Source organism: Toxorhynchites rutilus, chromosome 3 (genome assembly GCF_029784135.1).
Source record: "Toxorhynchites rutilus septentrionalis strain SRP chromosome 3, ASM2978413v1, whole genome shotgun sequence".
Taxonomy (NCBI): Eukaryota; Metazoa; Arthropoda; class Insecta; order Diptera; family Culicidae; genus Toxorhynchites; species Toxorhynchites rutilus.
Genome location: NC_073746.1, coordinates 208,110,645 through 208,182,733, shown reverse-complemented (window position 1 = coordinate 208,182,733; position 72,089 = coordinate 208,110,645). Strand labels below are relative to the sequence as shown.

General features: G+C 40.3%; 1 protein-coding gene across 1 annotated transcript; it reads right to left on the bottom strand.

The window, feature by feature from the left end:
• Nucleotides 1-36,524: 36,524 nt before the first annotated feature.
• On the bottom strand, nt 36,525-55,871 carry LOC129777022 (ras-like protein 2). Its single transcript, XM_055783069.1, has 3 exons — nt 55,561-55,871; nt 37,914-38,001; nt 36,525-37,859 (listed from the first exon to the last, which is right to left on the bottom strand). Exons 1-3 carry the CDS (start codon nt 55,669-55,671, stop codon nt 37,447-37,449), a joined length of 612 nt encoding a protein of 203 aa, XP_055639044.1. The 5' UTR covers nt 55,672-55,871; the 3' UTR covers nt 36,525-37,446.
• Between the last annotated feature and the right edge of the window lie 16,218 nt (nt 55,872-72,089).

Sequence of the window (72,089 nt, the reverse complement as noted above, 5' to 3'; positions counted from 1 at the left end):
CTGCCAAATTCACATACTCATCATATCCTGGCAAACAAATTATGAAAAAATCAATTTGTGTTTTATTATTATTTTGGATAATGTTTTAGAAAGCATTGAACTGTATTTCCTAAACTCTTTTTTGGAAGGTTTAATGGCCCTGAAAAGCGCCTTGTTTTATGGAATGATTCCAATTTAGAAAACTTAGTACTCGTGGTTTTGAAAAAAAACCATCTCGAACGCCCTCGATGCCGCCTTGTTCTGGATTTGCCACCAAAGCAGTTTGTATAAAGAACAAACTTTTTTCTTCTTCTCCCTGATGCCGTTTTGCGATTGCGTTTGCCACTCGCCACTCGCTGCAACTGCCTGTTGTCTTGATGTCCACCGAACCGAATGTGTTCTGTTCCGAATGCGGGTTTTCTTATCGTCTCGAGCAGCTTTGCCAGCTAACTCGATCACTTCGGCGGCCGAAACTATATAACGCCGGCTAGGTGGACTGGTGCACTGGTACTAACGCGCTCGGCCTAGCTACCCTTGCGGGGAACTCCAGATCAACACGGTTCGAGCGGGATTTTGCCTTTCCTCCTTTACCATGTCCAGACATGGCTGCTTGGGTTGGTTTGTTGATGTGTTGTGATGCGAACCGATGTGGTGTACGGTTTGAATGAGAATGATCGTTACGGAAGGAAGGAAGGTATTGTATTATAGAGACTTTAAACTTTTGCAGTTCATTCGTCTCTAGCCTTGAGAAAGGCCTTTTGAAAACTCTACTCTACTCTACTCCAGCGCTACCACCTCCGCCCTCTTGCCTTGAGAAAGGCACTCGATCCCTCGCCGTCCAGCTCGTCCAGCAACGATGTTGTCCAGTCGGTGTCCACACAAAGAATGATCGTTACGGCAGCGGAGCGGGTATTTTTAAGCTGACTGGCTGGCTCGAGAATTACGCATGTGTGAGACTGCGACAAATGTTTCGTTCATTTTTTCTTTTTCCTTTCCAATCGTGCTTCATTCTATTTCGCTGCTGCCGCTGGTTGCCCGTTTTGGTCGGTACGATTTGAGGAGCACAAAATGGACCAATCAAAAATGGGCACATAGTGCATTTTGACAATGCTTGATATTTCACAATTATTCAATTATTTATCTCAAGAAAAATGAAATGTTATTCGTTATGATAGATGCGTAGATATATTTCCTATCAATTGATGCAAAAACCTTTGCGATCTATTGAGAAATGCTCGAGTTATAAGCGTTCCAAATCTTGCATTTTTTCCTATTTGTTCAGTGCCTAGATTTCCATTTCACCCCCTATATCTTCCGGTTAGACGTAGTCCTACGTCAAAATATTGACAAGGAGGACCTGGATTATGCTGAGCTCGTTTTAATATATAAGGCTCAATGGGAGTCATATCCCAAAGAAATGGAACTCTTACAAAATAAAATGAAAATTCATAAGGGAAGTGAAATTCGAGCACTTAGCCCGGAAATTTGCACGGATGGAATAATGAGATCAAAGGGACGTATTGAGAACGCTAACTGTTTACCAACTTCAGCCAGAACACCTATCATTCTGTCCTACAAGCATTATGTGAGCACTTTGATATTACGTCATTATCACGAAAAATATCGACATAAAAACCTGGAGACTGCCATAGCGGCAGTGCGACAAAAATTCTGGATAACAAACATCAGAGTTGCTATTAAGACAGTTAGAAGGAAGTGCCAATTTTGTAAAAATATGTCTGCGGAGCCAATTCCTCCAATGATGGCAGCCCTACCACGTTCTAGAACTACACCATATTGTAAGCCATTCACGTATACAGGCACAGATTATTTCGGCCCTTATGGCGTGTCTATTGGAAGACGCACTGAAAAACGTTGGGGATGTTTGTTTACTTGTATGACAACAAGAGCAGTACATCTCGAATTAGCACAAGATATGAGCTCAGACTCTTTTATTATATGTTTCCGAAATTTACAATATCGTAGAGGTAAAGTGCAAGAGTTGTTCAGCGACAATGGAACTAATTTCATTGGAGCAAGAAACGAATTTGAGAAAATTCTTAGAAGGCTATCAGACGACGGAGTCAAATGGCATTTTAATCCTCCCGCTTCACCGCATTTCGGTGGAGTATGGGAAAGAATGGTGAGAGAAGTTAAAAGCCTTTTACCTCAAAAACAAGAAACCATACCAGAGTATGAACTTAGAACCATACTAACCGAAGTTGAATTCCTCATTAACAATCGCCCGTTAACGCATATTCCTTTAGATACAGAAGACGATGAGGTTTTAACTCCTAATCACTTTCTGTTAGGTTGCGCTGGTGAAGCTGTCATTACGATCGACGACGTTTCCAAAGCAGAAGCAACTCGTCAACACTGGAAAAGAGCGCAATCAATTGTTAAGGGATATTGGAATCGGTGGATAAAAGAATACCTCCCAACCCTAACTAAAAGAAATAAATGGTTGGAGAAGACTAAACCTATAAAGGTAGGGGATATCGTGGTTTTTGCCGATGAAGAAAAGAAAGGTAAATGGCATAAGGGCAAGGTGATAAGAACAACAACTAATATGGATGGGCAAGTTAGATCCGCTACCGTGGAAACAATTAAAGGTGAAATTACTAGACCAGCTGTAAAATTAGCAGTATTAGATGTAAGTAAGAACAATGAAATCGAGAGCTCAAAAGATACCACTATTTCCTCACCACCTCTTAACTTTGTTGGAGTAATTAAAAGTGCCCCAGGGAGTAAAGAGGAAATTAAGGGACCGCGAAATCCTCAAGAATGGGGAGTAAGAAAAACGGTTAACATCGAGCATGTAAAAGAGCTGGCGACAAAATTGAAACCGAAGCCACAAACAAAAAAGAAAGTCATAGGTAAAATAAGACCATATACCGGCACGATACAAAAGGCTATCGTAACCGCAATGGCAATTCTAGTACTGGTAAATTTGACAAATGCCGTCAACATCCAGCCTATTGAGGAAGGGGGTTTAATGTTTGATCATGTTGGGTCATGTATAGTAAAGCGAGGAATTTGGAGGACAAATATTGTATCCAACTTAATTCCTAACGACGATATTTCTATGCTAGACTCTATTCATTCGAACTTAGAAAGAACCTTGAAGTTCATGGGGAATGTAACTCAAGACAGCGCTTTGACAGAACTTGTAATGTCGATAGAACGACAATGTAACAATGCAAAACAAGAAATAAATTTTTTATCACGATCAAAAAGGAGTCGTGGAATACTTGGGTTTTTGAAAGATCTGTTATTTGGGAGTAATGATGTGGAAGACGAAGTACAGTCTTTGCGTATTCACGAAGAGCAAAAACTTCATGATATCTCACAAACCATGAGACTATTGAATCAAAGAAGCAAAAATATGGGAGATGAATTAAGCGTAAGAATTCGTAGACTAAATGAAGGAATGTTATCTTTGAAGGGAAAGTATTCCGAAGAAAGAACTAATATATTCGCAAGAAAATGTTTTGAGACCACAACGTTAGCTTTGCAATTGATTGATGGCATAACTCGAAAATACAGGATAATTAAGACTCACCCTTTAGCCGAAAATGAAATGCAAAAGGCAATTCAAAATATAAAGAAGCAATTACCAGAAGGATACTCAATCCTTAGAGACCCACTTGCAGTTAAATACAACATTAAAATTGAAAATGGAACAGTAAATATAATAATGGAAAATGTAATTATTAATAAGGAAAACTTCGAAGTATTCAATGTAATCCCTATTCCTGAAAATGGAAGTGTTATAAAAATAGATCACCATGTAATAGCAATTAATAATAAACATGAATTTTTTTACCCAGATGGAAATTTAATAAAGCTTAATGAAAGTCATTATGTGGTAAATCAGCCAGAATTAACCAGAGTTCCAGATTGCATAGCTGGAGCATTACTTCATGAAACGATAAAACAAAAATGCTCAACAAAGATGATGGAAGAACCATACACCATGTTAACAAAATTGAATAAGATCAACTCTATATTGTACACAACGAGCGACCCTAGCAAGATAATAATCCATTGTAATAATGTAGCCATGTCACCGCCTTATAAGAACGCGATCATAGAACTGTTCCCAGATTGTAAGATCCTAACAGAAAAAACTATTCGTTATGCCCAAATATCTGGACATAACGGGGAAGCTAGAATATTTTTTAAACCTATTCAGAAACTACCATATGTACTAGAAAAACCAAACATAAATGAAAATTTGAATACAACTATCTCGAGTAGAAATCCATATGAAAAGGTAGATATAAAGGATACAGTAATACCTGAAGACGATTTTATAAAAAAGAAACACGTATATACATTTGGAGGTACCATAACTGTTATTTCAATGATTATAATAGTAGGAATTTACGTATACATAAAATTAAAGAGAAGAAGTAATAGACAAAATAATAGAAGAAATGATGATCCGCCTTCGTTATTAGACATGATACGGCTAAATAGAGTTCAGGAAGAATCAAGAAATATTCCTATTATTTTAAACCGTGATAGTTGTCTATAATTGAGTAAATCTATGTAGTAGATTTACGGAGTCCGGAATGTTACGGACAGCTGAGGCTTATCGCGGATCGAGTTACAGATCCATAAGATAAGCAATATTTGAGATTATATTTAGAAAAGACCTCCAAGCGAGGTATAGAAACGTTTAGAAAGGACCAATGTAAGGCAATTAAAAGATGTAAGAGCTCAAGTGTTTTGTTAGGCTAGAAAACGCTTGTAGTTCGAAATTATTGCCGGTCATAAATTCAGAATGGACGAATATTTAAATAGCGTCCGGTAAACAATTTAATGCATGCATCATTTAGGATGCATTTTTATTACCCTTTTCCATCCCTAGCTGCGCTCAGCCAGATACACCAGCAGGGTGTAATAAAATAAAAGGATGTTATTTAGAGCGAAGGATGGAAAGGGGAAATCCAAGAATAAGATAGGCGCACCGACGAGGTGCTATAAACTTAAGGTATTTTCTTAGGGTAGTGCAGCCGTCTCAGACTGCACGTTACCATACGCTAGAAGAAGGGACAAGGAAGGTAGATGATCTAAACGAAACCGATATGTTATCGGTTTTCAAGAGAGAGAGAGGAGATGTTCCTCGTCAATCTTAGTTTAAGGAACCATGTATATATTGTGAAACTTTTGAATAAATTTTTTAGTATTGTAACAGAACTCACGCGAAAGCGTTAAAATTTTTCTTTCAATAGAGAAATTTTTCAATGACTCCCCGCAATCGTCATTGGAGTTCGATACAAAGTACGCGGGATAGATAACGAAATATATCGCCCGTCCTATTGGTTCCATAGGAATCCTCCCGGTTACCTTTTCAGGTTTCCCGAAAAGACTCTTCGCCGTCGCGATTGGTTTTAGATACGTACGTACGATTAAATAACAAAATATATAACCAGTCCAATCATATTAACAGGCTTACCTTTTTAGGATACCTAAAGATAATCTCTACCGCATGTTATGACTTTTAAGATTTTCAGAATTTTGTTTCGTCGAGTGGTCGATAGTTCGCCTATACATAATCACATCACTTACCGCAGTGAATCCTGATTTTTCTTGACCATTCTCACTAACAACTATCCCTTCTATGATAAACGCTAGGGAACCACGCTATAGAGGCGACCCTTCTGGCCTTCGGGCGGCGAATATCATACTAACATTCCTTCCCTTCCCCTGGTGACTGTAAGGACGTGGCCGGCGTCGTTATTGACCATTTAAAGCTTGAATCACCGAAAATTGCACAACGAGAATGATTTGCTAGTCCCAAGCGTCATTCTGTGTGTTCTTTGTGCAATTTGGTTGGTTCAGGTCAATCACGGAAAGCAACTACGAATTGTACAGTCTACCCAAGCTCAAGCTCAAACTCACAAATACACTCGTGACTTAAAATCTTGGAAAAATCCAAACAAGTTCGATTTATGAGAATTCATTACCATTATGTGTCGTCAGATGTGGCCCCCGTGGCTTAGTGGTAAGTGTTGCACTTGCCAAACTGGGGGCTTCGGGTTCGATTTCCGTTCGGGTCAGAAATTTTATCGTTTTTCTGGCATGCACTGGTCCAGGAGAACTGTCTAGCGTTTGGTGGGATGAGCAATGTACATTGCCAGTCCCCAAGAAAAGCCACAAAAACCCAGAAACAGCTTATCTAAGCGAATTGATACCGCTATAAGCGTCCTCGCCCAGTCCTGGTGGTACTCGGGACGTAAAAGATCAGTATCACGATGGTCCTCCTGCGGGGCTGTTCGAAGGCCTTGCAAGTCGAACGCACAATCACTAATAGCGAATTCGTTTTTGTTCAGTTTCAACCCCAGTGCCGCACTAACTGCTGTCAAAACGTTTTTTTATTCACTCAGTTTCGCACTCAGTGTCGCACTAGTTCGCCCCGAAAGCTGTTAGTTTCGCACTGAGATGTTTCACGGGTTGGCACTCGGGTTCACCTATACAACTATACTGAACTGTCAAGTTCCGAGTATTGTTTTGGAAAATCTATAAATAGAGACTATGAAAATGGAAAACCTGCTGCTCTTGCTTTTGTATTATTTGAATCGTAATCCAATTCGGATTCTGATTTTGAAGAGTATATTCGTGTAGACGGCATTAAGCTCCGTGTGCTTTCATTGGGAGGCGAAAATTATTATGGATATTCAGGAGGAATAAACATGCTCTCAAAATCAAAATTAGGAATGAAAATTTACTTTAACGTATCGAATATTTATTTTATGTGATGAAATAAGAGGGTTTTTTCCGATATCGCAGAAACATTGAACGAAAACTGTATGTAATGATGATTTTATACTATAATAGTAATTATTTGTGGAACAAACAGGAAATGCATCGACAAATGGTTAAGTGAGTGTCAGGACTACATGTGTTAGGTAATCAAACAATATGAAGTAAAAATTTTCATTCAAACTTTTATATTTTTACACTGCACTTGGCCCTTCTGATCTTATAGAGAATACTTTACCTCCCAAGGACTAATATCTCCACCAGACGTCGACACTGTACATTTGTCGTCGCAAATATAAACAAATCAGACTATACAACGCACACCAACAAACCACCGCATTCGTGAAACTGAAAACGTTTTTTTATTACAGAGTCAGGCCGATTACACATTATCCGGTTTCCGCCGGACCGGTTTGAAACCCAAATGGCAATTTTTGACCGGACCAACCTCTTTACGGCGCCGTGATGCAGCCGTCTACTGCGACTACAATGTCCGGTGACCGGACAAGCATTATAAGCGATGACAGTAGTATTGTGTCGACGTCTGGTGGAAACATCGGTTTGGGAAGGCAAATCATTCTCTATAAGATTATCACACCTCAAGACAGTTTTAAGTTGTTTAAATTTTTAATGAAAATTTTTACTTCATGTTATTTGATTGCTTAAAACCCGTGGTACTGATTTTTCCTTAACCATTTTTATATAATTTTCTTGATATTTTCACTAAAACTCATCATTGTAATATACAATCATTATCAAACACAAATATTGTTCAGGAGGTTTCCCCACATGCAAAAGAACGTATTACTCTCTTACATAAAGAACACTTTATAAGAAGAAGTTAATTTTCATTCATAATTTTTATTTGAAGATATGTGTTTAATGCACCTGAAAACCCATTATCACTATCATTTCCCAAAAGCAGAGCACGAAGCTCGATACCAAAAAAGCGAATTGACAGTTTTTTGTCATGTCTGTTAGTTTTAGTACAATTCAGGCAATTTTCCGCCCTATGTATTAAATGTGTGTGTGCTATTGACGTTTGTTTGTTGATTTTGAAATCAATCAGAATTTGCAAGTGATATGGATACCGAAATTTTTATTTCGCTTCTTTATTCAGCTGCTGTGGAACAAGTTCGATGATAAAAGTTTCTGCAAAGGCGCACGAGGACATTATGAAGCATATTGCCGTAGACTGTGTGTGAACGGTGGGTGGTGTTTTTCAACAAATTGAGTTTTTAACTTCTGTTTTTATTTTGACGTGGGACTACGTCTAACCGGAATATATGGAGGGTAAAATGAAAACCTAAACACAGAACATGCAGGAAAAAATGAAAGATTTCGAATGCTTATAGCTCGAACATTTCGTACTGGATAGGAGAGATGTTTGCATCACTTGATAGGGAATATTTCTACGCATCTATCGCAACTAACAAAATGTTGTTTTTCATTAGATAAACAATTGAATAACTGTAAAATATTAGGCGTTATCTAAACGCCCTAACTGCATCGTTTTGATTGGCCCGATTTACGGTTTCCCTAACACAGCCATCAAAACCGGTCCGGCAGAAACCGGATAATGTGTAATCGCCCTCAGTGTGGCACTGACTCAGTTTTAAAAACGAATTCGCTATAAGCAATGAACGATACATGTTACGAAATCACAGGGCAGTCTCGTTTGACAGTTGAGTAAGTTCCGTACAACCCTGTTCTGTCATCGGAGGCATAGCAGAAAACTTCACTCTAAAGGCCATAAGCAGCAGAGAAAAACGTGCTAGTAGCTACAGTGAGGCAAATTCAAATTTGAAAAGTTTATTTTATATAGGGCCCTATTCCAGAAAACGAGATAGGCAATTCGTCTCGTCTTGTCTCGGCTACAGTCACTGTCGAGACGAGCAAAATATCCTGTTCCAGTACACGAGTTTCATTGGAATGTTTTATTTGGTAGAATGGAAAGGCTTCTGACAGTTTATCTCGGTATGATCAGTGATGCCAGATATGAAGACATGTTTTTATTTTGAGTAAAACAAACATTTCAAAAATTGATCAATCGAGACTGTTTTCTCAGTGCCAAAATTCTAAAAACATAATAAAGTAATAAATATCATATATCTTTTTGTGTTATTCATATTTTTTTCTACTAGCATATGGTTTCATCACTCAGACATTTCGTTATTATGGAGTTATTGAGGCCAATGTTTGATCACCTAATCCACGATTTCCCTTAATGTATTTCCATTAATACATCCCTTAACAGTTGCACAATATTTTTTTTTTTATTTATATCGTTTATTTTTACAGGCTCAGTTACATAGGTTTAAAGGAGCCGAACTCCTTACTGTATTGTTACTAGTATATATACATTTTTCCTTAATTCTAATGTTAATAATATAGGAAACCGATTACTCGCGGTCAACTCGAGTTTAGAAGGGTGACATATTTTCTTCAGGAAAAGGAGGGGATATGAGGATATGTTGACATTGATCACACTCACACTCTCAATCACACTCATCACACTCAATTCTTAAACCTATCTTATATCTAATATGTATTTACATTTCATCTTATTCTTAAGAAGGGATCCGATCTCCCACAAAGGAAAAGGAAAAGGAAAAACTAAGGGTATAAGGACAATCACACACGAAGATCGATATCTTTAAGGAATACATATATTTGGGACATGTAATCAAGGTCTAACCGAGCCAACACGTCTCTCACCGGCACATTGGGCTGCCTTCCTCGGGCCCGAAGGGTGACTACTAAATTCGATCTGGCGACAAGATACAGCTCGCACGACCAAACAACGTGCTCGATGTCGTGGTAACCTTGGCCACAAACACAAAGATTGTTGTCGGCAAGATTAATACGAAAGAGTAGCGCATCTAACGAACAGTGATTGGACATGAGTCGGGAGAAGGTGCGAATAAAGTCCCGACTCAAGTCCAGACTTTTGAACCATGGTTTGAGGCTAACCTTAGGGATAATCGAGTGAAACCACCGGCCCAATTCATCTTCGTTCCATTTGCGTTGCCAGTTAACTATGGTATTTTTGCGGACTAAAGAATAAAATTCATTGAAGGCGATTTGACGCTGATAAATATCGCCTTCAATTGCACCTACCTTTGCTAATGAGTCAGCCCTCTCATTACCCAGAATTGAGCAATGTGAAGGGACCCAGACAAAGGTAATGACATAACAGCGTCTGGATAAAGCACTCAAAATTTCTCGTATTCTCTCAAGGAAGTACGGCGAGTGCTTTTCCGGCCTCACTGAACGGATAGCTTCGACAGAGCTAAGACTATCCGTTACAATGTAATAGTGTTCAACAGGTCGTGAGGCGACGCTGTCCAGCGCCCAGTGTATCGCTGCCAATTCAGCAATATACACTGAGCAAGGATTCTGAAGACTGTGTGAGGTGCTAAAAAATTCGTTGAACACTCCAAATCCTGTGGACTCCTTCATAGAGGACCCATCAGTAAAGTACATATTATCACAATTGATATCCCCATACTTTGCATCGAAGATCGTTGGAACGATCCTCGATCGAAGATAATCTGATGTTCCATGGATATCCTGCTTCATGGACAGATCAAAATGCACAGAGGAATTGATGTAGTCAGGAAAACAAACACGGTTGGGAATATACGAAGAAGGATCAACCTGCATGGAGACGAATTCATTATATGAGCTCATGAATCCAGAATGAAAATTTAGCTCGATCAGCTGCTCAAAATTTCCGATCACCAATGGGTTCATAACCTTACACCGGATGAGGAACCGAAGAGATAATAAATTGAAGCGATCTTTTAGTGGGAGTAGGCCTGCCAAAACCTCGAGACTCATGGTATGCGTTGAGGGCATACATCCCAACGCGATACGGAGACAAAATACTGAATTCGCTCGAGTTTAATGAGGTGTGTTTTGGCAGCTGATTGAAAACAGAAACTGCCATACTCCATCACTGAGAGAATAGTTGTTCGATACAACATTATAAGATCTTCGGGATGGGCTCCCCACCAGGTGCCGGTAATTGTACGGAGAAAGTTTATTCTTTGTTGACATTTTTTACTCAGATACCTAATATGGGCCCCCCAAGTACATTTAGAGTCGAACCAGACCCCAAGATACTTGAATGACATAGCATGAGTGATCGGTTTACCCAAAAGTTGAAGCTTTGGTTTTGCTGGTTTATGCTTCCTAGAAAAAACCACCATCTCTGTTTTCTCCGTGGAGAATTCGATCCCTAGCCCAATGGCCCAGGTTGAAAAATTGTTCAAAGTATCTTGTAAGGATTCTTGCAGGTCGGATTCGTTTGATCCTACGACAGACACCACTCCATCATCTGCAAGTTGTCTTAGGCTGCAATTTTGTGTAAGGCAATTGTCAATGTCGCTTACGTAGAAGTTGTACAAAAGGGGGCTTAAACATGAGCCCTGGGGGAGTCCCATGTAAGAGACCCGACTTACTGCCGAATCTCCGTGAGAAAAGTTCAAATGTTTCTCACAAAGCAAGTTATATAACATATTATTCAATAGAGGCGGCAGACCCCGAGATTGTAATTTGTCTGACAAAACCTCTATTGAAACAGAATCAAAGGCCCCCTTTATGTCCAAGAATACTGAAGCCATTTGTTTTTTTTCGGCGTAAGCCAGTTGAATTTCTGAAGAAAGCAACGCAAGACAATCATTCGTCCCCTTGCCCCTGCGGAACCCATATTGTGTATCTGAGAGTAGGCCATTCGTTTCAACCCATCGATCAAGGCGAAACAAGATAATTTTCTCCAACAATTTCCGTATACAAGACAGCATTGCTATTGGGCGGTACGAATTGAAGTCGGACGCGGGTTTTCCGGGTTTTTGAATAGCTATAACTCGTACTTGTCTCCAATCATCTGGAACAATATTATGCTCCAGAAACCGATTGAATAAGTTCAACAAGCGATGTTTCGCCACATCAGGGAGATTTTTCAGCAAGTTGAACTTAATTCTATCCGATCCCGGAGCAGAATTGTTACATGAAAGGAGAGCAAGAGAGAATTCTACCATCGAAAACTCGGAATCAAGATCGCACCTATCTTGTGGTATATCTCGAATAATTCTTTGCACTGGAGCGGAATCGGGACAAACCTTTCGTGCAAAATTAAAAATCCATCGATGTGAATATTCCTCGCTTTCATTGGATGAAGAGCGATTTCTCATGTTTCGAGCCACTTTCCATAATTTTTTCATTGACGTTTCTCGTGACAAACCTCCCACGAAATTTCGCCAATAAGCACGTTTTTTCCCTTTGATCAAGTTTTTAAATTGATTTTCAAGGTCCAAATACTTCTGAAAATTTTCAGGGGTTCCACGTTTCCGAAAAGCTTTAAATGCATTCGATTTATCTCCATAAAGCTTGGAACACTGGCCATCCCACCATGGATTGGGAGGCCTTCGACGAATAGTGGAACCTGGGATGGGTTTCGTTTGAGCGCGAACCGCGCTGTCATATATCAAACGAGAAATGAAGTTATACTCCTCCAATGGAGGCAAACCATCTCTGGAATTGATGGCTAGAGCAATCGCGTCCGCATATTTTTTCCAGTCAATGTGTCTTGTGAGGTCGTATGCCATGTTTATTGATTCAGAAGAATTCAACCCATTGGTGATAGAAATTTTGATTGGCAAGTGGTCACTACCGTTGGGATCCTGGATTACATTCCACTTGCAATCTAACGATAGTGAATTCGAGCAAAGCGAGAGGTCAAGAGCACTTGGTTTAGCAGGAGGTTTAGGTACACGTGTTGTTTCCCCAGTGTTCAAAACGGTCATATTGAAGCTGTTACAAAGGTCATATATCAACGATGAACGATTGTCGTCGTACTGTTCCCCCCAGGCAGTTCCGTGAGAGTTGAAGTCTCCCAAGATTAATCGTGGCTCAGGAAGGAGTGAGCACATGTCAACAAGTTGCTTGCGGCTAACCGCAGCTCTCGGAGGCCAATACAAGCTGACTATACAGAGGTCTTTGCCTCTGATGTTTGCATGACAAGCAACAGCTTCGATCCCTCCAATAGGTGGAAGGTCAATTCTAAAAAATGAGTGACACTTATTGATCCCCAATAGTACCCCTCCGTATCTGTCATCACGGTCCAAGCGTATTATATTAAAATCGTGGAAAGAGAGATCATTTTGAGAAGAGAGCCAGGTTTCGGATAGAGCAAAAACATCACAATTGAGTTTATGAATTAGAAATTTGAATGTATCCAATTTAGGGATAAGACTACGACAATTCCACTGTAAAACAGTGATATCTCCGACCTCTCTATTTAAATTAGACATCAAGAGAGATAATCATTGCAAGGAGGGGCCATGTTTGCATCAATTGCTGCAAAATTGTCTTTAGTACTGGAAGCATTGCGGTGACAATGGTTCTGATGGAGTCGGAAACATTAAAACACGTGAAGATTTGATCCACAAGGTCAGACAACTTTATAAATCCCGATTGGGAAGTTGAACTTGACGGAAAAACAGGGACAGTTGGGGTTTTTGATGTCCCCTCGAGTGCTGGGTCGTTCGAAGGTGAACTATTACCACGGAGGCCAGGAGGGACCTGATTTTGCTTATCCGCTGCACTCGATTTTTTGGGCAAGCTAACAGGGGGTATCACCGGAGGGACTTGTCCTTGAACTTTGGGAGTGGTCACATTTTTGCGCCGGGAATTCCCTTGAGAAATAAACGGCGTGCCCCCGTTAGCTGTATCCGCTTCCATTTCGTCAACTGGCAACGTAGCGAAGACATTGTGTGTATTGATTGGTTGTTGTTCTTGAGCCAGTGGAGAAGCGCCCTTCAAAATTTCTGCGAAAGTGCGTTTAGAGCGTTCCCTCAAAGAGCGCTTCTGTTTCTCCCAGCGAGCCTTGTATGTTTCACAAGCTGAGAGCACGTGTGGGGATCCCCCGCAATATGGACACTTATGCTCAGTCGCACTGCAGGATTTCCCCTCATGTTGTTCTCCGCAAGTGGCACATCGTTCTTTATTGGCACAATAAGCAGCCGTGTGACCAACTGACTTGCACTTTAGACAAGTCATTGGCTTTGGAATAAAAAGTCGCACGGCTAACCTCAATTTATCTACCATCACGTAGTCAGGGAGAGCTGAACCAGCGAAGGTGACTCCAAACGAGTTGGACGGCGTAAATTTCTTTTCTTCTCCTTCATGGGAGACTGTTCCGAGCTGGCGGCAACCCAAGATCTTAACAGTCGTCGAGGGCAGTTTTTTAAAACGGCCGGTACCTTCACTCGTAATGTATTCGCACGTCAAGCCCGTTTCGGTTATCACACCCTCAATTTCGACTATGTGAGAGGGTATGTAGACCCGATACTCAATTGTAAAATGCTGATCGACAACAATCTTGTTTGCGTCTTTTCGATCATTCACGACAACTCGCAATTTGTTTGGTCTAACCTTCGAAATTTCCGAAACGGAGGTATACCTTGCCAGATCTTTCGCGATCTGCATGACTCTCAACGCCTTTCCATTTGGCTTAGGCCTGAAGAAAACAACCCAGGGACCAGTTCCGGGCGCATCTTCTGGATAGACCTTTACACGGGGAGTGGGAATAACAGGGGGGGAAGGCGAGGACAGGGATTGAGAGTGGGAAGGCGAAGGTTGAGAAGGAGCGGGAAGAACAGAGGGAGAAGACGAGGTTGAAGGTAGAGTGGGATCGTTAAGGGCAGATGGGAGATTTGCTAGTTTTTTGGAGGGAGGCTTGGTAGGGTTAGCTGACTCGTCCCCAGAAGAAGTATCTTCCGTATTTGGAACACGTTTGAGTGACTTTTTTTTATCCGTTAGGAGGGAACTAGAGTCAGAGACCTCCATATCCGAAGGTCCCCCACTCTCTGCCATTTTAAATTTTCACTTATATTCTAAGTATTTTTTTAAACAATATTTCACAATAAAATAATTCACAAAAACAAAAAAAAAACTTATAATTATTAAATATTTTCTCTCAGTATATTCAATCTTATTCACCTATGAACGCACTCCAGTGCAGATGAACGGGAGCGTGCTGAAAGCTCGTTGGTGGTGGGAATGTGCCTACGACACCACTACACACAGTCGTCGGTGAAAGCTTACCCGCACTGTCACTGTTGGCACGATGACTCGGCGAAATCTCCAATGTCGGCGAAGCAGCGACAAAACAAAAACCAATGCTTGGCTTTCCGAGGATGAAAGCCTTTATCCACTTGCAGGCAGGGCACTTCACTCACTATCCAGATAGTGAAATGAACTCTTCAGCGGCAAAAAAACAACAATCATGCGGTAACCGATAACGGAACTTGGACGCGACTTTCCTTCGTCTGGTTACTTCGGGCAATCGGCGAAGAATCAGTTGCACAATAATGTATTCAAATTTTGTTTACATTCATTGCAATAAAGCTCGAAACAATAGGTGCGACGAATGAAACGCATTATCGTGAAATATAAATCAGTAAAGAAAAACATTGATTTACAAAAATTGCTCAAAAATTGAATTTTGAATATTTTTTTTCGTTCAATATGATTGTGAAGACACCTATCGTGCAGTGAAATATATTATATAGTCACCTGGCATCCCTGGAAATAAATTTCAATGTTTACATTTGATTGTGTGATTCGGAAAATGCCCAAATAAAAATCTGTAAAGGTTTGCAATTACTGAATTGAATTTGATGGTTGCAGTTGAAAACATACATTGCTTATGCAATACTAGTATAACCGTGAAACAATTTTTGAAGATAAAGGCGAACTGGAGAATACCGATGCTTTAAATCCACAAGGTGCAAAAACACATCAAACAAACTAGACGACTCGACTGGTTCATCGGCGAGCGCGACCGAACGGTCGTCAAGCCAGACGAGCTACTCGTCTGTTTTTAGTCGAGCTCGGCTTCTGGAATATGAAAACAAACGAGACGAGCGCTCGTCTGCTCGTCTCGTCTTCTGGAATAGGGCTCATAGTATTCAATTTGGTAAAAACCGACAAAGTACGGCTGAGTTTGTTGTTTTTGACGTAGGACTACGTCTAACCGGAAGATATAGGGGGTGAAATGGAAATCTAGGCACTGAACAAGTAGGAAAAAATGCAAGATTTGAAACGCTTATAACTCGAGCATTTCTCAATAGATCGCAAAGGTTTTTGCATCAATTGATAGGAAATATATCTACGCATCTATCATAACGAATAACATTTCATTTTTCTTGAGATAAATAATTCAATCATTGTGAAATATCAAGCATTGTCAAAATGCACTATGTGCCCATTTTTGATTGGTCCATTTTGTGCTCCTCAAATCGTACCGACCAAAACGGGCAACCAGAGCAGCAGCGAAATAGAATGAAGCACGATTGGAAAGGAAAAAGGAAAAAAAGAAAGAAACATTGGTCGCAGTCTCACACATGCGTAATTCTCGAGCCAGCCAGTCAGCTTAAAAATCCCCGCTCCGCTGCCGTAACGATCATTCTCATTCAAACCGTACACCACATCGGTTCGCATCACAACACATCAACAAACCAACCCAAGCAGCCATGTCTGGTCATGGTAAAGGAGGAAAAGTGAAGGGAAAGGCAAAATCCCGCTCGAACCGTGTTGATCTGGAGTTCCCCGCAAGGGTAGCTAGGCCGAGCGCGTTAGTATCAGTGCATCAGTCCACCTAGCCGGCGTTATATAGTTTCGGCCGCCGAAGTGGAAAAGCTGCTCGCGACGATAAGAAAACTCACATTCAGAACAGACCACATTCGGTTCGGTGGACATCAAGACAACAACAGGCAGTTGCAGCGAGTGGCAAACGCAATCGCAAAACGACAGCAGGTAGGGGAAGAACAAAGTTTGTTCTTTATACAATCTGCTTTGGTGGCAAAACCATTTCGAGGGCGTTCGAAATGGTTTTTCTTAAAACCACGAGTACTAAGTTTTCTAAATTGGAACCATTCCATAAAACAAGGCGCTTTTCAGGGCCATTAAACCTTCCAAAAAAGAGTTTAGGAAATACAGTTCAATGCTTTCTAAAACATTATCCAAAATAATAATAAAACACAAATTGATTTTTTCATAATTTGTTTGCCAGGATCTGATGAGTATGTGAATTTGGCAGTTGTTCTGAGCTTATTGATTTTCACCAATTCTTAAATTGTTTCTAGATTGAAAGTACAGTAATTTACACTTATCTCGACATTTAGCTAATTGGACGGACCTGTAATGCGACATATTTAGTTGGACATTTTTGTAAACATAGAGTTCGGGGTCAATATTATTTGAATTGAATGTAATTTACTGTAAAATATGTCACAAGCCGGATGGGAAGAAATTTTCCAACTGTGAAAGCTGTGGCGAGTGGCAAATGCAATCGCTAAACAGAAAGGTTTAGCCGAACAAGATGGGGATATCGAGTAATAACAAAACAATAAACTCTTTAGAATGAAGATAATTTTGTGATCCTGAAAAGGACCCTTTTTAGCCTGCATGTGAATCCAACGAGCGAACAAATTGTAATGAATGTATTTTCTTCTTCTTCTTCTTTTTGGCTTTAAGAGGGTTTAAACTTTTCAGTTCATTCGCCTCTAGCTCTGAGAAGAGCCATTGAGCACCAGTCTTGAGGAGACTGGTGGAAAAAGAAGAAAAAACCATATTCAGCGGACCTGTCTGCTCAGATGTAAAACCGGACGAAGGCAGGAAAGGATCCTATGCCATATAAGATGTTTAATATAAGCTGTAACGTAATTGTATTGTTATTAATTAGTACCAAAGCGGCGACGAAGCATCGTAGAACCAAGCTCTAGAACAAAGGGAAAGGGACGGAGTGGGGGGGGGGGGGGTTGGTGAAAAGGAAAGGAATGGTAAGGAGAAGGGGTGGGATGGAGTGGGAAGGAATGATGTGATGTTGGGTGATTTATAAATGTAGTTAGTTTAATGGTGTTAGTAAAATGCTGGATAAGTATGAATTAGTGTGGTTAGAATTGAGTAAATAAAATAATAATATGTTTGAAAGGTATGCTGTTTGATTATATAGTACTGCTGCATATGCTGGAAAAAGTTAATTTGTGAGTTATATATGGAAGATGTTTATGTTTATATATTTTTATTTGTTTTAATATTTTTGTATGTTATATGTTTATAGATGTATACACATACATACGCCATTTTTGTTAGATTTGTAATTTTGTACATAAACCTGTGCATGCATGCGCATGTACATGCATACATATATATACATTTTATTTACTTATATCTACATGTATATGCATACGCGGCGGTGAAGTGACTAACTGAAATAAGAGTGTATTTTAGATTTTACCAAAGAAGCCGGTTTCTTTCAGAGACGCAATCAAATTGGTTTCCTGTGTCTCGTCTCTACTGAGAATGTCTCGGAGACTCTGACCTATATTGTGTCGGACACGAGCATCTTTGGTGTGTTGGCATTCTAGTAGAAGATGCCTAACTGAAACTTGGGCTGAGTTACATGCGCAAAGTGGTCTTTCGGTTTTCTTCATTAGGTGTGAGTGTGTGAAAAAAGTGTGTCCAATTCGAAGACGGGTTAGCACCCGTCTTTCTTTGCTGTTGTTTTGATCAAACCAAGGAAGTGTGGTATTTTTGATTTGATGGAGATGGGTGGGAGGGCTATTTAGCCAGCCTATGTTCCAGCTTTCGCGAATTTGCTGTTTGACCCAGCGAACTATATCAGTTCGAGGACAGGGTATAACTGGTGGTTCCATTTTGCTACCCTTACCGGCCAGTTTGTCTGCGGCTGTGTTTCCGAGGATTCCGGAATGACCAGGAACCCAACAGTAGAAGATGTTTTTTTCTGAAGCAGCCTCTTCTGTCTGTATTATCCATGGGTGTTTACTGTTTCCACTGAGCAGGTCTTGAAGACAGCTAGCTGAATCGGAGAAAATTACCGTAGGAAGGTGATCATGGTTACACTCTTGTGTAGCTATTAATAGAGCAAAAGCTTCCGCACTGAAGATGGAGCATTGCGGTGGAAGAGAAAAACTACCGGTGTATCTGTTCTCGAAAATTCCACACCCAACTCCATCGGAGTTAACAGAACCGTCTGTGTAGACCTGGTGTTTGTTTTGAAAGTGAGTAGCCGTGAGATGGTTGAAGCAGGCTTTAATTTTTGGTGGAGGGTCGCCTGCACGGACAGTCTTGAGAAGATCAAGATTCACGTTCGGCGGTATGACGTTCCATTTTCTTCCCGTGGCAGTTGAAAGTGCACATATATCGGGAAGGTCTTGGTTCGTGAGGTCTTTGAACCAATTTATAGCTCGAATTACTGATGGTGCATTGGGGTCATTGTCAGGAAGTGAAAGTTGTCGGATGGCTTTGCCTGTGATGATTCTTGTTACAAGGTGTTTGAAAGGCAGATGACCACTTTCCGCCATAACAGCAAGAGTGGGGCTTGTGGTGAAGGCTCCTGTTGCTAGCTTTATTGCTTTGTTGTAGATGGGTTCAATGGCGTTGAGTACTCTGTCCCCACCACGGCTGAAGATGCCTACTCCGTAAAGGATTTGGGGGATCAACCAGATATTGATGATTTTAAGCAGTGTTTCTCTGTGTCCAGAGGATAAACTTCCTGTAATGGATTTGAGGATATTCATTTTCCTGCTGGCGGCTTTTTTGACCAATTGAGCATGATGTAAAAAGTTAAGCCTGGTATCGAAGGTAACACCCAGTATTCTGAGTGTTCTCTTCTGAGGGATTTCGGATTGATTAAGCTTTAGGACGGATTTCTTTTTGAGTGTTTTGCCAATGTGAATGAATCGGGATTTTTCTGGCGAAAATTGGAATCCTATGTGTTGGGCCCAGTTTTGTATGGAATCAATTGTACTCTGAAGTCTCTTTCTCTGTGCTAAACCAAAGCCACTGACAGAAACAAGAGTGATATCATCAGCATAAGCAAAAATGTTTATACTGTCGGGAATTAATTCAAAAATAGGTTGCATGGCAACATTGAAGAGTGTTGGAGAAAGGACTGAACCTTGGGGAAACCCGTTTTCAAGAATTTTCAATGAAGACTTGTGATTGTTGATGATTGTTTTAAAGGTTCTGTTTTCCAGAAACCCTTTGATGAAGAAGCCTAATCTACCACGAACCCCCCAGTTGAAAAGATTTTTCAGAACTGGGTACCTCCATGCTCGATCGAAGGCCTTGCTAAGATCGAGTGATACAACATCTGCGTGCAGATTACTTTCAGCGGCGTCGTCTAGGACTTTTTCGAGAGCTACGAGGCAGTCTTCTGTACTTTTACCCGCGCGGAAGGCAAATTGTCTAGGGTCGAGCAGCTTGTTTGACTCTAAAAAGGTCGTTAAGCGCCGGTTGATAATTTTTTCCATGATTTTACCGACGCAACTCAGAAGAGTAATGGGACGGAAGTTGTCCAGCAGGTGATTATTCTTGTCTGGTTTAGGCAGAGAGATCATTAGGCCCTCTTTCCAGCAATTTGGGAAAATTCCACTGTTCCATACGTTGTTGTAAAGTTTTAAAAGAACTTTTTTCCCAAGATAGGGTAGGTTTTTCAGCATTGGGTAGCTGATGTCATCTGGTCCAGTGGAGCCGCGTGTTGTTTTGTTTAAGGCCCATTCTAGTTCTTTGAGGGAAATAGTTTTGTTGAAGTCAAAATTTGCGTCGGTGTTAAAATCAATGGGGATTTTTTCGCATTCTGCCTTGCGGGTTTGGAAGGTGGTATCGAAGCTTTGGTTGGATGAGGTGGAGGCAAAGAAATCTCCGAAAGCCTCTGCTATAGTTTTCCGATCATTTGTATAATGACCGGCAATAAGAAGGTTGTATTCATTGTTCCTTTTTTTTCCATGAAGCCTGCCAATTTTGCTCCATAATTCCTTTGACGACGTGTTAGGATTAATACCGTTGACGAATTTAATCCAGCTGTTATGCTTGGCTGTTTTAATAATAGCTCTAGCATTTTTGCGAGCCCTTTGGAATTCCTCTAGCAGAGTGTGCTTAGATGGGTTATCCGGATGGGCCTTTCTTAGCTTGCGTAAGGCTTTTCTTCTGTCTTTGATGGCTGTATTTACTTCAGGTGTCCACCATGGGACGCATTTTCTACCAGGATTTCCGCTGGTTCTAGGAATGTGTCGTATTGCAACCTCAAGGACGGCTTGGGAAAAGTCCTCGGGTGTCCAATCTTGTTTGGCTGAGAGGCAGCTTTCAATGTCACATTGATAGCCAGCCCAGTTTGCATATTCAAATTTCCATCTAGGCCTTGTTGAAACTTCTGGAGAAGGTTGGCCAAGGGAAATACATATTGGGAGATGATCGCTGTTGCAGCAATCATCGTGAGTGTTCCATGAAAGGTTTGAACAAAGTTGAGGGGATACGATGGTGAGATCTATGGCCGAAGAAGAGCCAGAAGCAGAATTGATTCTGGTGTGTTGGCCGTTGTTCAGAAAAGTGAGAGTATTATCGGAGAGAAAATCCTCTAAAATGGACCCTCTTCGATTGAGGTATGAGCATCCCCAGGCATACGAGTGAGCATTGAAATCACCCATAAGGAGAACTGGGGAGGGAAGTTGGTTGAGAAGATGTTCCAGTTGACCCCGTAGAGGAGCCACATCGGACGTAGGAGAAATGTATATGCTGGCTACTGTGATTGGAAACGGAAGGTTTATGCGTATTGCCACTGCTTGTAGAGCGGTGTTAACGGGGAGAAAATTGTGGGGGGTGCCGATTTTTATTGAAGTTGCAACCCCGTTGAATGAAGGGTTGGGTCCTTCTTTGAAATAAGTGGTGTAACCTTTGATAGAATCTTTGTGAAAATTTTTCTGCGTCATAGTCTCTTGAAGAGCTATGATTGTGGGATTATATTTATAAATTAATGTTTGTAATTCCGGAAAATTTCTTTGGAGACTTCGAATGTTCCATTGAATGGTTAGTTTGTTCGTTGGAGTGAATGTATTGGCGGGTTTGGTGGATCTTATTTACCCTTGGAAGGGGTGCTGTTCTTTCCGGATCTCTTGTCATTTTTGTTTTGTTTGTTGTTGTTTTGTTTGTTATTTTGTGTGTTGTTGTTCTGTGTGTTGTTGTTTTGTGTGTTGTTGTTTTGTGTGTTGTTGTTTTGTGTGTTGTTATGTGTGTTGCTGTTTTGTGTGTTGTGGTGTGGTGCGTTGTTTTGTGTGTTGTTTTTTTGTGGTGTGGTTTCCTTTGATTCCTGATTGTTTCGTGTCTTCTTCCTTTGTTTCTCTTTATTTTGTCGAAGTTCATCTTCTGAGGTTTTTAGTTCTTCTGAAGATGTGTTTTTGGAAGATATCTTCCTCTTGGTTTTTCTTGGGGCCTCAGATATTGTCATTGAAACATCGGAATCATATTCTGATTCGCTGGTCGAGGTATCAGATTCGGACATAGTAGTGTCAACTGTGGATGGAGTGCTTTCGCGACTTGTTGCCGGACTGTTTTCAGCTGAAACGCAACTACATTTGCACTTGTTGCAGCTAGCAGTCGGTTTTTGAATATTATTTATTCTGTCTTGTAGAACACTTGAATATGAAGGTCCATTATTTTTAATGTTGTACAGATCCTTGGCTTGTTTATATGAAATGCCTTGATCTATTCTAATCTTTGTTATGTTATTTTCTTTTAGCCATATTGGGCACTTCCTGCTTGAAGAGGAGTGGTCCCCTTGGCAATTAATGCAGTGGGCGACATCGTTACACGTTTTGATTTCTGTGCCATGTTCTTTGCCGCAATTTCGACAGAGTGGACTCTCGCGTTGGCATCGTTTCGACGTATGTCCAAAGCGGAAGCACTTGAAGCATTGCATCGGGTTCGGGTAAAAATTCCGAGTCCCGATGCGAAGGAATCCAAATAAAATTATTTCTGGGATCACTGTCCCACGGATGGTCAGAATTAGGGTAGCTGTGGGGATAACTATATTGTTTTCCTTCCTAGTGATCCGCTTAACTTCGATCACTTGTTGGTCGGCAAGTTCAGTGAGAATTACTGATTCAGGTATTTCAATCACTTCACGGCATGTGACAACGCATTTGCGTTGATTTAATGTTGGGTGATATATTACATCAACAGGTGTTTTATCGATGAGTTCATTTATTAAGAGGAGCTTACCGATGGTGTCCTCGTCTCTGGCCGTTAAGATGTACTGCGTTCTCTTCTTATCGTCCTTTGATGGTCGGGCGTTGTTTTTATCAAAATCTTTCACGAAATTGGCGATGGTTTTGCTCACAACAAATGGGTTGGATGGTAACACATGATCTCCTGTAGCACGCAAGAGTAAAATTTGAAGATTACCGTTCAGAGGGTCAACCCACTCTGGAGCGGTACGTTGAGTCGGCTTTCCTTGGTAAAAATTTGTAGCCCGGCCTCCCGGAGGCCCGGAGCTACTGGACGCCATGATATTGCCTAGCTACACCCTGGGTATAGCCGGCAGAATGGTTTCGGTTTACACAAACCTCACAAAACACTATTCGGATATGTGCGAGAAAACGTTTAACACACTAAATGGAGAAAAACGAAATAGCCCAAAACTGATTAACTGTAACGCGAAAATTTGGAAAAAACGTACTAAAATTTTTCAGTCGTATACACTTTCAGTTCAATCACTTCACCGTTGTAATTCGTTTGCGTATATTCACGCTATGTATTATTTGGTTCTAAACACTAAAAGAGGCACTATGAGGGTAGCGTCAGTGACGCCACGAAAGCGCGCGCTTTTTCCGGCAAGCCGGTGAGCGCCCGCTTTCCACGGTCGAAACGAGCTGATGCCTTCTCCTATTCGCCTTCTGCTTCCACGCCAAATGAATCCGCTTCAAAATCGCCAACAGGAGACGTCCCAGTCTGCTGTCCAAAACGCCAAAACGCCGAGCTGAAAAAGACGACCTTCTCGGTCGGAGGTAAAAATCAGTATGATGAATGTATTTTTTTGCCATCGCTGCCTTTTAACGCTCATTCGTTCGTCTCGTTGGACTCGCCCCTCTGGCTGAGTCTGCCGATTTATCTCTATCCTGTGAGTGTGTATCGCTGGAGTATAAAACACGCGGACCCCAAAAAAATATCATATTTTCTTTCAAACCGTAAACCCGTGTGGTTGTACGGCATCGGCATCGTGGACGTAACAAAGGAGGACAAGTTAAGGGAAAGGAAAAGTCCCACTCGAACCGTGCAGGTGTGCAGTTCCCCGTAGGTGTATCCGTCAATTGCTCAGCAAGGGTAGCTAGGCCGAGCGCGTTAGTACCAGTGCACCAGTCCACCTAGCCTTCGTTATATAGTTTCGGCCGCCGAAGTGATCGAGTTGGCTGGTAAAGCTGCTCGCGACGATAAGAAAAACCGCATTCAGAACAGAACACATCAAGACAACAACAGGCAGTTGCAGCAAGTGGCGAGTGGCAAACGCAATCGCAAAACGGCATCAGATAGCAGAAGAAAAAAGTTTGTTCTTTATACAAACTGCTTTGGTGGCAAATCCAGAACAAGGCGGCATCGAGGGCGTTCGAAATGGCTTTTTTCAAAACCACGAGTACTAAGTTTTCTAAATCGGAATCATTCCATAAAACAAGGCGCTTTTCAGGGCCATTAAACCTTCCAAAAAAGAGTTTAGGAAATACAGTTCAATGCTTTCTAAAACATTGTCCAAAATAATAATAAAACACAAATTGATTTTTTCATAATTTATTTGCCAGGATATGATGAGTATGTGAATTTGGCAGTTGTTCTGAGCTTATTGATTTTCACCAATTCTTAAATTGCTTCTAGATTGAAAGTACATTAATTTACAATTATCTCGACATTTAGCTAATTGGACGGACCTGTAATGCGACATATTTAGTTGGACATGTTTGTAAACATAGAGTTCGGGGTCCAAATTATGACCCCACATTGAAAGTCGACACTGTACCACTGTCATCGCAAATGTTCAATTACAGGTTAAAATCGCCCCCAATGCGACACTGAGTGGCGCTTCGGCACGTCGCATTGAATGTAATTTACTGTACAACATGTCACAAAGCTGCAAAGCAAAGCAAAGAAATTTTCCAACTGTGAAAGCTGTGGCGAGTGGCAAACGCAATAGCAAAACAGGAAGGTTTAACCGAACAAGATAGGAATATCGAGTGATAACAAAATACAACACCAAAGGTTCTTTTCAGAACCATCAACATATTCATAAAGAGTAAACAGTAAACTGATCCGTTTTTCAGGTAGATTTTCAGGTTCACGCAGGAGAAGAAAATAAAACAACATATTTAAAATATATCTTTAACAAAAGCTGTCCCCTTTGTATAGTCCTACGTCACTCCGGTTATGTCCCCGACATTACCCACCCGTCTTTTTTTTTCTTCAAATATAGTCAGGTAGTGGCAACAGTAGGAAGAATATTCGGGTAGCTGCGGCAATATAAACGAGCTAGATACAGCCTTCATTGTGATGGGAAATGTGCAGAAGCGTGGGATTGGTTGGTGGCCAATCAATCCAGGAATGTGCAGATTGAGGGTTAAGGGCCGATACTCTAACATAAGCATCATCAATGTGCAGAGTCCTCTCCTTGCAAAATGATGACAAAGACGAATTTTTCGCGCGGCTGGAATGCGAATATGCCCAAAACATGATATCAAGATCATCATCGGAGATTTCAATGCTCAATGCGAACCGAGTTGGTTGGAGAAAAAGTTCTACCGTGAGGATCTTGTCTCTCTGTTCGTCCGCTCTATCGTTAGATTGTATGTGGGAAGTAATCCAAGTCAAGTTTACTTTCTTGGGTACTCTTGTAGCTTCGCCAGTGCTTAATATTGACATATTGAAATAATCGCACAGATTATAGATGATTGAAGAATGGTTATCATTGTAGAGTTCCCGCGGGGTCACACCATGGGAATTGAAGTCACCCAATATCAACATGGGTTCAGGCAAAATCTCGATGATACCGTTGAGTTGGTTGCGTGAAATCCCGATTCTGGGAGAAATATATATCGAAGCAATGCATAGGTCATTCTTCCTTATTAAAGGCGATTGCTTTGAAATTCTATCACTCCCAGAGGACCTTTTAATTGGGTTTGCTTTTTTTCCTCGTAAAGTCGGAGTGTAAGAAGAACGGATTTTTTTTCGAACCTCCTGATGATGACTAGAATGTTGTTTCGTTGGAACTAAAATCTTTACTATAATCGGTTGTCAGAATTGCATAAGGGTTCTATTGTGCCACAGGATTAGAAGCCTCTTTTCCCACAGCCCTTTTGATCATTTCAGCATAAGACTTAGAGTTAAGAGTTGGTCTTTTTTCATTAAATATTATGGTTTTTAAATATTGTCACCTTTTTGTAAATTAGTTTAGTCGGAAATATTTTTGTGATGTAGGGAAGTAAATTTAATTGATGTGTAATTTTTCTAAAATCGAGCGAAGATGGTGGCGTGTCGGCATGGTAGGATATAGCAAGGATTGCGAAAGAGAGTCAGCGATAAGATTGAGAAAGTGAACGTTGTGCCACTAAAAATGTAAGGAAAGGCCTCAAGGAAGAATCCGTCATCAAAAACGGGGCTTTTTGGATTTAGCCGTGGTGTGTGATGGACGTTTGTCCAAGAGTTCTGTCGAATAGTTTATACATAGTTTCCTCGACGAACTCCCGGTTGACCGGCACACCACTACGCCTAACTGTAAAGAATCAGCGAGCACCCTCTGCCCAGGTGGACCATGAACACCAAGGAGGGCCCCTCTCAGCAGTGCCACTCCGGTATCGTCCTTGGTCTGTCGATTGCCGTCAAAGAGAGAAGACGCCGAGTAACGGTCAACTGTTCACGTGCCAGTCTGCCGTGGATTCCGGCCACATGGCTAAGAATAGTTCAACCAACCGATGTCGCATTCGTATGTCCTTTCTCTCGCCACCGTAGTAGAACTCGTGGCTGTACGAAGAATCGTCATCAATCAATACAATATTGAAAAAAGGTGAAAATATTCTTTTCTTTTTGATCACGAAGCCCCTCCAATTACTCAGTAGTAAGCCGACCCTGAGACCCAGCTCGAGGTGTCTCTTGCTACTGTAAGCTTTTCGAGAAGACATAGTAAATAGTCACAAGTTCTTGACCTTTTCCTCCCTTTTTTGAAGGCTGGACAAGCATAAGGTTTGTGAGCATCACCTTCACAAAAAGTGCAACTATCGGCACCTTCATAGCAAGGTTTATCCTCATGCATCATTTATCCACCACATTTTGCACAACGTATCTTGTTAAAGCAGTGTTACAGCATATGTCAGCATATGATCAAAATCGAATGATACACAATGTGTCATGCAAGTAACCTCTCACGATCATATAACCAAATATGAGAGGATCATTCAGATACTTGTATGAATGACAGTAATCACTTGTGTAACATTACACGATTAAACCAAGAGAGGAACGAAGACTGTTGTTTGCATATTCGAGCTGTATCAAATATCGCAAACCATTTTCGAAGCCTGCATAAAAGTTTGAACCATATATATCGTTCCGCTCTACTATAGCGAAACCCACTGCACAGACAAGTGCAAAGCAATGAATGATACAAGAAAAATTACGTCATCATTCGGTCACCATTTGCGGAGAGCAACGAATGGGAAAAGAGAGCGGTGTTGCTAGTAAAACTATGCGGTCTATATGAATATACATATTTCAAGGGATAGCGGCGTTAAAAATGGAAAATATGATCTGTCTACCCTTCCCTTAGCCTCTGTCGAGCTAAATAATCATATAGTTTGCACTCTCTGAGACTTAAAAATCAGGATCTGCTACATTAGCTGAACATGAATCATTCACTTTGCGTAGTTCGTACGATCCTGCTGTTTCATGATGCATGGCGAGGTCGATATGCATATGTTAGAGGCAAATAAGAAAATAAACTTTCTGCACCGAAAGCGTATATGATGGTTTTGCTTGCGTGTCGGTGTATCATAAAGTGCGAACCGATGCAGAGTTGTCTCGTTCTCTTTTGTGTCGTGATTTGCAGCACCTAACAACAAAAGGATGCCGCTGGAGGAAATGATTTGTGTATGATCATATTTGAACGAACGAAAACGATTTTTTCAGTGAATTGATCATTTGGCAAACACTGGTCGAAAGTGAATAATGACTTGGTTATCTCTCTTCTTGGAGCTAATAATTTTAACTCAATTAACTTGCAACGATCTTCATATCTAGGAAGATTCAATGAGTCATTCCGCGGTGAATTTCGAAAGGCAAAACGAACGAATTTCCTTCGAATCGACTCAATTCGCTGGATACTGTTGCTACAAGCGGACTTATATAGAGCCTTCATGCAATGTACATCTCCGAAATGTTTCGTTGCCCGAATAATAAAACCAAGAGTTTTAGACGCCTTAAGGTGGGACCAGAATGCCGCACTATGCGTCGCGTTGCGACAATTGTGCTTTGACACTTCATTTTAAATATATGTGTTTCCATTTAGTCGAACACAATAATGCATCGTTGTACTAAACGCTAACATTTGTTCTATACTGCTTGCGCCGAATTCGCGATGACAATGGCATGGTGTCGACGTCTGGTGGCAACTTCAAATTAGGGCCATAATTTGGGTCCCAAACTCATTAGTGTAATCTCTATCAGATTAGAAGACACGAAGCCGGTTTCTAAATTCTAAAATTAGAATGAAAATATTCACATCATGTTATTTGATTACTTGAAACACGTGTTTCTGACTTTCATTCAACCATATGGCTAAATAATTCCAACATTGTTGCTGAATTTTTTCATCATAATATAGAGTTGTCTTCATAAACAATTTTCGTATGAGACTTTTCACCACCTGCAAACAAAATATATTCATTTAAATAGAATACTAGTTTGACATGGAAAAGCTAATTTTCATTCATAATTTTAATTTTGAAAACGTGTTTGTATGAAATGCAACCAGTTCCGAGAACAACATGAAACAGAGCTGTCCCGAGGAATCGAATCCAGCGTAGCATCATCGATGATCAAACCCTTTTACGATTTGAAGAAACTCCAATACATATGACGAGATGTGAGAAAGTACGCTAAATAGAATTGTGTAGAGAATGTAAGCTATTGTTTCGAAGACTATATAAACCATCAAATTTCCTTATTAAACTCTCTTGGATTCTTGACCACTTAACCGTTTGCAATTCTTGCACTTGTGTAGATAAATTAGAAATCAAAGACAAATGTGATAATAAAAAGTTAATTTGTTCCGAGAAATAAGGGTTTCATTGAGCCGACATGCAGTATCTTCGTCCATCCGGAATTAGTGCTTATCGGAAATATACAGTCCACCAATAACGTCTCGAACATTTTGGTCCTTCGAACCGGATGGACGAAGTGCGCACAAAGTAGAACATCGAAATTACATCGAACCGAAGATGTGCCGAACGTCTGTGATACAAGCTGTTTCGAGCGTGTACCCGCATACTTGAGCAAGATACGTTTCGAGCGAGCGATTAGAGTAATGGAAAATTTCCGTTCGCCATTGTGTATTGAACCGTGAAGCAAGAAGCACGTGCTATTTTGAGTGGACCCAAAGTTTTTGATTCAAATAAGAACTTGCGAATATATAAAGTGTATCCGAGTTGATGAATTTTGGTTGGCCAGCCAAATTGCCGAGTCGATTGTACAAAGCTTTAATAAGTTTCGAACGAAGTGGATGTATCGAGTGAAAATTTCCCGAAGAAAAACTGAAAAATTGAATGTCCCGAGTGAACGCGAATAAGCGTTTTGGTTTTACAAATGGCCTAAAGTGACTGATAATTACCGAGTGATAAAAAACTGTACTTTTGTGTGCCCCGCGTGACCGCGTTTTCAGACTGAAAATCGGCTATTCTTTCACGCTCCCCTAAAATAGTAAACGAAGCTCAATGCCGCAATGCCGCGACATCTTCAGTGGGCTTCACAGGAAGAAAAACAGCTTAAAGTCGTCTGCATAAGGGAGTTTAAAGCACATCAAACTAAAATTAACGTCATTGAGATACAACAAGAAAATATATGGACCGAGATGACTCCCTTGAGCAACGCCAGATGTCACACGAAAAGGGGTAGATATAATGTCGCCTATTTTCACCGACATCTCCCTATTGACGAGATAGGAACATAGCCAGCTAAGAAAGGAACCGTGGAACCCGAGCCGTTTATGTTTAGCTACTGCGATTTTGTAGTTGATTTTATCAAAACCCGCTGTAAAATCTGTATCATCTGGATCATCGACATGATGTCGCGATTTTAGAGAACGAGAAATACATGATGTGTAAAGAACAAGATTCGTTGAAGTAGACCGTTTTGCCATGAATCCATGTTGTTCTTCTGCGATGTAATTGTTGCAAGCATGAGACATAAAATCCAAGATGATAATTTCAAAAAGCATCGAGATGGCGCATAAGCAGGCAATTTATATTTATAGAAATGGATTTCTGTCTGTCTGTCTGTCTGTATGTATATCTTCGCAAATTCATGAAAGTAGGGTAATAGGGATGAGAACTTATAAAAACTACCGATGATTGAAGAATGGTTATCATTGTAGAGTTCCCGCGGGGTCACACCATGGGAATTGAAGTCACCCAATATCAACATGGGTTCAGGCAAAATCTCGATGATACCGTTGAGTTGGTTGCGTGAAATCCCGATTCTGGGAGAAATATATATCGAAGCAATGCATAGGTCATTCTTCCTTATTAAAGGCGATTGCTTTGAAATTCTATCACTCCCAGAGGACCTTTTAATTGGGTTTGCTTTTTTTCCTCGTAAAGTCGGAGTGTAAGAAGAACGGATTTTTTTTCGAACCTCCTGATGATGACTAGAATGTTGTTTCGTTGGAACTAAAATCTTTACTATAATCGGTTGTCAGAATTGCATAAGGGTTCTATTGTGCCACAGGATTAGAAGCCTCTTTTCCCACAGCCCTTTTGATCATTTCAGCATAAGACTTAGAGTTAAGAGTTGGTCTTTTTTCATTAAATATTATGGTTTTTAAATATTGTCACCTTTTTGTAAATTAGTTTAGTCGGAAATATTTTTGTGATGTAGGGAAGTAAATTTAATTGATGTGTAATTTTTCTAAAATCGAGCGAAGATGGTGGCGTGTCGGCATGGTAGGATATAGCAAGGATTGCGAAAGAGAGTCAGCGATAAGATTGAGAAAGTGAACGTTGTGCCACTAAAAATGTAAGGAAAGGCCTCAAGGAAGAATCCGTCATCAAAAACGGGGCTTTTTGGATTTAGCCGTGGTGTGTGATGGACGTTTGTCCAAGAGTTCTGTCGAATAGTTTATACATAGTTTCCTCGACGAACTCCCGGTTGACCGGCACACCACTACGCCTAACTGTAAAGAATCAGCGAGCACCCTCTGCCCAGGTGGACCATGAACACCAAGGAGGGCCCCTCTCAGCAGTGCCACTCCGGTATCGTCCTTGGTCTGTCGATTGCCGTCAAAGAGAGAAGACGCCGAGTAACGGTCAACTGTTCACGTGCTAGTCTGCCGTGGATTCCGGCCACATGGCTAAGAATAGTTCAACCAACCGATGTCGCATTCGTATGTCCTTTCTCTCGCCACCGTAGTAGAACTCGTGGCTGTACGAAGAATCGTCATCAATCAATACAATATTGAAAAAAGGTGAAAATATTCTTTTCTTTTTGATCACGAAGCCCCTCCAATTACTCAGTAGTAAGCCGACCCTGAGACCCAGCTCGAGGTGTCTCTTGCTACTGCAAGCTTTTCAAGAAGACATAGTAAATAGTCACAAGTTCTTGACCTTTTCTTCCCTTTTTTGAAGGCTGGACAAGCATAAGGTTTGTGAGCATCACCTTCACAAAAAGTGCAACTATCGGCACCTTCATAGCAAGGTTTATCCTCATGCATCATTTATCCACCACATTTTGCACAACGTATCTTGTTAAAGCAGTGTTACAGCATATGTCCTCATTGTCTGAATTTCAGACAGCTCATAATTTTAAAAGTGCATCAGGAGCAAAACTTTTTCAATTTCCACGAATTGTGGAAAAGCTTTTCCGGGAAAGGTTACACGAACTGAATTCGGAATACTCTCTCTCTCTCTCTCTTTCGGAATAAGATACTGAATGCAATTTCTCCCAAGCGAGTATCTGCAGAGGATGAAGATTGACATCCTTGAACCGACCTCTTCCTTCGTATAATATTTTATCACACGTTAGATGATTTTTATTTTTATTTGTTTTTTTTGTCAACATGTCAACAGGCCCTAATGTCCTAATAAACATAAATTTTACAACTACTTCTAACTACATTTACTACAGAACTACGAAAGCGTGACAGAATAAAGCTTTTTAACCGACGCACGAGACAGATGTAAGTCGAAACATGGACTACAACGATTGAACACGCGGCAGGTTCGTTATAACTGTAGTTGGTTCGTGCAGATGGGAGATATAAAAAGTTGTGTGAGCGTAAAACACAACGATGAATATTTAAATTTATCAATCGAAGGAATTCAGAACAGTCGATGTTTGATGTTTGCTAAGGTCAAATCAGATCAAAATCGAATGATACACAATGTGTCATGCAAGTAACCTCTCACGATCATATGACCAAATATGAGAGGATCATTCAGATACTTGTATGAATGACAGTAATCACTTGTGTAACATTACACGATTAAACCAAGAGAGGAACGAAGACTGTTGTTTGCATATTCGAGCTGTATCAAATATCGCAAACCATTTTCGAAGCCTGCATAAAAGTTTGAACCATATATATCGTTCCGCTCTACTATAGCGAAACCCACTGCACAGACAAGTGCAAAGCAATGAATGATACAAGAAAAATTACGTCATCATTCGGTCACCATTTGCGGAGAGCAACGAATGGGAAAAGAGAGCGGTGTTGCTAGTAAAACTATGCGGTCTATATGAACATACATATTTCAAGGGATAGCGGCGTTAAAAATGGAAAATATGATCTGTCTACCCTTCCCTTAGCCTCTGTCGAGCTAAATAATCATATAGTTTGCACTCTCTGAGACTTAAAAATCAGGATCTGCTACATTAGCTGAACATGAATCATTCACTTTGCGTAGTTCGTACGATCCTGCTGTTTCATGATGCATGGCGAGGTCGATATGCATATGTTAGAGGCAAATAAGAAAATAAACTTTCTGCACCGAAAGCGTATATGATGGTTTTGCTTGCGTGTCGGTGTATCATAAAGTGCGAACCGATGCAGAGTTGTCTCGTTCTCTTTTGTGTCGTGATTTGCAGCACCTAACAACAAAAGGATGCCGCTGGAGGAAATGATTTGTGTATGATCATATTTGAACGAACGAAAACGATTTTTTCAGTGAATTGATCATTTGGCAAACACTGGTCGAAAGTGAATAATGACTTGGTTATCTCTCTTCTTGGAGCTAATAATTTTAACTCAATTAACTTGCAACGATCTTCATATCTAGGAAGATTCAATGAGTCATTCCGCGGTGAATTTCGAAAGGCAAAACGAACGAATTTCCTTCGAATCGACTCAATTCGCTGGATACTGTTGCTACAAGCGGACTTATATAGAGCCTTCATGCAATGTACATCTCCGAAATGTTTCGTTGCCCGAATAATAAAACCAAGAGTTTTAGACGCCTTAAGGTGGGACCAGAATGCCGCACTATGCGTCGCGTTGCGACAATTGTGCTTTGACACTTCATTTTAAATATATGTGTTTCCATTTAGTCGAACACAATAATGCGTTGCGTAATTAGCATCGTTGTACTAAACGCTAACATTTGTTCTATACTGCTTGCGCCGAATTCGCGATGACAATGGCATGGTGTCGACGTCTGGTGGCAACTTCAAATTAGGGCCATAATTTGGGTCCCAAACTCATTAGTGTAATCTCTATCAGATTAGAAGACACGAAGCCGGTTTCTAAATTCTAAAATTAGAATGAAAATATTCACATCATGTTATTTGATTACTTGAAACACGTGTTTCTGACTTTCATTCAACCATATGGCTAAATAATTCCAACATTGTTGCTGAATTTTTTCATCATAATATAGAGTTGTCTTCATAAACAATTTTCGTATGAGACTTTTCACCACCTGCAAACAAAATATATTCATTTAAATAGAATACTAGTTTGACATGGAAAAGCTAATTTTCATTCATAATTTTAATTTTGAAAACGTGTTTGTATGAAATGCAACCAGTTCCGAGAACAACATGAAACAGAGCTGTCCCGAGGAATCGAATCCAGCGTAGCATCATCGATGATCAAACCCTTTTACGATTTGAAGAAACTCCAATACATATGACGAGATGTGAGAAAGTACGCTAAATAGAATTGTGTAGAGAATGTAAGCTATTGTTTCGAAGACTATATAAACCATCAAATTTCCTTATTAAACTCTCTTGGATTCTTGACCACTTAACCGTTTGCAATTCTTGCACTTGTGTAGATAAATTAGAAATCAAAGACAAATGTGATAATAAAAAGTTAATTTGTTCCGAGAAATAAGGGTTTCATTGAGCCGACATGCAGTATCTTCGTCCATCCGGAATTAGTGCTTATCGGAAATATACAGTCCACCAATAACGTCTCGAACATTTTGGTCCTTCGAACCGGATGGACGAAGTGCGCACAAAGTAGAACATCGAAATTACATCGAACCGAAGATGTGCCGAACGACTGTGATACAAGCTGTTTCGAGCGTGTACCCGCATACTTGAGCAAGATACGTTTCGAGCGAGCGATTAGAGTAATGGAAAATTTCCGTTCGCCATTGTGTATTGAACCGTGAAGCAAGAAGCACGTGCTATTTTGAGTGGACCCAAAGTTTTTGATTCAAATAAGAACTTGCGAATATATAAAGTGTATCCGAGTTGATGAATTTTGGTTGGCCAGCCAAATTGCCGAGTCGATTGTACAAAGCTTTAATAAGTTTCGAACGAAGTGGATGTATCGAGTGAAAATTTCCCGAAGAAAAACTGAAAAATTGAATGTCCCGAGTGAACGCGAATAAGCGTTTTGGTTTTACAAATGGCCTAAAGTGACTGATAATTACCGAGTGATAAAAAACTGTACTTTTGTGTGCCCCGCGTGACCGCGTTTTCAGACTGAAAATCGGCTATTCTTTCACGCTCCCCTAAAATAGTAAACGAAGCTCAATGCCGCAATGCCGCGACATCTTCAGTGGGCTTCACAGGAAGAAAAACAGCTAAAAGTCGTCTGCATAAGGGAGTTTAAAGCACATCAAACTAAAATTAACGTCATTGAGATACAACAAGAAAATATATGGACCGAGATGACTCCCTTGAGCAACGCCAGATGTCACACGAAAAGGGGTAGATATAATGTCGCCTATTTTCACCGACATCTCCCTATTGACGAGATAGGAACATAGCCAGCTAAGAAAGGAACCGTGGAACCCGAGCCGTTTATGTTTAGCTACTGCGATTTTGTAGTTGATTTTATCAAAACCCGCTGTAAAATCTGTATCATCTGGATCATCGACATGATGTCGCGATTTTAGAGAACGAGAAATACATGATGTGTAAAGAACAAGATTCGTTGAAGTAGACCGTTTTGCCATGAATCCATGTTGTTCTTCTGCGATGTAATTGTTGCAAGCATGAGACATAAAATCCAAGATGATAATTTCAAAAAGCATCGAGATGGCGCATAAGCAGGCAATTTATATTTATAGAAATGGATTTCTGTCTGTCTGTCTGTCTGTATGTATATCTTCGCAAATTCATGAAAGTAGGGTAATAGGGATGAGAACTTATGAAAACTACCGATAAGATTAGTAAAATTTAACAATTTTTAACTTCCCGATAATGTCAAGAACGGGCGGCGACAAGCCAAGTAGGCGAAAAGGGGAGAATTTGGACCACCTAAGCAAATCGCCTAATATTTCCAAACCAATACGGTCTAAATAAAAAAATGTCACATTGTATACTGAGCTACACTTTGTTCTCTCAATAAATAATGTTTAATCATTATATAAAGCTTCAATTTACCAAATATATCATAAAATAAAAAAGATTATTTTCGGACATTAAAATTTGACGCGGGGTGATTTGGTCCACACACACTTCATAAAAAAAAAACATACTTATGTTTATGTAAAGTATTTTGGGATAATGTTACAATCAGTAACAATGTTTTGGGATCGATATCAGGTGTCTAGGCCAGATTCCAGAGCAGACAAGTTGGATTGACACCATCTCGAATTCTGCATGAATCTTTTCACTGTTGATCGAGCTTTTTCACTTTTGATGCTTGGTCAAATAAAATCCGTTCTCGATGGCCTGCGTTGCTCTTTCAAGCTCCTCCTTCTTCCAACGTTGTCTGTCCATCCTCTTTTTGTAATTCAGCGGCATCTGGAATCAATTAGACCAAAGAAAAGTCTCAAACCTGTAGGACCAATTCACACGGGAACACTACACACGGGAAAAACCACCAAAACCACTATCGGAAAACTCACATTTTTTGACGATCAAAGTGCTTGCTGTGTTTATGCTACCGTTTCCCTCTACTTGTGAAGTTTTACCGAAGTTTTTTTACTTTAGGTCCATACGGTTCAACAATAGAAGGAAATTACATTATAAAAAATCCAAGTTGAGCAGTAATTTTTGAGATAAAGGGGTGGTCCAAATCACCCCATATGACCAAATCACCCCGTGTTACCCTAATCCGAGTAAGCGCTGCTGGCGCCAAGTGCATATTTTTTACGAATCGTGCGGACGTCAAAGTGTTAGATTTTTTCAAACCGATGATTGCAATGATTCTGAACAATATTGATGTGATATATCATTACCAATTGAACCCACAAAAGTTTTCACTCTCTGTTCGTTATATTCAAATATGTATATTTTATAAATATTCAAACTTTCGATAATACATTTAAACGAAACATACGTAACTGAATAAAACCTGTTTTTAGTAGCACCGTTACAAAATAAAATAAGGATATCCTTCGGCTCGTCATCCCGGTTTCGATTTTGCACAATTTCGATTAGTATTTGTTTTCAACAATTCCAAGCACATTTAAAGCTAGTTATTTTGGTTAATATTGATGTGACATCGCGTGTTTCGTGTTGTGATCATTCTTAATTTTCTTATTGTTAAAACAATTAATTTATCGTCAATACCTTTGCTTTGTTTCAATTCCGTATCAGAGCGTATTGAGTTGTACGAATATTTGATATTCGGTGTACCTTGACTTCGATTGACAATGAATAATTTTTTATTCGGCTATGCATAAGTCTCATAAACAAAGTAAATATGTTATTTCTTTGTTTGAAAGTAAATGTGTATTTCTTGTTTTTTCAGATGTTTGTATGTGAAATCTTTAGTTTACTGTAACATTTCCTGTTTGTAAAATCTGATGAGAAGTATTGGGTTTAAAAGTATTTTTTCCGATACACTACCGTTTCAGATTTCGAAATGTTAATTGAGGATGTTAGTAGAAACATAGAAATAATTTGTCGTTCAATATATGTGTATCATTCACAAATATATGGCACGTCACGTCAACAGATTTTTTTTTTTCATTTAGTCGTTCGAGTTATTAACGTATTGTCAAACACATTTTGAATGTTTCTTTTAAAAAGAAGTACGGCAGTTAAGGAGATTTATCCTCTTATTCGAAAGCAGCTGTTAATTGTACTCGTTAATGGCACTAGCCAGCATTTGTTTTCGTCGGCGTAAACTGTTTCTGTGCGATATTATTGTGCTGTAACAACCATCAATATTGACGTTCATTATAGGATACAACATTTCTTTTTCCCACCCTTTCGTTTACCCTTTTCATCGATAAGTGGTCTTTCTGAAAGCTGAAATTTCCTCACCACACGAACTAGCTCATGGAAGGCTTGATCCACGTTGATTCGCAGCTTAGCACTACATTCGATGTACGGAATTTTCAATTGTCTGCTAAGCTGTTGGGCCTCGTCCAATGGTACCACACGCTGATGATCGAGATCCGATTTATTACCAACCATAAGCATCGGAAACTCATCGCGGTCTTTCACGCGTAGTATTTGCTTGTGAAATTTGTACATTTCATCGAAGCTTGCGTGGTCAGTCACGGCGAACACGAGCAGAAATCCTTCACCGGAGCGCATATATTGTTCCCGCATGGCGCTGAATTCTTCCTGTCCGGCAGTGTCTAGAACTACATACTTTGAATGAGTACATTTATCATGTTGGTTTTATATAAATAAATTACTATCTAGCTTCGCCGGAATGTCGTCGATAACGCATTGTTTGGTGTAGGAATCTTCGATGGTGGGGTCATAATCCGATACAAAGTGACTCTGAAAAAGAAGTCCGCAAATTGTTAGATAGAAAATTGACTCTCAGAAAAAAGGTCATTTTATTAAAAGTTATTGTTCAATATAAAAATGCGATAAAACTAAAAGTAGGTTATATCGGGTTTTTGGATATTAATGAAATTCTTTATATCAATATATCGTTGGATATCAATGAAATTCTTTATTCATTTATGTTTAAGTTTTTATTCATATGTATGGTTTTCGATTACATTTGCATGGCCACCACGGGCATGCCTGCAGAAGTCCAGACGCTGCATCCAATTTTTAACGGTTTTCAAGTATAAAACGGTTTTGGGGGTCTCCGTAGCCACATTGGTTGCGCGTTCGTTTAGTAAGCGATCGATCGTAAGTTCAAAACTCAGGGCCCTCATTGACCATCTTTGTGTTGTTACAGAATAACTACGTCCACGCAACAATCATCAGCGATGGAGATCGATCCACGGTCGAAATAAGATCGATTCATCCATACAACTGCTCTGCTTTGCAAGAAACATCGGACTGCTGTTCTATAAATAACTCAACAATGATCAATCAACTGTCTCCACTGTCCGGTCTAACTGGATAATGGAAGAACAGATAGAAAACTCTTACGCCTAAATGGCTACTGTGTGAATGTGTACCATATGTATTGGTATAGAAGAGAAAACTCTACCGCCGAAAAATGGCAACTGTGTAATGTGCTAATTATAGATATGATAAATATGTGACATGTACACGATTTAAATTCGGCTCTGTTACAGCTAAAATACTAATGAGCCTAAAATAAATAAAAGGGATAAAAAATAGATAAAAAAAATGTATAAAACGGCCGATACTGCTGCAATTTCACGTTCTTCTTCTTCTTCTTCTTTTTGGGTTTAAGAGAGTTTAAACAAATTTCACGTTTGATATTTGTACGAAGCTCATCAATCGTCGCTGGCTTGTTGGCATAGATCATAGACTTGACGTAGCCCCACAGGAAATAGTCTAACGGTGTCAAATCGCACGACCAAGGCGGCTAATTGACTGGGCCATTTCGTGAGATAACACGCTCACCAAACTTGGTTTTCAATAAATCGATTGTTGAATTCGCTGTGTGGTTTGTGGCGCCGTCCTGTTGAAACCACTTATTGTCCAAGTCCATATCATCCAATTCGGGCCAAAAAATATTCGGTTATCATTGAGCGGTAGCGATTCCCATTCACAGTAACGTGCCGGTCTTGATCATCACGGACGAAGTACGGCCTAGTGACGCCACCGGATCATAAACCGCATCATTATTCATTTATGTTTAAGTTTTTATTCATATGTATGGTTTTCGATTACATTTGCATGGCCACCACGGGCATGCCTGCAGAAGTCCAGACGCTGCATCCAATTTTTAACGGTTTTCAAGTATAAAACGGTTTTGGGGGTCTCCGTAGCCACATTGGTTGCGCGTTCGTTTAGTAAGCGATCGATCGTAAGTTCAAAACTCAGGGCCCTCATTGACCATCTTTGTGTTGTTACAGAATAACTACGTCCACGCAACAATCATCAGCGATGGAGATCGATCCACGGTCGAAATAAGATCGATTCATCCATACAACTGCTCTGCTTTGCAAGAAACATCGGACTGCTGTTCTATAAATAACTCAACAATGATCAATCAACTGTCTCCACTGTCCGGTCTAACTGGATAATGGAAGAACAGATAGAAAACTCTTACGCCTAAATGGCTACTGTGTGAATGTGTACCATATGTATTGGTATAGAAGAGAAAACTCTACCGCCGAAAAATGGCAACTGTGTAATGTGCTAATTATAGATATGATAAATATGTGACATGTACACGATTTAAATTCGGCTCTGTTACAGCTAAAATACTAATGAGCCTAAAATAAATAAAAGGGATAAAAAATAGATAAAAAAAAATGTATAAAACGGCCGATACTGCTGCAATTTCACGTTCTTCTTCTTCTTCTTCTTTTTGGGTTTAAGAGAGTTTAAACAAATTTCACGTTTGATATTTGTACGAAGTTCATCAATCGTCGCTGGCTTGTTGGCATAGATCATAGACTTGACGTAGCCCCACAGGAAATAGTCTAACGGTGTCAAATCGCACGACCAAGGCGGCTAATTGACTGGGCCATTTCGTGAGATAACACGCTCACCAAACTTGGTTTTCAATAAATCGATTGTTGAATTCGCTGTGTGGTTTGTGGCGCCGTCCTGTTAAAACCACTTATTGTCCAAGTCCATATCATCCAATTCGGGCCAAAAAATATTCGGTTATCATTGAGCGGTAGCGATTCCCATTCACAGTAACGTGCCGGTCTTGATCATCACGGACGAAGTACGGCCTAGTGACGCCACCGGATCATAAACCGCATCAAACTGTAATTTTTTCGGAATGACTCATGGAGTACGTGTGAATTGCTGCTTGACCAATAACGCATATTTTGCTTATTTACGAAACCATTCAGCCAGAAATGATGACGACCATAAATTGGACGTAGCGTTCTTAAAGTTGAGGCCATTGACTCCGAATTTCGGTAGCAAATTTTAATAATCTCGACTCGTTGTTGGGTCGTATATCTTTCCATTATGAAATAGCAAACCTTACTGAAGAGAAATGTCAAGAGAGCAGGAAAAAAAGCGCTGTTTGTTGTCCCTATCTCTGTTGTCTACTTTTGTTGCGTCCCTATTGAAATACCCGTTATCTGTGATATAATCGTAAGGTGTATGTAGGACTACCGCTGGCTTAGCATTCAATATGTAACAAGTACATAACTCTCAAACATTTCATCTTTCGAATAAAGTGATTATAATAAGACTTCGTTTAGCCCGAAAATAAATATTAACATTCAAAGAAGAAATCAATACCGGAATTACATCAAACATTCAATTTCCGCTATCAAATCCATAGCCAATGTCACCTAGGATTGGGCGATCTGGGATTGATTCTTAGAACATCGATCTTTTCCATTCTGATTTTAGATTTTTTGGATCGATTTTTTGTACTCGGTAAAATCGAGAAAATCGTTTTTTTTTGTTTTCGATCTTTTCGATTTTTTGTAGATTTGTTTTTAAGTATACATCGATTTTTTTTATCTCACCGAAGGCCAATTTTTTTAACACATTGTCAATATTTGGATTGCTTCTCCTACGATTTACTTCTGTACAAATGCTGACATAAACAGAACTAGCGGTATCTACTGAGGGGATGAACTGTAACCGGTTGCGCAATTTCTAAGTATTATTAGAAATTGCGCAACCAATTCAATTAATTTATCAAATAAAACGACTACCTGACGGCACAAAATGAATGGCCTGTGGGCCACATGCCAAGAAACAAAACAAAATGCTTTTGATATTCGAATGGAAATAAGAAATTTGTATTCCTTGTTCAAAGAAACGACAGCATTCAGAATAAGCAGATAAATCGAAGAAAAGCTTTTAATTTTTCAAAAATCGATTCGGCAATGTTTACAATACCACTTCGTTTAACTGGAAACGAATTATCAACGTTGAAAGGAGGAATCAATTTCTTCTCGAACATACCCAGCAGAAATAATACCCTCCTCCCCGCCAGTTAGAATCATCGATCGAGTGTGGCATTCGTCTACAAAAGATATTATAACTTCTGCTTTCATCAAACAATGTGGTTTCTTTGATATAATGCAGTATTCTCTACACCATATCAAACATTTAATTTCCGCTATCAAATCCATAGTCAATTTCACCACATTTGTACATAATCTGTATCGAATTGTCATCGATACTGCCGCAGAAAATAAATGGGATTGGAAAAGAATAACGTAGTGTTCAGGCGAGCGAGTGAGCGAGACCATCTTCCCGTCACTTTGTAATCGCAACAAAATGGATTTCCCAAAGATTCCCAAAGTGGTCGATTTCGTTCTCTTGGGGTCAATATTGATTTCCCAAGGGTCGACATAAACAAAAACTGATTTTAGGGGTCGATGAGGTCTATTGCCTTATTGCCTCTATTAATTCATGTTCTTATTTGAAACATTCAAGATACTTTATAAGTCATAAAAAACTGTATTGTTATAAGGATGATTCATACTTGAGTAGAAAGTATTGTTGTTATACTCTTTAAAAAACTGAGTGCACAAGTTCGTATAAGACGAACAATTCGGAAAGTAAAAAAGCGTGTACAGATTCTGACAAAACAAAGAAACCGTTTGAAAATGAACGAAGATTTAAGGGTCCAACTTACTAATATTGAACCGGATTTAAATATATTGGTAGAAAGTATCCAGGCCCACCCATCACATCAGTGATTTTCTTCAAAAACTAATTACCTTGATATTTACTGAATGTCTATTTGTCTATGTCTATTGTTGAATTTTGATTTAATGTTTTCAAATTGGTAAGTAATATGTATGAAAAAGCAAAAACGCTAGAGATGGAATTTTTTTAAATAAATTTGGCTATAGGGGTCTGAGGTATCACTTCATTCTGGAGAAGGGGTCCATTGCCCAGAATAGAATCCTTGCTCTACACCATATCAATCATTTCATATTCGCCGCTATTAAATACATAGCCAATGTCACCATTTGTAAATAATCTGTATCCAATTGTCATTGATACTTCGTTTTTTGTAAAAGGCTTCGTTCGGCCCGGCTGCAGAAAAGAAATGGGATTGGGAGATAAGAGCATAGGGCCTGATTCTCGAATACACTACGAATACACTTCACGGTGGAAACGGTATGAAACGCATTCGCGATGACAACGGTACGGTGTCGACATCTGGATGCGAGATTAGTTTCCCACTAAATTTATCATTATAATATCAAATTATCTTCAGATGAAATTTTTGTATGGGATTACTATACCACATGAAGAAAACAAAGTTTTCCACTCACATTGATTACCAGTTTGATACGAAGAAGATAATTTTCATTAATGATTTTTTATTTGAAAAGTGCTCATTCTGCCTGAAAACTCATCGTTATCTTCGACACTTCACTAACTCGTAAAACATAGTTCAATGGCGTGCCGTTCATTTCTTTTCCACCGTGAAGTGTATTCGAGAATCAGGGCCATAGTGTTTAGGCGAGCGAGACCATCTTTCCGTCACTTTGCAAGCACAACTAAATGTATTTCCGAGCGGGCACCAGCTTATATATAGATTTGTATGACTTCAATAGTCTGTTTTCAAAACAATTTGTAAGCTATTGAAACATGTTTTAGGGTCAATATTTAATAAACATATAACTCATAGGCATTTCATCTTTCGAATATTGATTACAATACCACTTCCTTAAGCTGAAAAAGAAATACTAACGTTCAAAGGAGGAATCGATTTCTTCTCGAAAATACCCAGCACAAATAATGTCCCCCTCCGCGTCAATTAGAATCATCGATCGATTGTGGTATTCGTCAACAAATGATATTATAACTTCTGCTTTCATCAAACAATGTGGTTTATTCGGTATGGTGGAATATTCTCTACACCATATCAAAAATTTCATTTTCTCAGCTATCAAATCCATAGCCAATGTCATCATTTGTACATAATTTGTATCGAATTGTTATCGTTACTTCGTTTTGTTCTGTACAGTGTTTAGACGAGCGAGACCATCTTCTCGTCACTTTGCAATCACAACTAAATGGATTTCCGAGCGGGCATCAGCTTACATACAGATTTGTGTGATTTTAATAGCCTTTTTTCAAAGTGATTTTAAGCTATTGAAACAAGTTTTCGGGTCAGTGATTAACAAGCAACGCGTATTCATTTTATCTTTCGAATGAAGTGGTTATAACAGCATTTCGTTCAGCCGGCAAAGAGGTATTAACGATCAAAATCTTGTTGTTCCGGAGTAACTCTATCTTTTTCAAAACTTTGAACTTACATTCCAGTATAGAAATAAAAGATGTAGTCCTACGTCAAAACTAATCGACGGTACGGTGGTTATAGTAGAACCTCACCCCATTCTCAACAAGCGACGCTATGTCATTTCATGCCGTGCAATTATTGACGAGACAGGAGAAAATCTTATGAAATGGCTAGACAAAGAGGGAGTTTGGTTCGTGAATGTTCACTCGAATCAGAACAGTTGTAGCAAAAAGACAAACTAATAAAGCAGCTTACCGAAACCATCGCCGCACTTTCATAGCTCGAAGAGCTCGAGAAGAAAAAGAGCAATCCCAGACAGACATGGAAACCGGCATCATCAACGAACAACGCAGTACTGGAAAAATCAGCAAAACTTGGAAGGCGACCGAGTCGAACACTCATGTAAGTGGAGAGTAAGCCGAATGCTCAAATCAACGTGAAATCAAATATTCTTCACCGTCGAATCAACCTACACTTCTATCCATTTATATTCCTCATTCACAACCAAATCCCTCACTAAAATCCAGCCTTAATCAGATTCGAATAGATTTTCATCGCTTGTTCTGCTTCTGCTTCTGAACTGATTTTAAACACAAACCCGCCTGTTCATTACAACCGTCATCCTGGTTGTAATGAACAGGCTATATTTAGTATTGAGAAACAACACTCAACATCATGCGATCTTCGAAAATGTATCAACACCCAATTTAAGTGGCTACTATGGAGGACTGAACAGACAACAATATTTCAACAAGTCAGATTTAGTATATCATTAATACTTTCATTCAACTTTTTGGGTGATTCCTCCACTGACCATCGCGGTATTTTACTGGAGCAATTTATCGAAGAGAATGGTCTCATTTTACTCAAAAATGCTGATCATACTGGAATTTATTTTTCCTCTGGTAAATCATCTGCTATTGATCTGTCCATACCCACACACACAGCTTTTCTTCCCAGCTGTCCTGGAAGGTCCTTAATGATCAAATATCTGTTCCTTTTCACCTTCATCTTATTCCATCTTCAGTGCGGAAGCCTAAACACCCGCCTTTCATCCACGCCAGTCTGGAAAACCAGTGATCATCTTCAGCGATTCAGCAAGTTGTCTGTAAGAACTGAAATAAGCTTCCCCGAAACACCCTTGACTTCTTTGTACCGAGATATTCGCATTAGAGAACAATAGCTCTTTCAACTGGATTCCAGGTCACTCTGGAATTCTCGGGAAGCTCGTTCCAAAATATCGTCGAATCCTCTCCTGTCTCCGCATTGAACACACAAACCTTACCCATAACTTTTTAATCACCGAACAAGATCCCCCCAACAATAAACATGACATATGACCGCACAAGACAAATTGACTGGAAACAATATGCGGACATGATTGCTCTAACTATCAGTTCCAGATATGGTTTCCCTTCTTTGGAGGGATATGAGAATCAATTTTAAAACTTGATCAAAGAGAAAAAACGTGCTTATTTGCGAAATTTCGTGGGAAGTTTGTCACGCGAAACGTCAATGGAAAAGTTATGGAAAGTGGCTCGAAACATGAGAAATCGCTCTTCATCGAATGAAAGCGAGGAATATTCATATCGATGAATTTTTAATTTAGCACGAAACGTTTGTCCCGATTCCGCTACCGTGCAAAGAATTGTTCGAGATATACCACAAGATAGGTGCGATCTTCATTCACACAGTTCAGCTTGAAGCGATCGGACGCTTTGTGCTATTGTGCTCGCGTTTCGGTAACAGCTATTGTTATTGGCTGGTGTTTTTTCCTCAACCAAGTGTGCTTCTTCCATCGCGTGTTAATTGTGGGAACAGTGAAGTGCGCTCAACAATTCCCACCAGCTGGAGTGAATAGCTTCTCACAGCAGATACTGGTGAAGGTCTATAGAGAGACACTTTTGATCGCCGAATCATCGCCATTTCCACCGCCGACGTAGGTGCGCTCGCTCACCAATACACCTACAGCAGTGTAGCAATAGACGCCAACACGTGATCAACTGGACGGTGCAGAACGAGTCGAATGTTATCTGCGCGGGGTGCGCATTTAGGTGAATACGCATAAAAATACATTTAGAGAAAATATATATAAATATTATATTTTATTTAATTTTTTTTTCTTGAAATATTATAATTTTTTATTTTATTATTGTGAAATATTAAAAAAAAAATAGAATTTAAGTGCCATTTATAATGGCAGAAGGTGGGGGGTCTCCGAATATGGAGATCTCAGACAATGAAACCAATGAATCCCCCCCATCAGGTAAAAAAGGGAAAACACTTAAACGTGTTCCTAAATCGCAAGATGTTTCTTCTGGGGACGAATCAGCTCATGCTAATAAGCCCCCTCATAAAAAAATCGCAAATCTCTCCTCTCCACCTCTTGACGCTCCCACCCTACCTTCCACTTCGGGTTTCCTTTCTGTTATCCCCGCTACCACTCAATCCTTACCTTCGCCTACTCCCCATGTTGTCTCCCTTCCCACTCAATCCTTGTCCTCGTCTTCCCCCTTTGGTACGTCCTCTCCCCGTGTCAAGGTCTATCCAGAAGATGCATCTGGAACTGGCCCATGGGTTGTTTTCTTTCGGCCCAAACCAAATGGAAAAGCTTTGAAATTCATGCAGATCGCGAAAGATCTGGCAAGGTATACCTCCGTGTCGGAAATTTCGGAGGTTGGACCAAACAAATTGCGAGTTGTCGTGACTGATCGAAAGGACGCAAACAAGATTGTTGTCGACCAGCATTTTACAATTGAGTATCGGGTTTACATTCCCTCTCACGTAGTTGAAATTGAGGGTGTGATAACCGAAACGGGTCTGACGTGCGAATACATTACGAGTGAAGGTACTGGCCGTTTTAAGAAACTGCCCTCGATGACTGTTAAGATCTTGGGTTGCCGCCAGCTCGGAACAGTTTCCCATGAAGGGGGTGAAACCAAATTTACGCCGTCCGACTCGTTTCGAGTCACCTTCGCTGGTTCAGCTCTCCCGGGCTACGTGATGGTAGAGAAATTGAGGTTAGCCGTGCGACTTTTTATTCCGAAGCCAATGATTTGTCAAAAGTGCAAGTCAGTTGGTCATACGGCTGCTTATTGTGCCAATAAAGAACGCTGTGCCACTTGCGGAGAGCAACATGTGGGCGAAGCCTGCAGTGCGACGGTAAAAAAGTGTCCATATTGCGGGGGAACCCCACACGTGCTCTCAGCTTGTGAAGCATACAAGAGTCGCTGGGAGAAACAGAAGCGCTCTTTGAGGGAACGCTCTAAACGCACTTTCGCGGAAATTTTGAAGGGCGCTTCTCCACTGGCTCAACAACAACAACCAATCAACACACATAATGTTTACGCCACGTTGCCAGTTGACGAAATGGAAGCGGATACAGCTAACGGGGGCACGCCGCCTATTTCTCAAGGGAATCCCCGGCGCAAAAATGTGGCCACTCCCAACGTTCAAGGACAAGTCCCTCCGGTGATACCCCCAGTTAGTTTGCCTAAAAAAACGAGTGCAGCGGACAAGCAAAATCAGGTTCCTCCTGGCTTCCGTGGGAATGGTTCACCTTTGAACGACCCAGCATTCGAGGGAACATCAAAAACCCCAAATGTCCCTGTTTTTCCGTCAAGTTCAACTTCCCAATCGGGATTCATAAAGTTGTCCGACCTTGTGGATCAAATTTTCACGTGTTTTAATGTTTCCGACTCCATCAGAACCATTGTCACCGCAATGCTTCCAGTATTAAAGACAATTTTGCAGCAATTGATGCAAACATGGCCCCTCCTTGCAATGATTATCTCTCTTGATGTCTAATTTAAATAGAGAGGTCGGAGATATCACTGTTTTACAGTGGAATTGTCGTAGTCTTATCCCTAAATTGGATACATTTAAATTTTTAATTCATAAGTTCAATTGTGATGTTTTTGCTCTGTCCGAAACTTAGCTTTCTTCGCAAGATGATCTCTCTTTCCACGATTTTAATATTATACGCTTGGACCGATATGACAGATACGGAGGGGTGCTATTAGGGATCAATAAGTGCCACTCATTTTTCCGAATTGATCTTCCACCTATTGGTGGGATCGAAGCTGTTGCTTGTCATGCAAACATCAGAGGCAAAGACCTCTGTATTGTCAGCTTGTATTGGCCTCCGAGAGCTGCGGTTAGCCGCAAGCAACTTGCTGACATGTGCTCACTCCTTCCTGAACCACGGTTGATCTTGGGAGACTTCAATTCTCACGGAACCGCCTGGGGGGAACAGTACGATGACAACCGTTCATCGTTGATATATGACCTTTGTAACAGCTTCAATATGACCATTTTGAATACTGGGGAAACAACACGTGTACCTAAACCACCTGCTAAGCCAAGTGCTCTTGACCTCTCGCTTTGCTCGAACTCACTATCGTTAGATTGCAAGTGGAATGTAATACAGGATCCCAACGGTAGTGATCACTTGCCAATCAAAATTTCCATCACCACTGGGTCGAATTCTTCTGAATCTATAAATATGGCATATGACCTCACAAGACACATTGACTGGAAAAAATATGCGGACGCGATTGCTCTAGCCATCAATTCCAGAGATGGTTTACCTCCATTGGAGGAGTATAACTTCCTTTCTCGTTTGATCTATGACAGCGCAGTTCGCGCTCAAACGAAACCCATCCCAGGTTCCACCATTTGCCGAAGGCCTCCCAATCTATGGTGGGATAGCCAATGTTCCAAGCTTTATATAGAAAAATCGAATGCATTTAAAGCTTTTCGGAAACGTGGAACTCCTGAAAATTTTGAAACGTATTTAGCCCTTGAGAATCAGTTCAAAAATTTGATCAAAGGGAAAAAACGTGCTTATTGGCGAAATTTCGTGGGAGGTTTGTCACGAGAAACGTCAATGAAAAAATTATGGAAAGTGGCTCGAAACATGAGAAATCGCTCTTCAACGAATGAAAGCGAAGAATATTCACATCGATGGATTTTTAATTTTGCACGGAAGGTTTGTCCCGATTCCGCTCCCGTGCAGAAAATTGTTCGAGATATACCACAAAATAGGTGCGATCTTGATTCCAAGTTTTCGATGGTAGAATTCTCTCTTGCTCTCCTTTCATGTAACAATTCTGCTCCGGGATCGGATAGAATTAAGTTCAACTTGTTGAAAAACCTCCCTGATGTGGCGAAACATCGCTTGTTGAATTTATTCAATCGGTTTCTGGAGCATAATATTGTTCCAGATGATTGGAGACAAGTACGAGTTATAGCTATTCAAAAACCCGGTAAACCCGCGTCCGACTTCAATTCGTACCGCCCAATAGCAATGCTGTCTTGTATACGGAAATTGTTGGAGAAAATGATCTTGTTTCACCTTGATCGATGGGTTGAAACGAATGGCCTACTCTCAGATACACAATATGGGTTCCGCAGGGGCAAGGGGACGAATGATTGTCTTGCGTTGCTTTCTTCAGAAATTCAAATGGCTTACGCCGAAAAAAAACAAATGGCTTCAGTATTCTTGGACATAAAGGGGGCCTTTGATTCTGTTTCAATAGAGGTTTTGTCAGACAAATTACACTCTCGAGGACTGCCGCCTCTATTGAATAATATGTTATATAACTTGCTTTGTGAGAAACATTTGAACTTTTCTCATGGAGATTCGACAGTAAGCCGGGTCCAACCACTGTTCGTTAGACGCGCTACTCTTTCGTATTAATCTTGCCGACAGCAATCTTTGTGTTTGTGGCCACGGTTACTACGACATCGAGCACGTTGTTTGGTCGTGCGAGTTGTATCTTGTCGCCAGATCGAATTTAGAAAACTCCCTCAGGGCTAGAGGAAGACAGCCCAATGTGCCGGTGAAAGATGTATTGGCTCGGTTAGACCTTGATTACATGTCCCAAATCTATATTTTCCTTAAAGCTATCGATGTTCGTGTGTGATTATCCTTATATCCTTTGCGTGCAATTGGTCCCCTTGCTACAAACAGTAGAATAAGTTGAAATGTAAATACACAATAGATATACGAATAGATTTAAGAATTGAGTGTGTGAGATTATCATTATTGTAACAATTTCCTTATATCCCATCCTTTTCCTGAACAAATATGTCACCCTACTAAACTCGAGTAGACCGCGAGTAATCGGTTTTCTACCTTACTTACCTTAGATTTAGAAAATGTTTATGTATAGTAATAAAAATATAATTAAGAATTCGGCTCCTTTAAATACATAAATTTATCTGAGCCTGTAAAAATAAACGAATTTAATAAAAAAAAGGTGCGATCTTGATTCCGTGTTTTCGATGGTAGAATTCTCACTTGCTCTCCTTTCATGTAACAATTCGGCTCCAGGATCAGTTTAAAATTAAGTTCAACTTACTGAAAAAGCTCCCGGATGTGGCAAAACATCGAAGGTGGATTTATTCAGTTTCTGGAGCATAATATTGTTCTGGATGATTGGAGACAAGTACGAGTTTTATCTATTCAAAAACCTAGGAAACCCCTTGCCTGATTTCAATTCGTACCGCCCCATAGCAATGCTGTCTTGTACATGGGAATTGTTGGAGAAAATTATCTTGTTTCACCTTGATCGATGGGTTGAAACGAATGGCCTACTCTCAGATACACAAAAGGGGTCTGCAGGGGCAAGGAGACGAATGATTGTCTTGCGTTGCTTTCTTCGGAAATTCAAATGGCTTACGCCGAAAATAAACAAATGACCACAGTATTCTTGGACATAAAGGAGGTCTTTTATTCAGTTTCAATAGAGGTCGTGTCAGACAAATTACACTCTCGGGGTCTGCCGCCTCTATTGAATAACATGTTATATATGCTTTGTGGGAAACATTTGATCTTTTCTCACGGAGATTCGACAGAAAGTCAGGTCTCCTACATGGGACCCCCAGGACTCATGTTTAAACCTCCTTTTGTACAACTTTCATGTAAGAGACATTGACAATTGCCTTATACAAAATTGCAGCCCGAGACAACTTGCAAATGTTGGAGTGGTGTCTGTCGTAGGATCAAACGAATCCAACCTGCGAAAATCTTTACAAGATACTTTGAACAATTTTTCAACCCACGGAGAAAACAGAGATGGTGGTTTTTTCTAGGAAGCATAGACCAGCAAAAATAAAGCTTCAACTTTTGGGTAAACCGATCACTTATGCTATGTAATTCAAGTATCTTGGGGTCTGGTTCGACTCCAAATGTACTTGGGGCCCATATTAGGTATCTGAGTAAAAATTGCCAACAAAGAATAAACTTTCTCCGTACAATTACCGACACCTGGTGGGGAGCCTATCCCGAAGATCTTATAATGTTGTATCGAACAACGATTCTCTCAGTGATGGAGTATTAGTCTCGAGGTTTTGGCAGGCGTACTCCCATTTAAAGATCGCTCCAATTTATTATCTCTTCGGTTCCTCATCCGGTGTAAAGTTATGAACCCATTGGTGATTGGAAATTTTGAGTAACTGATCGAGCTAAATTTTCACTCTGGATTCATGAGTTCATATCATGAATTCATCTCCATGCAGATCGATCCTTCTTCGTGTATTCCCAACCGTGTTTGTTTTCCTGACTACATCAATTCCTCTGTGCATTTTGATCTGTCCATGAGGCAGTCAGTCAATTGTGATAATATGTACTTTAACGATGAGTCCTCTATGAACAAATCCACAGGAATGCCATGTTCTGGAGTGTTCAACGAATTTTTTAGCACCTCCCATAGTCTTCAGTATCTTTGCTCAGTGTATATTGATGAATTGGCAGCAATACACTGGGCGCTGGACAGCGTCGCCTCACGACCTGTTGAACACTATTACATTGTAACGGATAGTCTTAGCTCTGTCGAAGCTGTCCGTTCAGTGAGGACGGAAAAGCACTCGTCGTACTTCCTTGAGAATACGAGAAATTTGGAGTGCTTTATCCAGACGCTGTTATGTCATTATCTTTGTCGGGGTCCCTTCACATTGCTTAATTCCGGGTAATGGGAGGGCTGACTCATTAGCAAAGATGGGTGCGATTGAAGGCGACATTTATCAGCGTCAAATCGCCTTCAATGAATTTTATTCTTTAGTCCGTAAAAATACCATCGCTAACTGGCAACGCAAATAAAACGAATATGAATTGGGACGATGGCTTCACTCGATTATCCAAATGGTTAGCCACAAACCATGCCATTAATTTCAAAAGTCTGGACTTGAGTCGGGACTTAATTCGTACCTTTTCCCGACTCATGTCCAATCACTGTTCGTTAGACGCGCTACTCTTTCGTTTCAATCTGGCCGGCAGCAATCTCTGCGTTTGTGGCGGAGGTTACCACGGCAAGCTCTTTCTGACAATTCACGGATTCTTTTGCGAAAATAATCGACCGGTTTATCGGCTAGCCACGAATCGATCCAATTTTTGATTTCATCAAAATTGGAGAAGTGCTGGTCAACCAGACCATGTTGCATCGATCGAAAAAGGTAGCAATCGGACGGAGCAATGTCTGAAGAATACGGCGGGTGCGATAAGACTTCCCATTTCAGCGCTTCCAGGTATGTTTTGACCGACTTCGTGACATGCGGCCGAGCATTGTCGTGCTGCAAAATAACTTTATCGTGTCATTGCTCGATTTGTGGCCATTTTTCCTTCAGTGCACGGCTCAAACGCATCAATTGCCATCGGCAGAGGTCCCCCGTAATGGGTTCATTCGGTTTTAGCAGCTCATAGTACACCACACCCGGCTGGTCCCACCAAATAGACAGCATAACCTTCTGGCCGTGAATATTCCGCGCGGCCCGACGTTTGGGATTGTCGTAATGGACCCACTTTTCATCGCCAGTAACGATTCGATGCAAAAAATGAGTGGGTTATATCTATGATATAGCCGCAAGGTTGACGTGGGACTACCTTAGCTTAGCAATCATTTGTTTGTATTGATTAATTTTTTAATTGAATGAAACAATTTCCGAATTCAATTGAATTCAATATAGTAGTAAAAAGATATAATGCCATGTAAGGTCGAATCATGCATTGTGATAGATTATGTTTTTCGTTACAAGTAAATTTAATGTCAGTCATTATGTCATAAAATACAAAAATATATTGGTATGATGCCTAAGGCAAAATATGTGAATGGATGAATAATCAAACGTCATCTAATTCAGCCTCCTCAGACCCAGACATCTTGGTTTGGAGTCTCTGTTAGGCAAACACATTTCAGTCGGAACAAAAATGCCCCCGACTTGCATGTATTTGCAATGCCGATTTTCCCAGACACCTTAGTATTAGGTGAACACATTTCAGTCGAAACAAAAATACCCCCAACCTGCATTAATTTGCAATGCCAATTTCCTCAAATACCATGGTTCTGAAGTCTGTGTTGGGGAAACACATTTCAGCCGAAACAAAAATACCGCCGACATACATCTAATTGCAATGCCAATTTCCCTACGCTCCATGGATTTGAAGTCTGTGTTAGGGAAACACATTTCAGTCGGAACAAAAATGCCCCCGACTTACAGGTATTTGCAATGCAGATTTCTCCAACGCTGCTTGGTTTTGAAGTCTGTGTTAGAGAACACATTTCGGTGAGAACAAAAGTCCCTATACTTTCATCTATTTGCAATGCCGATTTCCCCAAGGCTGCTTGGTTTTGAAGTCTGTGTTAGGGAACACATTTCGGTGAGAACAAAAGTCCCTATACTTTCATCTATTTGCAATGCCGATTTCCCCAAGGCTGCTTGGTTTTGAAGTCTGTGTTAGGGAACACATTTCGGTGAGAACAAAAGTCCCTATACTTTCATCTATTTGCAATGCCGATTTCCCCAAGGCTGCTTGGTTTTGATGGCTATGCTGGGGAATCCGTAAATCGGGCCAATCAAAACGAGGCAGTTAGGGCGTTTGAATAACGCTTAACATTTTACAGTTATTCAATTGTTTATCTGATGAAAAACAACATTTTGTTAATTGCGATAGAAGCGTAGAAATATTCCCTATCAATTGATGCAAACATCTTTCCGATCCAGTAAGAAATGTTCGTGTTAAAAGCATTCGTAATCTTTCATTTTTTCCTGCATTTTCTGTGTTTAGGTTTTCATTTTAGCCACCCCCCCCCCATATACTCCGGTTAGACGTAGTCCCACGTCAAAACCCTTTCTTTTGTGCCATTGGAGCAGTTCTTCGCACGTGAAAAAACGGCGTTCAACGTCTCGTGGCTTCAATTGATACGGCTAACCAATGTCCTATATTTCGGATCATTTCCATTGCTTTTAAACGATCGGATATGTTTTGCTCAGCTACTCCAAGTGTATCTGCAAGTTCATGTTGCGTTTGTAACGGATTTTGATCGAGTAACGCTTTAAATTCTTCATCTTCAAACTTTTTTGCGGTCCGGAACGTTCTTCGTCTTCCGAGTAAAAATTACCACTTTTAAACCGTGCAAACCACGTCTGCCACGTTCGCTCAGTTGGAGCATGGTCACCATATACTTCCGCCAAAATGCGATGACTTTTTTTTTCTTCATATTGAAGTAATGAAGTAACAATCCCCGCAAAAACACTTTCGTTGGTACGAAATTCGACATATTCGAAGTGGCAAAAAACTATGTTGTATTCGTTTCAACTTTTTGACGTATACCGAAAAGGACGCGCAATGACAGTAGCTTTCAACCAAATGTCTGGGAATTTGATTCACTGGAATAATAATCAAGTTACGTCATCTGTTGTAAAATTGAAGAAATTTGAAGGTGCGCCTGATAGTTTTATAAATATATTTGAGAATTCGGCTCTTTAAAACTTATGTAACCAAGCCTGTAAAAATAAACTAATTTATAAAAAAAACTGCATGAAGTTGAACAAAACATATTTTCTGGGAAATTTTTCATTCTATTATATCTCTTCAAATAAACACCAATAACGCCTAAAAAGTACACAATAGCAATATAACAGAGAAATTTAACTTTCGATCTGACACCGTGAGCGAGTATACAAGTTTTGCGCGCGAGGGTTAAATAAGATAAGAGAAGAATTTCAACAGAACATGATTAGCAACAATGTTGTATCATGCAAACAAAAAATCTTTTCTGGTTAAAGTTAGTTTTAGGCTGATAAGATTTCGAATTATTTTTATGCCGGATGACTCATTCTTAATGGTGCGTTGTTCGCTTGCATTTTGAAAAACGCTAATGCTAAGAAGTGGAAAAAGTACGCGCACATCTAACAAAAACACAGATGTTCTCATCGACCTCCACTTGAGCTGCCTATTAGAACAGAATACGAAAATAAAATGCATCTGCTGTTAATCTGCTCATAACGCTTTGATTGCATTGAAAAGTCTAAGTTGAATATCTAGCAAAAAAGAGATGATTCCCATCGTACATATCATGTCGTTTGAAAGCATTTTTTTCAACGCCAAAAGCACTGCTCTAGTACAAGCTCACTCAGTTGGGGATGACGAAAGCGAACGGATTCATGTGGGCGAACTGGGTGATCAATGTTTTCTGTCTTTGGTTGAGATCAATATGGCTTTGCAAATTAGCGGGTGTGTACCACAAACCGCTCTCAAACAATTTTGAACCAGCTGTTCGATTTATATTGTATCATTTTGTATATTCTTTATGAATATTTTCAATGAAACGCAGAATGACAGGTGTTAGATAATTATAATTCGCATGATCATTTTTATAGGCGTGACTTATGACATATCTCGCGCTATGACAATTGTACGGAATTTCTATATATACCTGTATAAACTGTATAGTGATTGCTGATTTTCCGACACCACCTCCTCCCACTACGACTAATTTATACGTCTGAGCATAGCTACCAGGGCTCGATTGATTGTAACGGGACATACTGACCACAATTGTGCTGGACGGACAAGCTTTTTCCGACACACAAGTCGAGGGAATCAACGAAGAGGGGTAGATAAACAACCGTTTCAATACAATGCAAACACCACCGAAGAAATTAAACAAATAACACAGGAAAATAATATCCTAGCTCGAAGTTGTGTACATTTTTGGAGTTGATCAAGAATATGACATTTCTGCTCAAACGTCAAAAGTCTAATCTTTGCAGAGATGCCAGATGTGGAGACTTTTGTAGACTTGAAAACTGTGTGAAGAATGAATCATGGTTTTCAGTTTTGTTTCGTTAAGAGATCGGTAGCGTTTTTAGAAGCTGTTTTTGCTTTAAGGTCAGTCAGTATTTAATATTCTCATATCTTCTCGCATAGGGCATATCTTGAAGACAAATAAAGATAGTAATGGTGATATGTATAGATTTATAAAGGATTCGTCTGGCATCCCTTTACGTTTGATTATTCATTCCATTTTTCACGTTATACTCCCACTTGAAGCAGAGCTCGCTATCAAGGTGATCTGGTGAATTGTTTGGAGTGATTTCAGATCGAAAAAAGATGCAATATCATATGCGGGAGAAATTCATTTATTAGACGTGTTACGTTACAGTTTATTTATGCACCTAGAAAAATTATAAAAAAAAAACCAATACTATTGGTAATGAGAACATTGGTAGAATGTATATGGGTGCTCCTGTTGCAGAGTGGCTACCCAGCAAACATTAAATCGCATAACAAGCGTATATATAACATCATATGCCCTAAAATTTGGTTGGCATATAATGCGCCTAACTGGTATATGCATTCCAAAGTTGAGGCCATATACATACATGGCAAATGTTTACCGAATTTGTTTGGATAAATATGCAACTTTGACCGGCTATAATAGCGATTATGTTGAAATTGAATTGCGATCTAATATGAATATATTCATGAATTGTCAAAGTACCAAATACGACTTTTGTCATACTCCTATACGATTTATTACAGACATAGAAAAAACTATGGCGCAAAATATTTTCGTGAAATGTTTATTACAGCCTCCCGAATCGCCATTTTTATATATGAGTATTTATATTTGTAGAAATAATAATTGTTTGATTGACTTGTGTTGGGAGTGGAATATGAATGTTTAAAATGGCACAGATTGACGTTTGGTGAAAACTGCTGCGATGTGGGTTCGAACTCCGGTCGTCTGGATTATCATCCACCAGCTATCTGAAATTTGATTCAACAGCAGTTAAAACTTTCGAGTGCATCAGCATTTTATTGACATTTCAATAAGATGTAATATGTTCTTTATTAGGATCTAATATGATTTACTGTTTCATGATTTTCTTCAGCATGCAACACGATTTACTACAGTACTGAATCGATTTAAATTATATGCTTATACGACACACAAACTGCGTCAGCGTAATATACGCATATGATGCGGATAAAATATATGTTTACGACAATGTACATCATAAAATTGTTGTTTATTATACCGAATTGCGACTTATTTTGATAATGGTATATAAAATCGAGTTTTTACATTTTATGCGATTTATACACATTTATATGAATATACACGATACATACTTTGATTGATATTATATGCGATTATGATTTATTCGGATTTCTTGTAAGACTTGGCACGTGCAAAATTATGCGATTTAATGTTTGCTGGGTAGCGTCCCACATTATCATGTCGGGGGTTCGGGTTCGATTCCCGTTCTGGCCAGGGGATTTTTCGTCAAATAAATTTCCTTCGACTTGCACTGTGGGCACGCGTATTCTAGAGCTTGTCCCTCGGAATACATTCAAGGCGTGTTATTTGGCTTAAGAAATCTCAACTAAGTATTAATAAATGACTCTATTAATACCTATGTTGAGAAGGCAAAAGTTCCACTTGGAACGGTAGTGCCATCCAAGAAGCATACCCGTAGTAGCTATTATGTGAGGTTGAGGAAAAAGTTATCCATTATTTTCTCGAAAGCTGGCTTTAGTGGTCAATGTCTCGCGTAATATCGATCGTACAAGTTCAAGTTTAGGCGTTGTAAAGGTGATATTTCACATAAAAAAATGTTTACTGTATTTTGTTTGTTCCATTCAGTTGTGAGTTACAGGTTGTTAACAAATAGGATCAACAAATAGAAAATTCGATACATTTTACACTTTTTTTTTAAAAAAAGGCGAAAATGCACGCCAGGTGGTGAATAACTATCGTAAATTAGAGTAAAACACAATTCTGATTATGTAGAAATGTTCTCTAATGATGAACACTCGTAACTGTTCAAGTAATTGTTGAATAATATTAATTTTTCACTGAACTACGATTAAATGAAAGTTGATCCAATCTCACCCCTTAAGGCCGGTTTAGAGTTCCCGTGAACGTGAACTTGAACAGGTGGTGGAATAGGACGACCATTTCACGGTGAATTACATTGCGAACAAACAACTCAAAAAATCGTAGTGAATAGAATGATTTTGTTCACGTTCACATTCATATTAAAAGTTCGACAGTGAACGTGAAGTAAATAAAAATCGATCTTCAATAAAGTTTTTTTTTTATCTGTATTATAGTGATTTTCAACTCATTTGGCTGGTTCGTCACTTTTACTTCCATTTTTGGATCAATGTCGGGAGTGAGAATTGAACTCGAGACCTTTAGCGTGAGAGGCATGGATGTTACCACTACGCTAGATCGCCTCCTCTTCAATAAAGTAATTCGGATAAAATATACAGTTGTTCACGAATCAACCCAAACCAACGAAGTTTTTTAACCCGCGCAGAGATCCGATTGATGGAAATTGCATCCATTTCAAAATTTTTATTGAAAAAACTTGAGAATTGCTAAACATATCGTTTTACCGTTCACGGTGAAATAATTTTCAGAATGCCTTGGGACATTCGAACGTGAACATGAACGGGGAAATATTTTGACGTCTATATTCACCACTGTTTTCACGTTTACGTTCACCGAAGTCGGTGAACTATGGTGAGTTCACCAACATCTCGATTCCACGGTGGAAGTTCAGAATTGTTGTGAAATATTGAATTAATTCATTTTTATCAATATGAATTGTGTTTAAACATGTTTTTCAACTAGAAAATGTTTCTTCCTATCGTTTCAAGATATTTTCCTCGCGTTTTATATATGAACTGATGAATTATTAACAAAAAAGTGTTTGTCCGCGTTCACGTTCACGGGAACCCTAAATCTACCTTTAGAGGAGGTGACAATGAGTCAGTGTAGTAAATATTACATTCTATTAAAAATTGTGTTTATAAATAAATTTTTCAATAATTTAAAGATAATTTAACAACTTCTTGAGTCTTCTTCTTGAATGGTGTTAACGTTACCTGTGGAACTTTTGACGTCTCAACGTATGCGTTTTAACAGGCGTCATTTATTAATACTTAGGCGGCTCGCACACCGCAGCAATAAGCAACTAGCAAACTGCAGTACACAATATGCAACAGGAAACATATTTTGTTGTTCTTCGCATACCAGAGCAATAAAAACCCCTGACATTATGCAAACAATCGCCTTAATGTACGAAACTTGTCAAAATATGAGCGATAAGTTGCTATTCAACCGACACGCCGTGTTGCTAGCGACATGTGTTGCTCTGTAAAGGCGACAGCGATATCGTATTGCGTCGGTGTGCGAGATCAACAAAGATTAAATGGAAAAATCCATTGGTGATAATATTGCTTATTGCATGTTGACAGTTGCTAGTTGCTCATTGCTCCGGTGTGCGAGCCGCCTTAGTTGAGATTTCTTAAGCCAAATAACACGCCTTGAATGTATTCCGAGGGGCAAGCTCTAGAATACGCGTGACCACAGTGCAAGTCGAAGGAAATTTCCTTGACGAAAAATCCCCCGGCCAGAACGGGAATCGAACCCGAACACCCGGCATGATAATGTGAGACGCTAACCACTCGGCCACGGGTGCACACTTAACAACATGTAAGTGTCTTGAATGATTATTTGAGTTACGAGAATAGTGTCAATCCACCTAGAAGTGCGATGGAAATGTTTATATACAGCCATTCCATGTCAAATCGATATAATGGTTCTCGAATTTTCTTGAAAAGTAGTATTTCGGTTCTTTATCACAAAACATTAAACCCGTATTTTTTTTTTATTCTAGTCGCATAGATGTAGTCCAGTCGCATAGAAATATTGAACGAAAACTTAAAACATGTTAACTTTGAAAAAATTACTCGAAAACAAAAAAAAACCCTCTCTAATATTCGGATATGTTATGTAAAAAAAAAAATCCCAGCCTTCAAGAAAAAAATATGAAAAATATGGTGACCTTAGTTCTGAAACCATGTAAGCCATGAAAAACAATTACAATAAAAACTAGCTCATTGGCTTTAATGTATCATCTAAATCATCTAAATCGGTCCAGTAGTTCAAAAGTTATGATTTATTGAAAAAGGTCATTTTTTGATAAAGAGGAATAAGTTGATTTTTCAGACCAGTGGCCACCCTGATGAAAAAAAAACAAAAAAAAACGGGTCTAATATTTTACGATGAGGAATGAAACTACCAATTTTTATGAAAATCTGACAATCACTATATGGGTTTGGCATGGAATACAATTTTGTGCTTGACCCATTCTCGCCCATACCCAGTGTAAATAAGAGATTATTTTGAAAATATTGAGATGGAAACAAATTTTTGATGTTCAAAATCAGTAATGACTCAACTGGCAAGACTTTAAAGAATAATTCTATCGAATATTTACAATTTTAGTAGTTCTATATAATGCTGGTCATTTTCTCTGAAGTGTTATTTGATGGCTTTTTACACATCAAACTTTGATGAATTATTCAATAATAACTATTTGTACTACGGTTAAGGTAGAAACGTGGATTGAAGTCAGTTGAATGAAGAGGCAGATTTGTATTCATTAGTCGAGTCAGTTAGAGTAACCACTGACTGGACTAGTTCATCCCTCATCCTACCTAGTCAACGCTAGTCAATTCATTTTCTAGTCAATTAACTTTTTGTTCATTCGCTATCCAACTCTTGACGAGTAAAGTTCAATGTCGGTGTTGTGCGTTGCCACTTTTGCTATTGTGCTATTGGTACGAGTGAATCGTGTACGAGTGAAGGTCATTGCTGTCCGCTTTCGACCTGACCTTTTGTGAAGTGAAACGAAGGAACAAAGGAAGCAGCGCTCTTGCAGCGAGCCGGATTGCAGCTGTTGAACTGATTCGGCATAACGGGATCGCCATCGCGTGACTGTCGCAAACGGGATTCATCATCACGTGGCTGCGTAAGCTATTCTTGCGCTATTGTGTTGTCTCCGTAGCGCGTAGCCTCTGTCTCTCCCTGATTAGGGCAGTAGAGCGCATTATTGGAACAACTTATATATTAAGGTACACATATTTATTATTAATATTATTATTCAATTCATTTGTTCATTGTTTAATATTATTATCATAATTTTTTTTTGCTATTTTTTTTTAAGATTATTGTTAAAATCAATAATAATTTAGAAATAAGACAGAAATTTTTGTAAAATGGAGAATAGTGGAGGATCTCCAGAGATGGAGATCTCCGATAATGAATCTCATACAAGATCTGGGAAAAAACATAAACGAGTCCCTCATAAGGAAGATAATTCTTCTGGGGACGAATCCGCTCATCCTACCAAGCCCCCCTCTAAGAAAATTGCAAGTCTCCCTTCTCAACCCACTGTTACTTCCACTCCCCCTCTCCCATAATCGATTTCGCTTCCCCCTTCTGATGCTTCCGATCCAACCCAATCCTCGTTCTCGTCCTCATCCTCATCCTCGTCCTCGTCCTCGTCCTCGTCTTCCCCCTCTGTTGTCTCCTCTCCACGTGTCAGAGTTTATCCAGAAGATGCACCTGGAACTGGCCCTTGGGTTGTTTTCCTCCGGCCAAAACCGAAAGGAAAAAACCTTAACGTGATTCAGATCCTGAAAGATCTGGCCAGATACACTTCTGTATCTGAAATTCGCAGGGTTAGACTGAACAAATTGCGAGTTGTCGTGAATGAATTGTGGCTGATCAACATTTCACTCTCGAATATCGAACATTTATACCCTCCCATAACGTAGAAATTGAGGGGGTGATAACTGAAACGGGTCTGACGAGCGAACAAATAAAAGCAGCAGGAAAAGGCAAGTTCAAGAAGCTCTCCTCAATGGAAGTGAAAATCTTGGACTGTCGCCAACTCGGGAAACTTTCCCATGATGGGGACCAAACAAAATTTACGCCGTCCGACTCGTTTCGAGTCACCTTTGCTGGTGCCGCCCCCCCTGACTACGTTATGGTGGACAAATTGAGACTACCTGTGCGACTCTTCGTGCCAAAGCCCATGACTTGCAACAAATGCAAGTCAGTTGGTCACACTTCGGATTATTGTGCCAACAAGGAGCGCTGTGCCACTTGCGGAGAGCAACATGAGGGGAAATCCTGCAGTGCGACTGAGCATACATGTCCATATTGCGGGGGATCCCCACACGAGCTCTCAGTTTGTGAAAATTACAAGAGTCGCTGGGAGAAACAGAAGCGCTCTTTAAAGGAACGCTCGAAGCGCACATTTGCGGAAATTTTGAAGGGCGCTTCGCCACTGACCCAACAACAAGAACAACCAATCTCAACACACAATACCTTTTCCACGTTGCCAGTTGATGAAATGGAAGCGGACGCAGCTAGTGGGGGCACACCGTTTATTTTCAAAGGGAATCCCCGGCGCAAAAATGTGACCATTCCCAAAGTTCAAGAACAAGTCCCCACGGTTATATCCTCTGTTAGCTTGCCTAAAAAATCGAGTGCAGCGGACAAGCAAAACCAGGTTCCTCCTGGCTTCCGTGGGTATATTTCATCTTCGAACGACCCAGCACTCGAGGGGACATCAAAAACCCCAACTGTCCCTGTTTCGCCGTCAAGCTCAACTTCCCAATCGGGATTTATAAAGTTGTCTGACCTTTTGGATCAAATCTTCACGTGTTTTAATGTTTCCGAACCCATCAGAACATCTCAATGCTTCCAGTATTAAAGACAATTTTGCAACAATTGATGCAAACATGGCCCCTCCTTGCAATGATTATCTCTCTTGATGTCTAATTCAAATAGAGAGGTCGGAGATATCACTGTTTTACAGTGGAATTGTCGTAGTCTTATCCCTAAATTGGATACATTCAAATTTTTAATTCATAACTTCAATTGTGATGTTTTTGCTCTGTCCGAAACTTGGCTTTCTTCGCGAGATGATATTTCTTTCCACGATTTAAATATTATACGCTTGGATCGTGATGATAGATACGGAGGGGTGCTTTTGGGGAACAATAAGTGCCACTCATTTTTTAGAATTGACCTTCCACCTATTGGAGGGATTGAAGCTGTTGCTTGTCATGCAAACATCAGAGGCAAAGACCTCTGTATTATCAGCTTGTATTGGCCTCCGAGAGCTGCGGTTAGCCGCAAACAACTTGATGACATGTGCTCACTCCTTCCTGAGCCACGATTGATCTTGGGAGACTGCCTGGGGTGAACAGTACGACGACCTTTGTAACAGCTTCAATATGACCGTTTTGAACACTGGGGAAACAACACGTGTACCTAATTTTCGACGATGCGACTATGCGGAGCTGAACACTGCAATTTCCGCTGTTAACTGGGACATGATTTTCAACGGCCTTGACACAGACGAAATGGTATGTTCATTTTATGACAAAGTGTATAAAATTTTGGATCAGTTAGTTCCGCGTAGACGGTGCAGACAGCATTCTCACAAGCATCCTTGGTGGACATCCGAGCTGCAACAACTTCGCAACGTTGTTCGAAAATCTCGGAAACGCTTTTTCCGAGTAAGGACAGATGATAATCGCAATCATCTTCGTTCAATTGAAACCTTGTACAACGAATGCCAGATTGCATCGTTTCGTGATTACATTGCTCACTTGGAGATGACCGCGAAGCAAAATCCCTCTGCTTTTTGGATGCACGTTCGCAATCGTAAACGGTGTAAGCAATTCCCCGCTGAGATGACGTTAAGGGACAAGACTGCTGATTCTCCGAACGGTGTAGCTAATTTGTTCGCTGATTTTTTCGAAAGTGTGTATAGCACTAACTCACCAGCTTTTTCACCTGTCAGCATCAGAGACTGCCCTACGTTGAATGTGAATCTACCACTTTTCAACATAACGCAATTCGAAATTTGGACTATTTTGAATAAACTCGACGCTTCCAAGGGACCCGGGAGCGACAATCTTCCACCGTTGTTCCTGAAGGAATGTGCGGAGTCTCTGAAAAAGCCACTGTCAACGATTTTCAATAAGTCGCTTCGTCACAGTGTTTTCCCGAAGCTATGGAAGACAGCTTCTATCTGCCCGATATTTAAAACAGATTCGAATCACCTCGTGGAAAATTACCGTGGTATCTCCATTTTGTGTTGCCTGGCGAAAGTGTTAGAGGAATTAGTGCATAACGTTCTCTATTCAGCATCCCGAACAACTATCTCCGAATTTCAACATGGATTCGTAAAGAAGCGGTCAACCACAACAAACCTCATGGCGTTCACCAGCTTTATATCGTCTGAAATTGAGAAAAAGCAACAAGTAGACGCCATTTATTTCGATTTCTCGAAAGCGTTCGACAAAGTACCTCACGACCTCGCCATTACGAAACTTCGTCACCTGGGTTTCCCTCACTGGATCACAGAGTGGTTGCGTTCCTATCTGACTGAACGTAAGGCGTTCGTCAATATCAACGGTTCGCATTCTCGTGTGTTCCAAATTACATCCGGTGTGCCACAGGGCAGCGTGCTGGGGCCACTAATTTTCGTGCTGTTCGTGAACGATCTGTGCTTCCGATTGAAATCACGAAAGCTGCTTTACGCCGACGACCTGAAGATTTACAGATCCGTCGCATCTCACCTCGATTGCTGTGCACTTCAGGCCGATATTGATGAATTGCAAAAATGGTGCGTTGAGAACGGTATGGAGCTAAACGTGAAAAAGTGTAAGTCTATCGCATTTTCTCGCCGACAATCACGAATCGAATTCATGTACTCAATCGGGTCCGTACCCCTGGAGTGTGTTCTTTCCATCCGCGATCTCGGTGTGACCATCGACAACAAGCTTCGATTCAACGAACACATCAACCTAACAACTACCAAAGCGTTCTCAGTCCTAGGATTTGTTCGACGTAGTACCAGCAACTTCCAGGATATCTACGCCATGAAGACACTATACTGCTCATTAGTTCGTAGTATCTTGGAGTATGCGGTATGTGTGTGGGCTCCATTTCACACAACCCAAACAATCCGAATGGAGAGAGTGCAACGCAGCTTCATTCGTTACGCCCTTCGCTCATTACCGTGGTCTGACCCAACGAACATGCCCGATTATGAAAGCCGTTGTAGACTTATCGCTCTCGAAACGCTTGCCTCCAGACGATCCAATCTACAACGGGTTTTTGTCTTTGATTTGATTTCGGGAAACATCGACTGTCCATCTTTGTTGTCCAGTGTTTCGTTTTATGCACCTTCCCGTCAACTTCGTGAGCGTGACTTACTGTTCATTAGACGACATAGAACCTCTTATGGTCTCAATAATCCGTTGGATGTTTGTTTTCGTTTGTTCAACAGTGTTTGTGATGTATTTGAATTTGACATGTCTAAAAATGTATTTAAAAATAGGATTAAGGGCTATTAGGTTAAGATCAGTCTGTGGAATCGTTTTATAACATTCGAGACGTTGCAAATAAATAAATAAACCTCCTGCTAACCCAAGTGCTCTTGACCTCTCGCTTTGCTCGAATTCACTATCGTTAGATTGCAAGTGGAATGTAATCCAGAACCCCAACGGTAGTGATCACTTGCCAATCAAAATTTCCATCACCATTGGGTCGAATTCTTCTGAATCTATAAACATGGCATATGACCTCACAAGACACATTGACTGGAAAAAATATGCGGACGCGATTGCTCTAGCCATCAATTCCAGAGATGGTTTACCTCCATTGGAGGAGTATAACTTCCTTTCTCGTTTGATCTATGACAGCGCGGTTCGCGCTCAAACGAAACCCATCCCAGGTTCCACCATTTCCCGAAGGCCTCCCAATCTATGATGGGATAGCCAATGTTCCAAGCTTTATGTAGAAAAATCGAATGCATTTAAAGCTTTTCGGAAACGTGGAACCCCTGAAAATTTTCAAACGTATTTAGCCCTTGAAGATCAATTTAAAAACTTAATCAAAGGGAAAAAACGTGCTTATTGGCGAAATTTCGTGGGAGGTTTGTCACGAGAAACGTCAATGAAAAAATTATGGAAAGTGGCTCGAAACATGAGAAATCGCTCTTCAACGAATGAAAGCGAAGAATATTCACATCGATGGATTTTTAATTTTGCACGGAAGGTTTGTCCTGATTCCGCTACTGTGCAAAAAATTGTTCGAGATATACCACAAGGTAGGTGCGATCTTGATTCCTACTTTGAGTTTTCGATGGTAGAATTCTCTCTTGCTCTGCTTTCATGTAACAATTCTGCTCCGGGATCGGATAGAATTAAGTTCAACTTGCTGAAAAACCTCCCTGATGTGGCGAAACATCGCTTGTTGAATTTATTCAATCGGTTTCTGGAGAATAATATTGTTCCAGATGATTGGAGACAAGTACGAGTTATAGCTATTCAAAAACCCGGAAAACCCGCGTCCGACTTCAATTCGTACCGCCCAATAGCAATGCTGTCTTGTATACGGAAATTGTTGGAGAAAATGATCTTGTTTCGCCTTGATCGATGGGTTGAAACGAATGGCCTGCTCTCAGATACACAATATGGGTTCCGCAGGGGCAAGGGAACGAATGATTGTCTTGCGTTGCTTTCTTCAGAAATTCAAATGGCTTACGCCGAAAAAAAAAACAAATGGCTTCAGTTTTCTTGGACATAAAGGGGGCCTTCGATTCTGTTTCAATAGAGGTTTTGTCGGACAAATTACACTCTCGGGGTCTGCCGCCTCTATTGAATAATATGTTATATAACTTTTTTTTTTTCCAAAATATATATTTTTACCAAGGCTCATATGGCGTTAGCCTCACGGGGCCGGGAGTCCAATACTTTGACAATTTTTCTTATTATCTATGTTAGTAATATGTAACCGATTACTCGCGGTTGGCTCGAGGTTAGTATTACAGGTGTTTTCGTAATTGGGATGTTGCTGTCTCCAATGCTCTGTACGTGTGCCCGACACGGGATACTTCCTATTGGGATGCAGCTGACCATTAATCAGCAACGCCCCCTAGTCTGTACCTCATATCTAGCGTGGTGCGTCTTTCTCGACTCGAGGAACCCAGGATAGAATGGTCACTAGCCGGCGCAATCATCAGTTCGTGTAGAGTTGTCATGAGCGGTACAACCTTTGGCTCTTGTTGAATGATCCGTGGACTGCACAACCTTTGGCCCGTGTATCTGTAAAGAGTGTGTGTATGTACTGCCGCCACTAAGTAAAAGTTTATCGATCGGATAGGAGGGATATGAAACGGGGACACAACGAAGGAAACATCATTAAACGTTGACATCGGCGTTTCTGAGGAACAGGTATAGATGAAGCAGAAGATCAGGATCACGGCTACCTAAGATATCCCGGACGGGGATATCCGATTGTCTGCCTTGTGCTCTCAGTGCTCTAGAGAGCTGAGAGCGAGCAGCATGGAACCGGATACACGACCAGACAACATGCTCGATGTCGTGGTAGCCATCGCCACAATCACAAAGATTGTTTGCTGCGAGCCCAATGCGATAGAGATGCGCGTTTAGGTTGTAGTGATTGGACATAAGCCGAGATATCACGCGAATGAAATCACGACCTACATTCAATCCCTTGAACCATGCACTCGTCGAGACCTTAGGGATAATCGTATGTAACCAACGACCGAACTCATCTTCACTCCACATGCGCTGCCAACTTACGAGCGTGTGCTGACGAGGAATGTGAAAAAATTCGTTATAAGCAATTTGCCTTTCAAAAAGTGTGCCTTCTGAAGCCCCCACCTTAGCTAGCGAGTCCGCCTTCTCATTCCCCGGAATCGAGCAATGAGAAGGAACCCATGCTAAGGTAATCTTGAATAATTTTTCGACCAAAACACTCAATAGTTGTGTTATTCTTGTTAGGAAATAAGATGAGCGTTTATCAACTTTCATTGAGCGGATTGCCTCTATTGAGCTGAGACTGTCTGAAAAAATAAAATAATGGTCGATGGGCAGTGTTTCAATGATCCCTAGAGCATAGTATATCGCACCCATTTCAGCGACATACACGGAACAAGGATCTTTGAGTTTGAAAGAGGCACTGGAATTTTCATTGAAGATGCCGAAGCCAGTGGACCCGTTTATGAGTGAACCGTCAGTAAAGTACATTTTATCATGTCTAACTTTACCCCCATATTCTGCCGAAAATATCGGCGGAATAGAACCTGAGCGTAGATGATCTGGGATTCCATGGATTTTTTGTCGCATGGACAGATCAAAAATGACAGAGGAATTGCAAAAGTATGGGAAGCAAACTTGGTTGGAGATGCCTGGTGAAGGGTGCACATCGTGGGTAAGGTACTCATGGTATAAAGACATAAAACTTGACTGAGGAGTCAGTTGGAGTAGATTTTCGAAGTTATCAATCACCAATGGATTCATGATCTTGCAACGAATGAGAAATCTGGAGGATAATTCTGTGAACCGAAGAGTAAGCGGCGGTACTCCTGCCAAAACTTCGAGACTCATCGTATGTGTCGAATGCAAACACCCCATGGCTATACGCAGGCAACGATATTGTATTCTCTCCAGCTTTAGAATATGATTCCTGGCAGCTGATCGGAAGTAAAAACTGCCATATTCTAACACTGATAATATCGTTGTTTTAAATATACTCCAAGGTATTTGAAATATACTCCAAGGTATTTGAAAAACATCGAGTGCTTGATCGTTTTGACACACAGAAACGACCATTTCAGTTTTCTCCGTAGAGAATTCGATACCCAGCTTGAGGGCCCACGTGAACAGATTGTTCAGGGTATCTTGCAACGACTTTTGCAGAACGACGGGATTAGTACCCGTGATGGAAATAACTCCATCGTCTGCAAGTTGTCTCAGCGTGCAGTCTTTAGTTAGACAATCATCTATATCATTGACGTAAAAACTGTACAAGAGGGGGATTAGGCAGGAGCCTTGTGGTAGGCCCATAAAACTGTATCGAGAAGATTTCAAGCTGCCATGATTGAAAAACATGTGCTTTTCTGACAGTAAATTGTACAGGAAATTATTCAGAATTGGTGAAAGTCCACGATTATGAAGTTTCTCTGAGAGAATTTCCATGGGAACTGAATCAAATGCCCCTTTGATATCGAGGAAAACGGAAGCCATTTGTTCTTTGCGAGCAAATGCGATTTGGATTTCAGAAGATAGCAGCGCCAGACAATCGTTCGTCCTTTTACCTCGGCGGAACCCAAACTGCGTATTTGACAGCAAATTGTTCGCTTCAACCCACTTGTCCAAACGAAGTAGGATCATTTTCTCTAACAATTTACGAATACAGGATAACATTGCAATCGGCCTATACGAGTTGTGATCGCAAGGATCAAACGAATCCGACCTGCAAGGACCCTTACAAGATACTTTGAACAATTTTTCAACCTGGGCCATTGGGCTAGGGATCGAATTCTCCACGGAGAAAACAGAGATGGTGGGTTTTTCTAGGAAGCATAGATCAGCAAAACCAAAGCTTCAACTTTTGGGTAAACCGATCACTCATGCTATGTCATTCAAGTATCTTGGGGTCTGGTTCGACTCCAAATGTACTTGGGGGGCCCATATTAGGTATCTGAGTAAAAAATGCCAACAAAGAATAAACTTTCTCCGAACAATTACCGGCACCTGGTGGGGAGCCCACCCAGAAGAACTTATAATGTTGTATCGAACAACTATTCTCTCAGTGATGGAGTATGGCAGTTTCTGTTTTCAATCAGCTGCCAAAACACACCTCATTAAACTCGAGCGAATCCAGTATCTTTGTCTCCGTATCGCGTTGGGATGTATGCCCTCAACGCATACAATGAGTCTCGAGGTTTTGGCAGGCCTACTCCCACTAAAAGATCGCTTCAATTTATTATCTCTTCGGTTCTTCATCCGGTGTAAGGTCATGAACCCATTGGTGATCGGAAATTTTGAGCAGCTGATCGAGCTAAATTTTCACTCCGGATTCATGAGTTCATATCATGAATTCATCACCATGCAGGTTCATCCTTCTTCGTATATTCCCAACCGTGTTTGTTTCCCTGACTACATCAATTCCTCTGTGCATTTTGATCTGTCCATGAAGCAAGATATCCATGGATATTCAGATTACCAACGATCGAGGATCGCTCCAACGATCTTCGAGTCTTCAGATTCCTTGCTCAGTGTATATTGCTGAATTGGCAGTAATTCATTGGGCACTGGACAGCGTCGCCTCACGACCTGTTGAACAATATTACATTGTAACGGATAGTCTTAGCTCTGTCGAAGCTATCCGTTCAGTGAGGCCGGAAAAGCACTCACCGTACTTCCTTGAGAGAATACGAGAAATTTTGAGTGCTTTATCCAGACGCTGTTATGTCATTACCTTTATCTGGGTCCCTTCACATTGCTCCATTCCGGGTAATGAGAGGGCTGACTCATTAGCAAAGGTAGGTGCGATTGAAGGCGATATTTATCAGCGTCAAATCGCCTTCAATGAATTTTATTCTTTAGTCCGCAAAAATACCATCGCTAACTGGCGACGCAAGTGGAATGAAGATGAATTGGGCCGGTGGTTTCACTCGATTATCCCTAAGGTTGGCCTCAAACCGTGGTTCAAAAGTCTGGACTTGAGTCGGGACTTTATTCGCACCTTCTCCCGACTCATGTCCAATCACTGTTCGTTAGATGCACTACTCTTCCGTTTCAATCTTGCCAGCAGCAATCTCTGCGTTTGTGGCCAAGGTTATCACGACATCGAGCACATTGTTTGGTCGTGCGAGGTGTATCTGGTCGCCAGATCGAATTTAAAAATCTCCCTTCGGGCCCGAGGAAGACAGCCCAATGTGCCGGTGAGAGATGTGTTGGCTCGGTTAGACCTTGATTACATGACCCATATATATGTTTTCCTTAAAGCTATAGATCTTCGTGTGTGATTGTCCCTACATCCCTATACCCTCCTTTCCTTCCTCTGCGGGTAATTTGTCCCCTTGCTATAAATAGTAGAATAAGTTGAAATGTAAATACACTATAGATATACGAATAGATTTATGAAATGAGTGTTCATCAACATTGTTACAATTTCCTTATATCCCATCCTTCTCCTAAAAATATGTCACCCTCCTAAACTCGAGTACACCGCGAGTAATCGGTTTTCCACCTTACTAACCATAGATGTAAGAAAATTGTTTATATATATATAGTTTTAAAATTATATTTAAGAATTCGGCTCCTTTAAACTTAAGTAACTGAGCCTGTAAAAATAAACGAATTTAAAAAAAAAAAAACTTTTTGTTGACGGCGACTGCCGAAGGGGCTGTCCACATACCACGTGGACAACGTTAGGGGGGGTAGGGGTTACGAAAATGTCCATGCATGTCCACGGTGAGTGGGGAGGGGGTTTAGATAATGTCCTCGTGGACACGTAAAGTATATTTTTAAACAAAACATTCATATTTATAGTCAAAATTCAATGAGATCTGCTCTATATTTACAAGATATTTTTATCTTTACGCCCACCCTGAATACTCTGTATTGAAAAATAAATAGACTGAGTTGCATGAGAGTGCTGTCCGGTTAGACATCCATATTTTTTCATATGGATGGACTTCTTCCCGGAGATGTATATTCTGAATGAAACGCGCATGAACTAGCATCGATCAATTTATTCCAATCGGTAATAGAGGACCATATATTCCGTCAGGATGAAGACACAAAAAATGTTGTAATTTTGTGTAGTATGAAAAATCACGACTTATGTGCAGGTTTCGATTCAGCTTTTGCTCTTGATGACAAAACGGCTTCGTATTTACTTTCCGAGAGATCCCAGCATCTTGTATGAGTTCACGGACCGTTTCTGTGGAGATCTGTTTCTTGCAATGATGTTTTTCTTTATTGCTATCTAGTAATTTTTATAATACGCTTCTAGTGGCTTGCAAGGTTGCAACATTTGCACCACCCGATTGAATTTGACTCTATCAGATAAATGAACGCAATATTGTGCTAACTTCAAATCCGACCGGGCTCCTGAATAAGGGTTTATTTTATCGAAAAATATTTGGAAGAACGCATCTCAATCCACGATTCGTTTCATAAACGCAACGAAAATGCATGACTTGACTTGGATGGCACTAACGTTCCCAATGGAATTTCAGGCTTCTCAACGTAGGT

Excerpts from the sequence above, each read along its gene's own strand:
- LOC129777022 (XM_055783069.1), bottom strand. The coding sequence starts at position 55,671 with ATGTCCCGTTACAATCAATCGAGCCCTGGTAGCTATGCTCAGACGTAT. Across the intron at positions 38,002-55,560 it reads TCACTATACAGTTTATACAG|AGTCACTTTGTATCGGATTA; the intron begins GTATATATAGAA and ends CTTCTTTTTCAG. Across the intron at positions 37,860-37,913 it reads CATTCCGGCGAAGCTAGATA|TTCTAGACACTGCCGGACAG; the intron begins GTAATTTATTTA and ends CAAAGTATGTAG.